The following is a 72,089-nucleotide window of genomic DNA, read 5'->3' as shown; positions in this document are numbered from 1 at the left end:
TATACCGAAAGATCCAAAGAGAATGGATTATTGCAGTCACGAAAGCTTCAAATCAAGATTAAGCACGTACTAAGTTGTGCTAAATCAACAGTGGTTGAATTATGGAGTGACTCGCCCAGCCAAATATAAAATGTGAAATTTCCACCACCAATCTCAGAGCACCGTTAAAGCAAAGAGATTATGACTTTAGTGTGGATAGAGATATTTATTTAGCGCGTGCCTTTTTAGACCGGGATTAGCTTCCCCGGGGGGGGGCAGGCGCAACGTGAACGCTAAATCTATTTCCCCCCACAGTAAAGTCCATGGGCTCGATCGGAAATTGGCACAGTACCATCTGTCACATGGCACCACTAAGTGGCAAGGCAGAACACAATAGAGGGTGGGGTCCACCTGTCATAGGGAAAGCGGGTGGTGAAAATTAGAGACACCTGCAACAAGCAAGGTGTCAATCGCCATTCGTGCGCCCCCCCCCCGCCCCCAATCAGAATATCGTGGAGGGTGAGTGGAGGAAGACCCCAGCTATATCTGCTCTCGAGCTCCAACCGGCAGGGGACAGGAGCGGTCCCCTAAAACAACCACGTGTCCAGCTGTATGTAGCTGCTCCACAGGACTGTGGGGTTAGAATGGGGATATTAAAGAAATATCTGTTTGTAATGCACCAGGGTCTAATTAACAGTTCCCGTGATTTTTTTTTTTCAGTGAACACCCGGTGGGGAGCCAGGGACGGGCAGAGGAGCGCAGGAATGGTGCCTCTGACTCTACGCTGTTGTTGCAAGTCGCCAGCAGGCAAGTTTCAAGTTTAATTTATTAGGAATAGCCCTGTGAGCCATTCGGCTCTTGAATCGGGTGCAACCGCAACAAACAAAAAAACAAAAACATGAACAAAAAACATCTTAAAGTGACTAAGTGCAAACAGAAAATCCAAGAAAAGACAGCAAAATATTGCAGAAAAAGCACCGTACACCAACACTGTGTGCAAAAATCCCAGTGGCATGCAAGTCAAACAACAACAACAACAACCACAAGACAACTTAGATTAAGGCCATCGGTCTAACTCTGTACTACAACAAACAAACATGGCCAAACCGACAAACTTTTCAAAAATCACCAAAACAAAGCCGGCTCTCGTCCTCGGGCGACGGTGGCAGGCCGGCGGTGGCCAACGGCGAACGTCACCTCGAAGTCGGCTTTCTTATGAATGTTGCCCAAAAGTGGCTGGTAAATGGCATCTAAAGCTAAAAGTGCCTTTTTAAGGGTGTGTGTGTGTTGGGGAACGCGTAGCCTCGGGTGTGAGTGTGGGGACAAAGGGGTCGTCCTGTAAGTGCTGCACCGTGTTGTCCAGATGTACGTCACGGTGTGATAACGGGCACGGGGAGCTCGTCTACAAATTAAAGACGAACCAACCCTCTTAAATCGCCTCCGTTTTGGTATCCATGACACTCGCTAGACTCGACCCACACCTATAGGTGCTACCACACCTTTGTTAAAAAATTGTTCGCTAAAATAATAAAACATGTCTTACCTTTGGGAGAACGGCGGTCCCTGAAATGTGTCTGTGGAAGAAGATGGTTGACATGCACGTGGCGCGACAAAATGCCTCGAGTTGGGGCGGAAGTGTAACGTTATTAAATTCAAAAACCTCCCGATTAGTAAAATTAATCAATTTTTTGCATTTTTGACTTTCCTCATAAAATACAATTAAATTCTACTTCGTTATTGATGGCTGATTTTATTCGAACAAAACTGAGTAAAATACAATTAACAACTAATAGAAATGTGTTGAATTCAGCTCAATGTGATTCCAAACTACACATAGTCATTATTTGTATGTATAGGCTACTCTTATATATTTACTAAACATTAATTAACCCCAGTCTCGGTTTTTACAGTGACTTGGCTGACCAAAGATATAATAATGGCGGCAATAAAGGTGAGCCTTGAGAAGTAGGCTGTAACCAAAAGCGCCAAAAGTAGCAACACCTACGGGTGAATTGGAGTTAATTTGATTTATTGCGCAGATTATCCCGTCTTGGCAGTTGCCCGGCTATTTTACACGGGAGATCCGTGGTGCATGCGCAAGCGCAGCAGCAGCAGTAGCAAGAGTATGGGGGCCGTCCATAAATGTCGTCACGCGATTTTGGACGATTATTGACCCCCCCCTCCCTTTCGTCACATGGCGTCACAAAAAGTCAGACCCCCCCCCCCCTCATATATGACGTCACAAAGCTCTGCCCCCCCCCCCCAAAAAAAATAAAGCATACTTCAAATCGCTTTCAACTATTATCATTGTAGTGCGTATTTAATGTGGCGCTGCACTCTGATGTTGTAGGAGAAAACATTTATTAAAAAGTATATTTAATTAAGTAGAACGTGTTGTCTATATTTACTTAAAGTTGCGAATTTTTATGTGACGTAACATTTCTCACCCCCACCCACTCATCACACATCGTCACAAACGTCTGACCCCCCCCCCCAGGTGCGTGACGTCATTTATGGACGGCCCCTAAGTACAATAACATCGACACTGTAGAGAACGAAGACAGCAGGGTCATTTGAAAACCTCACTACTTTACAACTGCATATTGTGTGCACCGTAGTTTGTTGTGACCCCCCGCACCTCCAAATTGGTAAGGTTGGCTACGTACGGTGCGAAAGAAGTTCAACTAACATAAGTACAGTACGATGAATATTGCACAACAAACGAGATGCAGTATTTAACTGTCGTAAACAAAACACACGCGAATCGAAAGATTCCTGCGATTATATTATTTGATAACCCGTGGATTTGAAACGGTTATCGCACAATTAAGTGTTTGCAACAAGTTGAAACCCGTTTAAAGTTATGCCATCTCTCGCAACTGGTACCGACAAAGTTAAATACACGGTATGGGCACCTCCAATTTGCACGGTTGGCTACGTACATAGACACGTGGGGCAATGCCCGCTCCGCGCGCACGTGGATGCTGCTGATTACCGTTTGTTTCCTGCAGGTGGCAGTGTGCACGTGCACGGCCAGGCTCTGCTTGCAAGGCAGAGGTTGCAAACGGGTTTTGATTCCTTACCCGTACCCGGCCGTACCAGGGTCGCAAATGGGTACCTGTACCGGCCGGGTACGGGTACCCGTTCCCTACCCGTACCCTACCCGAAATGAGTGACAAACGGTTACTCACCAGTGACTCACGGCCAACCCGTACCCGGCCGAACCAGGGTCGCAAACGGCTACCCGTACCCGTACCCGACCAGGTACAGGTAGCCGGGTATCGGGTAGGGTATGGGTACCGGGTACCCGGTTGCGACCTCTGCCGCAAGGCAGCTGTCAAATGATTAAACGTTCAAACCAGAACGATCATTAGTCTCCTTGTTTTGTTGTATTCCGTATTTCGCGTTTTGTATTCCATTGTTTTGTCGCGCTAGTGCCCATATCTTAAAAAGAGGTTCCTTGCCTATAAGCTTTTGGTAGTTCACCATTCTGACTCTCCTGATGAGTTTGCTTCTCGTAAATCGAACGCCCTGAAATTCTGCACTCGGAAGGCATCTGGCAGTTCACCAGTTTGCCTACTGATGAGTTGAATTCTATTGAATTAATGATGCTCACATTATACACTCTTAGAAGGCCGTTGGTTTATGTATGATAGACTATTACATCCTGTAAGGCAACGTGAGTTGACTGCTTGGATAATGGTGATTTCGTCGGTAAAAATGCCAATACAATACGAGATGGGTTTAGGGATATGACTCGCACTAGTTGACTGATTACGTTTAAAGAAGTGGCGAGCATTAGTAGCTGGTTGGCTCGGTGATTAGCGTCAGGACTTGCTCATGGCTAGCACGAGTATAGCTGGTTGACAAGTTGGTCAGGGTTAAGGATATAGAGATATTGCTGGTGAGCTAGTGAGTTAGGTTTAGGGATAGCTAGCAATAGTGATTTATATTATTTTATACTCACGTGACTTTACCGAAAGAACCAAAGATTCTGGCAATACAGTAGTAGTTAGCTTAAATTGACGGTGATGGTTAGGACTAGCACTAGCAGCTGGTTAGATGGTGAGGGTTAGGACTTGCACTAGTAGCTGGTTAGATGGTGAGTGTCAGGACTAGCACTAGTAGCTGGTTAGATGGTGAGTGTCAGGACTAGCACTAGTAGCTGGTTAGATGGTGAGGGTTAGGACTTGCACTAGTAGCTGTTTAGATGGTGAGGGTTAGGACTTGCACTAGTAGCTGGTTAGATGGTGAGTGTTAGGACTAGTACTAGTAGCTGGTTAGATGGTAAGTGAGGGTTAGGACTAGCACTAGCAGCTGGTTAGATGGTGAGTGTCAGGACTTGCACTAGTAGCTGGTTAGATGGTGAGTGAGGGTTTGGCTTGTGGCTCGAGTTTGGTTGGCTCGTAAACGTCAGCTGCCCAAAGTGTATACTTGTCGACACTCCCCATTTAGTAACGAATCGCATTCTCGGGCTAGGAGCACGCTTTATTTTCTGGCGTGCATGGCGAACCTTTCCTCTCGGCACGTGCCTCCCGTGACGTTGAACCCAGTACGGGAGATGTGCAAAGTCCAGCGGGGCAGTGCGCGACAATTCTCTGATAGCAATGTGACATTTCTACTCCTGGCGCAGGGGGGGGGGGGGCTGTAATCACAAGTATGACTCTAAATGCACTGCAATCAATTTACTATTTGAGCAAGAGATCGTTTGAACTTTTAAGTTTTATCTTCTTGGTTCTTTCTGTAAAGTCACGTAGAAGGGAAATAATAAAATAATAAAAAATAAAATATAATAAATATGATGTTTTATTTTAAGGGAAATAATCAAATAATAAAAATAAAACATTATATCTATTATGTTTTATTTTATAATAAAATAAAACATAATATTTATTATGTTTTATTTTTATTATTTTATCATTTCCCTTCTACGTGACTTTACCGAGAGAACCAATAAGATGAATCCCTGCAGTCACGAAAGCTTTAAATCGAAATTTAACGTTTTATTTTATAACTTAATTCCCAGCTCGGACGCAATGGTCGTGCACGTGAGTTATGCCTGGAAATCCAAACGAATTTATTTTTTCCATTTGTCGGGGCATTAATCAAACATTTTCACTTAAAGCGAGGAAGTAAAACAAATCACACGCAACCCTTTTGGATTCCGTAAAGCCTTCCAACGCGCTGGTCCTTGTAAGTATTTAATTTGTGATAACAGCAGCAGCGCTGTTGCGCCAAGCGCGCATGAAGCGATGCATCCCGTAGGCTCTGCCTGGGGGGAGAGGGCAGTACAGTACAACATCTTTGTAAGGGTGCTCCTTTTAGCGTTGGATTGTTTGGAGCGTTGGTGCAAGTGGTTAGCACGCTGCAGCGCTCCGAACCCGGCTCATGATCTTGAGTTCGATTTTTGGCCACGGCCAACAACATTTGGCTGGCGAATGATGTCCAAGCCGAGCATGGTCCCCCCCCCCCACCACTCTCAGCTCTTCTCCAACTCGGATTGGCCAGCGTGGTGAAGTATGATCCGCTAATCCCTATGACCTGCACGGCGTGGGGAGCCCCTAGTCTAGCAGTGGATTAACAATGGTTTGTAATAATAATTCCATTTATGTCTCCTTCTAAAAGGTTTCCGTTTGGTGTTTTAACATCTTAAGGCCTGTTTTGTTGCCAGAAAAAAAGGGGAAAACCTATTCTCAATTCCATGTATATAGTGCTCTTCATCAAGGATCTAAAAGTGCTGTACAGGACATAGCAGCAGCAGACACTCAGCATAAACATTATATAAATATATTTTAAAAAAATCAATTTACTAAGTGAACTAAAAGTTAAATAGGTGGAAGCGTATAAATAGGTTAAAGGCATATTTTTTTTTAAATGTCTACAGACTTAGATCCTGATATCTCGTGGTGTGTATATGAATGCGCGTGTGTAGCAATGTGAGGCGTGTTTTCCCTCGAATAAAATCGCAACAACAACAAAACAATCGGGCTATCATCTTGTAGCTACACAACCCCGCAGGCGGCGTGTCCTGGGCTGTATCTGAAAGATAAAGATGTGTTTGTCTTTTAAGTTGCATTTTGCTTAAATGCACTTTCGTGGAGGTCACTGATATAGATATCGGTCAACAGCGACCCCTCGCCAAAAAAACATCCGCGCCACGTGGCATTGGCCCCCAGTGCAGCTGCACCGCCTGCACACTCGAAAGCTGTTTTATCAGTCTACGAGTCAATGTAAATCTGTGGTTCCCTGTGCAAGTCTATGGACCTCCGCGTGAGTCATTCGGGACCAGGATGAGACCATCCACTCACTATACTTGAATACCAGGCTTGTTCGTGTAGGATATACTACTTAAGTTTGTCGATGCGGATCCATTTAAGTGTGTGAGCGTGTGAGTACACACACAATGAAATACACACATACACCAGCGTTTTAGCCTTAACAGACTGCTGTGGTAAGATCTGTTAGCGAGCAGCACCTACGAAGGCCGGCATAGCACACGAGGGGGCGGGAGGTCGGCACCACAACCAACCGGCCACATGTCTCCCGAGATGCGACGTTTAAATACCACACCGTGCACTTATTTGAGGCTGCGACGACATAGGGGAGGCACAGAACTGGTTCAGATATTCGTCACCGGTGTTGGCCGTGAGCGGGAATCGAACTCCAGTCGCCGGGTTCGTACCACTGCGCTATCGATCCCCTACACACAAAGACTAAGATCCCCCCATATAGCTTCAACATACTGTTGGGACAAGTGCTGTTAGCAAACACGGAACACGACGGAGTGAGTACAAATACAAAGATCTCCCGTGTAGCCTTAACTGACTGTAGGAGCAAATGCTGTTAGCGAGCACCTATTAAGGTCGGGACGGCACACGAGGGTGTGGGTGGCCAACACCACGCCTGACCGCCTTTGTCTCCCTAGTAGCGATGTTTACACACCGCACCATAAACTAATTTCAGGCTGAGTTGACCTAGGGAAGGCCCACAACCGGTTCCGATAATCGTCACTGGTGTGTTGTCCGTGAGCAGGGAATCGAATTCGGGCCGCCGGATTCATAGCGCAGTTCGCCAGAATCTTTTGAAAGAAGCATAGCTGCTAATGAGACACTGAATCTTGATTTGAAGCTTTCGTGACTGCAGGAATCCATACTCTTTGATTCTTTCGGTAAAGTCACGTAGGTATAAAATAAAACAAATCCCGACGTTTCGGGCGCAACACAAGCGTCCGTCATCACGACGTTTCGGACGTTTGTGTTGCGCCCGAAACGTCGTGATGTATTATATTTTATACCTACGTGACTTTACCGAAAGAACCAAAGAGTAGAGACACTGACTGTTAAAACCGCTCCAAAGTTTGCTTATAACCAGTCACTGCTGCTTCAGCTTATGTCCTCAGAGGCCCGCTTGGCCCGATAGGTTTGTGTACAAAAAAAATATATGCTCGGTTTTTTTTTTGTACGTGTGGGTAGACAAATGTGTGGAGAAGACGCGTTGTCTGCTCATCGATGTTGTTGCCTTCGAACACATTGCGTTGCACTCTGAAAATGAACACGGCGGTGCGTGGGTCCAGTAACACGTGGCGGGGCTGTGTGCCTTTACAGCTCGCGCCAGTTATCGCCAGTAAGCCAATCAGCTGACCGGACCAGTTCACCCGCTGATCACGAATACGTCGAGCGAAACAAACGATTTCCAAGACCTTCGTGGGGTGTGTTTTCTTGGCGCAGTCATTGTTGACCGGAGTTGAGCAATTAAAACCACCAATACAACACACACACACTCTTTACCAGAGCATTTTTGGACACTTGTTGTAATGTCACCGCGAGAGTTCAACGTGGAAACTCGTATTGTCTCATTATGTGACCAGCAAGCGTGGTGGGTGAGAGGCTGATTGAAGGGACTCCATGCGGTAGTTCCATTACGAGGTCACCTCCTGAAGCCAGTCTGTGTCGCACTGCTGGCTTCGAGGCTTCCAAATGGAAAATATTGATCACGCGACTCACATTACAGCTCAGACCTGAATACATTAGCAGTATATTTAAAACAAACAAACAAAAACCTCTCCCATAGTTTTAGCGCGAGCCCACTGACCAGGAATTGAACCCTGGTTATATCGGGGGGATGCTGGCTCAGGTGCCACGAGTTGAGCAACACGAGCCGCTCGGTCACAGCGGCTTTGAGATGAAGCGATAGCCACAGCACAGGCGCTCGTTCTCACAGGTCAAGGACGGCCGGAGCCATCCGCGTGACCACTAACCGAGTACAATAGCCACCACGCGCGGACCGTTCATCGGGCTCCAAACGTACACCTGGGACTGGTGCCCAATATAGCTCCCGCACTGCTGCGATTGTCTTGATGTGTAATAGCGCATCATCCCAACACATCGATCCCTCGACTTGCAAGCCAACAATCCTGAATCGATTTCACGATCGCACTCACCGTCTTTGAGATCCTTCATGGACTCGCCTTTGCATCTAATTCCACTCTCAGTGCCGGATAAAGCTCGTGCGGGGCCTGTAGCATATGTTATAGAGGGGCCCTAAATAATAAATAGTAAAGTAATTGTATCTTTTTCCTTTGCTATACAGCCCAGATAATACGACAAATCGCTAACCTTAAACACCCAGTCGTTCATAAAAGTTAAAGGCAGTATAGCACTATAGTATTAGAGCAAGTACAGAATCACTGAACCGGAATTGATAGATTGAAAGCATTTAGCACGGGGCCCTTGAAAGTGCGGGGCCCGTAGCTTATGTAACTACTTTTGCTACTAGGATAATTTGGCACTCTGCTTCACTCTACGCACTCTCCTGCCTCTCCCCTCTCATCTCACACAACTTCATGCCACGTGATTTCTACTCCCTATCCTCTCTCATCTCACTCTTCTCCTCTCCACAGTAAACAAAAAAAATCGCTCAGTTCTCCTCTGCTGCATCCAGAGTCTGGAACTCCCTTCACCCAGCCACCCGTGCCGTCGACCCTCTCCGCACCCTGTTGAAGTCCAGGCTCAAGACTTTCTTATATATTGCCTCTGCCTACGACTGACTGTCCTCTTTTTCACGAAAATATTCGCGCGCTGTTTCAGTACGGCGTCTTGAGATGGCGTCGTGCTCACGCGGTCTATATGTGTGTGTGTATATTCACGCTGTGTCGTAGCGCCGAATGTGCTCAAGAGCGCGAGGCGGCGGCCTGTTCGATCAGCGCTGGACAATAAAAAAGAAATACGAGGGGGTGGGGGGGATACAAGGAAAAGGGGAGAAGGAGATTCTTGATTACGAGGTGGGGGAGATTCCTCATCATAAGGAGGAGGTTTGGGAAGGTTCCTGATTATCAGGGGGTTGTGGGGCTGCGGGAGATTCCTGATTATTGGGGGCGGGGGGTCTGGGGAAAGTTCCTGATTATGAGGGGGGGGGACGTGGGGGGGGGGCCGAGATTCCGAGTTTATGAGCCAGTTGCAAGGGTCGGCAACTTTTCAAAGAGAAAGAAGATAGACATTTTTAGTTTTTGTCTTCGACCAAAAGAGTTGAAGAGCCGCATCACACGCAGAGCAACTTGTCCACAAACACAGCAGCGGATACACAGCAGATGACAACACACACATTCTGTCTTCTTGGTTCGTTCGGTAAAGTCACGTAGAAGGGAAATAATAAAATATTAATAAAATAATAAAAATAAAACATAATAAAATACAATTCTCACGACGTTTCGGCCACAACGCAAGCAGCCGTCCTCAGGTGAAGAACAGGTCTGTCGGAAAGACAGCGTCTGAATGAACGCCACCACACACATTCTGACTTAAATAAAATAGGTGATCGAATAAACTGCGTCTATTTAGTTTGTGCCCCCCCCCTCAATTATTCTTTAACAATACAGTTTGACTCTAGGTTTTGTCGTCACCAAGACATTCCATAGTGACCCGTTCCCTGCCATATTAATCGATTATCTCGACGTTAAATTATGTTTAAGATTTGAGTTTTTAAAAAAACGGCTGCTCGCAAGCGGGCAGCCAAAGAGCTGCAGCTTGCCTGACTCCTGAACGAGAGCGTCTCTGCTTAATTATATTATTCGGTGAAGCCGCATTGGCATTGGTGCACGAGCACAATTATAGTCAAAGAAAAACCCAACGCAGTCTGTCAAACACATTCCTGCGGAGGGAGCTGGTAGGAACGTTGGGTTGCTCGGTCAATGGCCAGGGTCAACGGCGGCGTGGTGTATTCCGCAAATATGCTCGACTGTGAGTGCGGGCACAAGCCGGCGTGAGTAGGTTAAACGTTGAGTTTTATAAGGGCACCACGGGGTGACCAGCCCCTCCCCACCCAGCCCCACCCCTCCCACCCCCCACCCAGCCCCTCTCCACCCTCCCCTCCCCACCCAGCCCCTCCCCACCCTCCCCACCCAGCACCTCCAAACCCTCCCTACCCAGCCCCTCCCCACCCTCTCCTCCCCACCCAGCCCCACCCATCCCCTCTCCACCCTCCCCTCCCCACCCAGCCCCTCCCTCCCCACTCAGCCCCTCCCTCCCCACCCAGCCCCTCCCTACACGACGGACGGACGGACACAATAATCCCCTGTGGGCTGGTGTAACCAGAGGTTCCTACCAGTATAAGACTGTGGCTGTAAAAGCAAATGTGTAATATGCGACATGTTGGTCAGTGGGCTTTATATAATCGACGTTTCACAACTCCAGTCGGCCAGACCCGCCACGCTCCGCCTTTCCGCCTTCACCACTTGACTCCTCATTTAAATAACAGTACGTTTTTCCACGCTGCACACGCTCAATGCGTGTTAAACATGTCCCACGTGACGCGCTAAGCAATTAACGCGGTTCACCTTTTAGAGGCGATGCGAATGCAGCTTATTATCTCAGTGCGTGCGTGTGTTAACGTGTTCCACGTGATAGTAGTAATGCCAAAGGACTTGTGTTTCTGTTTTTCCCCCTTATCTGGGGTCGGCGTGAACACACGATCTTATATCACGTCGTGTCGTGTACTCCGGTCATCCTCGCAGCAGCAGAAGCAGCGGCTTTTGTCTAGCCATCGAACAAAGACGGGTCACTACATCGCGCGCTTTCGAATGCGCTTCTGCGGCCGTCTGGAACGCTCTTCCAGTCCGATGTTAGGAAGCCACCGGAGCGATGTACTTTTAAATCTGGATTGACAACTCATTCCTTTAGAACTGCCTTTTGTGTTTAGTTTGTTGTACTTCCCCCACACCTCAGATTCGCACAGTTGGCTGAGTACAGTGCGAAAGAAGTTCAACGTACATACAAATTAATATTGGATGAAAACAAATGTCATATTTCGCTCTCATCGCTTAAAGTTATTTCTTGCGGTTGATGTTTTTCATTGGTTGTTATCTACATTATAGATTTGTTCTCACACATTGGAATTGCTTTATTGTTGTGATGTGCTTATTGATTCCTTTGGAACTGCCTTTTGTGTTGAGTTTGTTGTCATTCCCCCGTAACCTCCGATCAGCACGGTTGGCTACGTACGGTGCGGAGGAAGTTCAACATGCGCACATCATGTTCGCTCACAATTCACGTCGTGAAATTATGGAGGCGAGGCGACGTTCGTCCACTCGGCGACACGCATTGTTCATTCCACACAGACAACAGTGGTTAGGCGTGTTTTGATCTTTTATTTTGTACTGAACACGGAGAACGCGGAGGTTGTGTGAGTCGATCTAGAGAATAACTCCATTGTTGTGATTTGATTGCGACATTATGAGCACGTGGCATTCGTGCGAAATGATTTTTTTGCTTGTCACTTGTAACAACAACAGCAGCAGCAGAAGTTCCGTTGGGGTCGATGGGCTATTGAAAAAAGCATGCTGCACTATTATTGATGTTATGTTGAGAGCCATATGAAGGAGACGCATGTATCTGTTTTGTCTTTCAATTGGAGTACAGGGAACAAAAATATTGGATTATTATACATAAATGGTACTATTTTGTAGCGTTTCGCTGTCAACATTTTCGTTGTTTTTTTTTACTCTTGTAAGTTGGCACAAACACACACACAAAAATGTCTCGTAACTTGGGCTGTGATTGTCCTTGTAAAAGAGCCACTTAGCTCGATGGGGCCTTACCAGCTAAGATAATAAGGTCTGCGTCTCTAAAAGTATGCCTTTGATGAACATCGCATTGCATCAAAACATATAGTGGGATCTCGCAAGCTAAGTATATTTGAGCCTGGTTAGCGCTTCGATGCAGTGCTTGCCAGGTGTTGTAGGCGTGGGGCTTCGTGGTGTGACTACGGTGAATACTTTTACTGTGTCCTGGTTTTTCTCCGGGTTCTCCGCTTTCCGCCCTCACCAATACAAACGCTCATTAATGGAACTGGCCACACATCCCAGGTGCAAGAATACTCTTCTGTAAAATAAATGAATAAACAAACATGTTTTCGTTAATAGCCTCCATGGGTCCGCCTTTGGCTACTCTTGGCATAGACCAGGGCGGTGGGGGGGGTAATCAACATAACAATAAGAGCAATTTATTTCGAATTCGTTACCCCCTCCCCCCATCCCTGTATTTGATGAGCCGCAATGAATGTGATTAAAGTCACAATGCAAATCCTTCAAGAGCCGCAAATTTCCATACCCCAGGCATTGACCCATCTTGGCTCTCTGTACCCCCCCAACCCATCTCCCACAATCCATGCTCACTCCCACGCACGAGGTGGGGTGACCGGGTCCGAGCACCTGAGGGCCTCTGTTTTGTTTAATTGCTTTGTATAAAGTACACGGAGTGAAATAGACGTCGTGAGTTTTTATTTGATTAATTCCAAACTATTTTGGTGATGCTGCTTTTGCCAGGACTGCACAAGCAGTTTACACAAATGCGTGGTGGGTGGGTGCGGGGGCGGTTTGTTGTTTTATTACAATAATGTTTTGGAACGAATGTTTTATTATAAAAAAAATAAGAATAGGGTTTTACCCTTTCTAGAAATAAAACAGCACGTGTTAAGATGTTCCACCACCAAATAGAAACCTTTTGCAATGAATCATGTCTGCATTAATCGTACGTACTTGTGGTGAACATGCAAATAAAAACATGATAATAATGTATAATGCATTACATTGCCTTTGAAACTGCTTGGCCCACACCAGAGACAGCCTCACTACCAGTGTCAGACCAGAGGTCGCCAAAATGCGAACAAGCACAAAGACAATGCACAATCAGGGCATTTCTAGCTCGGGGTTAGCAGCTATACCATGGAAAGGGTACGACCTATTCTTATTGTTTCATAGTTTAATACTGGCAACAACAACAACGTTCCATGTTGAAATTGTTATTATCTCTCACGCCACGCTCCATTGCTGCCAGCCAATCTCCCGCACAACAGATCACAATGTCCGTTCTGTGTACCCGCAGCAATACGACCAACACGATCACGTACAGCCCCGCCGTGATCGTCACGGAGTTTTCTTTGAGACCATACTTCACCAACAGCGTCAGCGTGGGTGGATAAGGTGGGGCGCTCAAAACCGCTTCAGATGTAACTCGCGACTGATTTAAATGTCCCTGGCCTAACATGGAACTCAGATCACCGGTTTTACAACGTAGCGCACTGATCACTGCACGATCGCATCACATACACTCGCTGCGAGATATTTTGCATGCCTGTGTAATCGTCATAGTGTTTACATCATGCACTCTAGGCTCTGAACGAACATCACTCACGGCTCTAGCCCAAACACCTTTCGTGTGTTGCGTCGGCCCTTGATAGGTGCTCGCAAACATAAAGCGCCCCAAGAGTCTGTACCGGAGGATCTTTGGATCTGCACCTGTCGCAAACACACACACGCACGAAACACGAGTCCACGACACCCGACTCCGACCACGCGCCGAGCGAAGTCTGACTTCCATCAGCTGCTTTCGCAGTGGCGAGTGTCTGAGTGACTTTTAGGGGGGGGGGGGGGCGTTTGGATTGGAGATGGTGGGGAGGGAGTTGGGGAGGTCCCCTTTTTTAATCGCAATTGTTCAATTGTTGAACGCAAGCCCAATAGCGGAGCTGCATTGGCTGAACGACTAGATTTTAAGGTTGTGCTAATTACACACAACGTGCTTGCCTAAAAATAAACCAACAATTCCTTGCTGATCTCGTCAAGGATCAAAAATAATCACGCAAACTCCGGTCATCCTCGCAGTGGGCTTTTGGCTAACCATCGAACAAATACGGTCACCGCATCGCGTGCTTTCAGATGCGCTTCGATGGCCGTCTGGAACGCTCTTCCTTCCGATGTTATGAAGCCACTGGAGCTTTGCACTTTGAAATCATCTAGATGGAAAACTCATTTCTTTAGAACTGCTTTTTAGATTTAGTTTGTTGTCCTTCCCTCGCACCTCATATTAGCACGGTTAGGCTACATACGGTGTGAAAGAAGTTCAACAAAGACCCATACAAAAACCTATAACTCAAAGAAGCCAGCAGCGGAAAACATACTCAAGTACTAATGATCGTATAGTCCATGGTATCTTGCTTCTTCAGTCCTCTTCTCCATGGCACGTCTTTGGACGAAGTGATAAGTACTCTACGCAGATTAGAACTGAAATAAGTATTGAATTGAGCCAGATGGCAAGGCTGTGGCAGGCAGTTCCAAAGCCCGGAAAGAGAAGATAAAAGGAGAGTGCCGTACTCATGCGAGCACAACAAACAAGAACTCACACGTTTATTGAATTGAGCACAGTGCCTTGTGATAAGATCGCGTGGCAAGGCTTTACAAATTGTGTTGCAGCATAGCGTTAGTTGCTCACAGATTTGCAAATCATGTGCCAGTGTTTCTTATAAGGCTCACATTAAAATGATCACAAAGACTTCATTTTTCCATCTTCGGAATATCTCCCGTATCCGACCCCGTCTCTCTGCCTCAAATGCAGAAAAGCTGGTCCATGTCTTCATCTAATCTCGCATAGACGATTGTAATGTCTTACCACTCTCTGGCCTGGTTAAGAAGGTGTTTACCAATTTTCAGAATGTTAAAAATGCGGCTGCTAAGGTGTTGACCAGAACACATTCACATACTGCACCCGTGTTGGCCTCACTGCACTGTACTCTTTGGTTCTTTCGGTTTTCAGGTTCTACTGGTTTGCAGTTTCACGTAGAATACAGTTTAATATTATATTGTTAACTTGCAAAGCAGTGAACCGTCTTGCCCCAGCCTACATCTTTGACACGCTGCACCCATATGTCCTCTCAATGTCCCTAAAATCTGCGTGATGCAGATCTTCTCTGCATTTCCAGGTCGAGGTTTCGGTCTATGGGTGACCGAGCGTTTCCCCGTGTAGCTCACAGGCTATGGAACGCTCTTCCACGAGATATCAGCGATTTCCGAGTCTGTAGACATTTTAAAAATGTATATTCTTGGTTCTTTCGGTAAAGTCACGTAGATAGAAAATAAAAATACTATTAAAATGTTTTTATTTTCTATCTACCTGACTTTACCGAAATAACCAAGAATATTAATTCCTGCAGTCACGAAAGTTGTAATTAAAAAAAATGTAAAAATGCGTTTTAAACCCTGTTTATACGCTTTCGCTTATTAAACTTTTAATTCATTTAGTAAATTATGTTTTAAATGTATTAATAATATTATGTTTGTGCTAATTGCATGTTGCTTCTGTGTCCTGTACAGCGCTTTGAAATCCTGTATAAAATTACAATGTCGTTGCGTCTCAAGTCTCTCTTTTTTAATTAGAATTCTACGCTGCTTGTTTTGTTTGGGCAATTGTTCCATGAGCTTTGGCCAGAGCTTGTGACGATGCGTGCACCGACGAGCAAAAGGCTGCCTCCTCCACCTCCATGGGAAAACGACGAGTTCGACACGGGAGCACGGTGCCCCCCAACGATCTCCTCGCTCTGCAGCAGAGGTCGCAACCGGGTACCCGATACCCGTACCCTACCCGATACCCGGCTACCTGTACCCGGCCGGGTACGGGTACGGGTACCCGTTTGCGACCCTGGTGCGGCCAGATACGGGTACGGGTAGACCGTGAGTCACTTGTGAGTAACCGTTTGTCACTCATTTCCCAACGTCTTGTCTCTTCTCACAATTCAAGTTCCTAGAATCAACCCACCCTGCGCCTGCAACATGGCTTCATCCCAGAGGTCGCAATCAGGTACCCAATACCCGTACCCTACCCGTACCCGCCCGGGTACGGGTACGGGTACCCGTTTGCGACCCTGGTGCGGCCGGGTACGGGTACGGGTAAGGAATCAAAACCCGTTTGCGACCTCTGCTCTGCAGGGCGAGATGAAGAGGCGTCACACGGGGGCGCAACGCGAGTCTCGAGGCAGTGGTTCATGACTGCTGCGCATTGTTGTTCCGGGCACAGCGCGAGATAAAACGCACAGGCCAGATCGCTCATCGGTTTTCAAGATGACACCGCTCCTGCATGCTGCCCTCGCTCCTGTTTCCCTTCTTCACCCTCCTCCCCCTTTCATCTGTTCCTTCCCAATCCTCCATGTTTCTTAGCTTTTCTCCATTGTACATTCCCTTCCTATTCCACCCCCTCACCCACTTCGTATTTACGTACGTACGTTGAACTTCTTTCGCACCGTACGTAGCCAACCGCGCTAATCGGAGGTGCGGGTGAAGGACAACAAACGAAACACAAAAAAGCAATTTTAAAGAAATGAGTTTTCAATCTAGATGTAAAGGTGCATAGCTCCGGTGGCTTCCTACTATCGAGTGTCCCATACGGCCGCAGAAACGCATCTGAAATCTGAAAGCGCGCGATGCAGTGACCACTCTCCTCCCCCCTCTTCCCTTTCGCGACTCCCATGTGCCCTCTGCTACGGTGACTCATTCCTCGGCACTTTCACTGCCCTTGCCAGCTAAATCACTCGATCAGTTGAACACGTATAAATCACTCGATGTTTCTTACCGCTTTTCAAACACTCAAAGCGCCTTCTAGATGAGGCGCCCTATGAACATAGAGTAACATCTCCGCAAAAAAATCAATGTGCGCACGTCTCTTCTGAGCTCTGTTGCCTGCGGTCGTTCTGATTATTGACAGTGGCCATTGATGCGCCGGTGACTCTAGCTGGCAGTGCCTATAATGTCGCCTTGTAGCACGTGGCCACCACGTGGTAGTCGCTCTCAGAAGCAGACGAAGAGAGGACGACTCAGAAGCGGGAGGAGGAACCACAGGCGAGCAGGAAGACTGCAGCCAGGAAGTGACCTGGCGCCACCCCCCCCCCGCCCCCCAATCTCCAAGCTCTGCGGTCGTCTGCATATGAAGGTGTTATCGGCCAATTAATGAGGGTCAAAATATGGGAGCGGACACCCGGATAAAACCCCACGGGTGCATGGGAGCCACACTCTATCCCATACAGATGGAACAGGTGGATTCGCCATACGGCTTTCTTATAGCGAGCTTGGTTGAGATGAGTCTCATGGCTTGCACTCTTTAACAACAATAATATCAATGCAAATCATAACGTACACAAGTGAACCGTGACTCTTTTCAGTTTCCATAATAATCAGAACGTGTGCAAAAACACGCACGTCAGAAACGTGGCACTGTGGGTGTTGTCGGTGCCAGGACACCCTCAAAGTGTTTAGGTGTGGTTGATATGAGATAACTACGTATTTGTGGACACAAATCATTGAGCTTTGGAGTCCGCGTTTTCCTCCCTTCAACCAGGATAATTTACAGACGTCATTTACAACTTTCACCGGAGGTCACAACGCGCTGTACAGAGCTAAACACAGAAATAAAATGCATAAAGGAAAAACAAAACCACGGGAAAAAAACACGAATAAAGCCACGCAGGCTAGTGATAAAACCAAATAAAATTGTAAAAACCCCAAGAGTATAAAAATCATATGTAGGAAGTTAACAGGCCTTAAAGAATATTGTGTCTTTTGTGGCGGAATTGTATTAAGCCGGTAGACTCGGCAGACCAAATTCCATCTGGTGGATTTGAATTCAATAGAAATTTCTGAAAAAGGAAAGTTAAATACGCAGCAGGGTACCAACAGTCGGCTCAGTCCATAGTCAGTTGTTGCGTATATTTAATCACCGCTGGATGAGGGCATCTGCACACTGCGCAGTCGCGTGGGTTATGACCATACTTCAGCACATGCTCACTGCGGGCTGGTATAGGGTTCTCACCTGGTTCGAACTAAAACAATCGACTTGAACCTGCGTGTTTGCGGTGCAGATGGTAATCCCGCGGCCAGAATGCAGAACCGCCAATTGGCCGTGTTTGTTTCAGTGTCGGGTGTCGACTTTAATGCCACGTGGCTTTGGCGTCCAGGTATCGCGTATCCAGGAGACACGTGATACGGATACCACTGTCAGTGAGTGGCTTTCATATGCAAATGTTACTCCAAGGATCAGCGCTAGCGCTGATATATAGAGAGTTGTGAGCTACATACAGTATAATATTATATCATGGGTGGGGGTGGGGGGAAGTGAGGGCGCGGCTATGAAACACGCCACCCGCTAAAGTTTGAGTCCCGGCCACGGCTAATTCCATTGGCGAGCGACATCTAACGAGACCGATTCAGTCGACCGCTCGCCCCACCCCTGTAGCAGATCTACACTGGATCAGCGTGGTGAAGTATGGTCAGACAACCCTCGTGACCGAAACGCGGTGGGGAGGCACGTGTCAAGCAGTGGATTGGCAAGCGGCTGCAATTTGTTATTTATAAATGTGAACATTTGGAAATTGCCAGAACGTGCAGGAGTTTGTGATGCAATCGTATTCTAACCGCCTGCGACAAAATTCACGATGAAATACGCCGGACCTCAGAAGCCAAGCAGGGAGAGAACCTGGGCATCACTCGGATGTATGGATGCTCTCCAGGTGTTGGCAGTGCTGAGTGCCACCCCCGCTCGTACACAGCTGTGATGGCGTTTTCTCCGGGCACTCCGGTTTTCTCCCGCATGAAGCCAGACACTAATTAATGGCGTGTGCCGACCATCCGAATGCAGGATCCTCCTGAAAAAATGTTTATGAGTATTAGCTGTATTTTATTAAATTACAGCCCTTTGTCAAGCCACTGCTGGATGAAGGCATTGACCACGAGGGTTGTTTGATCATACTTCAGCGCGCTGGTCACTGCGGGTTAGTGAAGGGCTGGGAGGGCCTCGAACAGTTTGGATATGACTCGCCAGCCACTGTTGTTAGCCGTAGACGGGAATCGAACTCAGGCAAGGCCCACTGAGCATTTAACTTTTTTTCAGAAGCGACCGGCCCCAAATCATAGCCCAATAAAGTGGCTTATCACGTGGAAATTTATAGCAGCCAAATACTTTTATAGCTGTGTTCGTAGCACAGTACACTAGCCACTTTCGCCACCACTCCACCGTTGCCGGATAAATGATATAAATTATTACCAATATTTATAGGCCACCACTACGAGCTGCATAATGCAGAGTGTTTAGAGGCACAGCCCACAGGGAATAATTTCAACCGGCTCTGTCCAGATCGCCAGATCGACGACCCAGAATATGTTTCCAAATCCGGCACACCACACCCAGTATACCGCTCCCCTATGGCCGTGGCGACTAAGTCACGTGGCATCTCCAGTCTACCAGCGATGCGGACAAAGTGCATTGAGGAATCAAGCCCTGGGAGGAGGGAATAGCTGGCTCGAGCTGCTATAGCTGCCTCAGATCCGCACAGGCGTTCAGTGAAGTGTGCATTACACGCATCCAAAGTACACGCAAACTTATTTTCTAAATTTGCGTCGAACTAGGATCCATATCTTAAAGACAGGGGCCTCGCCTGCAACCTATGGCAGCTCGCCAGAATTAATTTAAGCAAGCCTAACTCTGCTGATGATATACTGCATGTCGAAACTTGTCCAGGTTTGCTTGTACTGGATCAATGCTGCTAAAATTATTCACTCCCAGAAGACCGTGCTGACCAATGGGTTATGGTAACAGGTTTTTACCCTTTCAACTGGTACAAAAACTGACACCTTTATACAAGGCATCATGTTTGCAATAACCACAACACAAGCAGTCAAAATGCAAACAAAAATAAACAACTCTGATGATGATAATGATATGCACGGTCCTTGAAGGTGATTGGTCCACACCCGAAACAGCTTTTCTTAGAGCCTAGTCTCCATTGGTGTTTCTTTTTGTTTGCATTTTGACTGCTTGTGTTGAGGTTATTGCAAACATAATGCCTTGTATAAAGGTGTCAGTTTTTGTACCAGTTGAAAGGGTAAAAACCTGTTACTATATTTTGCCACTGGTAAAGGAGGTCTCATAGTGACCAATGGGTTGTATAGGAGATACTCAGATTTTTTGATGTAATGAGATGAATAGATGAACACATAGTCTGCTGTTCGAGAGCACTTAGACGTCTCTCCTGTGTCCGAATAAAGTGTCAAGTTGGTGCATGTGTTAATAAACGTGTGCATAGACTTTTTGTCGATTTAAAGCTTTCGTGACTGCAGGGATTCATATTCTTGGTTCTACTGTTTTGTTTTTCACATACTGCACTAGCTGCAGTTCTTTATTATTAAAATTTCCCTCCCTTTATTACTGCTAATCCTACATAATACACTAGCACACTATGACTTTGAGACCCCCCACCGCCTACACATTCCGCAAGGAGTGACAAACCCCAAATCTGCATTTGTCATTAATATGCTAAATTCCTCTGTTGATATGTAAACTCCTTTGTCAAGGCTCTCTCCTCCTCCCACCTAGCTTAAAACACGCTGCCAAGCTTAGCAGTGTTCAATAGGACGCTGTGTTTCCAACAGCTCTGTTTCTTCACCTTAGGACGGCTGCTTGCGTTGTGGCCGAAACGTCGTGAGAATTTTATTTTATTATGTTTTATTTTTATTATTTTATTATTTCCCTTCTACGTGACTTTACCGAAAGAACCAAGAGTATGCATAGACGTTGTTAATGAAGCATTGTAATAGGGGTTATTTTATTGTAACTGGGAGAAAAGGAAGCTCAAACCTGCTCACAATGTCCAGTACATGAGACGACATTTCTGTACACCTAAATGATGACCTGTGGACGAAATTGTTGACACAATGGTGGCCAAATGAGAGAGCTCACCCTGAGAGGACGACCACTGATGAATTTTGAGCTGAACAACTCTTTCACAAGAATAGATCATGTCTGGTGATGATGATGATGATATTGTGGAGTCATTGTTGAGCGGACTGAGATCAACTCACTACGCTTGAGAACCTGAAGATGATTGTTTGTGTTGCAATCGAAACGTCGTGAAAATTAAATTGTTAAAATTTTACTATTTTATTATTTCCCTTCGACGTGACTTTACCGAAAGAACCAAGAATATGAATCCCTGCTGTTACGAAAGCTTTAAATCGAAACTTGAGAACCTGTTCTTTTTATAAATCCTTTATATTAAGTTATCGTGCTTGCTTGCTTGCTTGCGTGCTTGCTTGCTTGCTTAGGACCGTGCAAATCTTTCGGTCGTTTTTTAACCCACTTCCCGTGATCCAATCGAGCTGACATTTTCCACACAGACTCGTTGTGCCAGACAATTATTGCTCGTGAAAAAAAATTCCCAAAATTTTACACTTTTTAGGCAAAAAAAATGATTTTACATATATTCAAATAGAACGCATTCATGGCTTTGGCTGAACGTCAGAGTGTAAGAGCCCAGAGCGTAACCCCTCCACAGGCCGTGGCGGAGTAGCGCAGTTGGTAGCGCCCTCGCTTCCCATGCCAAAGGTCGCGGGATCGATCCCCGCGTCCTCCACAGGCGAATATATTTTAAATCCTTTATATTAAGTTCGCTTGCTTGCTTAGGACCGTGCAAATATTTCGCTCGTTTTTTAACCCACTTCCCGTGATCCAATCGAGCTGACATTTTCCACACAGACTCGTTGTGTGTGACAATTAATTTTCGTGAAATTTTTTTTCCAAAATTTTACACTGGTTAGGGAAAACAAATTAAATATTTAATTACCAATTGCTTAATACTGGCAGACAATCATCTGACCCATAGATTGCAGCCATCTCAAGCCAGAGGATGAGAGGACTCTAGCCGCCACGCATATAAAGGATTTAGAGTGAAAAACTTTGTTTTTACGGGTTTACTTGTTAATCCTTTATATTAAGTTCACTTGCTTGCTTGCTTGCGCGCTTACGCCCATGCAAATCTTTCGGTCGTTTTTAACCCACTACCCGTGATCCAATCGAGCTGACATTTTGCACACAGACTCGTTGTGCGTGAAAATTTATTTTCGTGAAAAGTTTTTCCAAAATTTTACACTTTTTAGGTAAAATTTTTTTTATATTTAATTACCAATTGCTTAATGGTGGCAGGCAATCATCTGACCCATAGGTGGCAGCCATCTCAAGCCAGAGGACGAGAGGACTCTAGCCGCCCGTTTCAAAGACCAATGTGGGCTGGGTTGTGGCCCATTGAACACGCATATAAAGGATTTATAGTGAAAAACTTTGTTTTTACGGGTTATTTTTTTTACCTGAATTCGCACTCAGGATTTCAGTGATTGTTTCGTGCAATAATGGATATGCCATGACTCATGAGGACGACATAACTTCCATTGTCACAGACCCGAGTCTGCACACAACAATTTCTCTCTCAATGTGTATCGCTGCTTGCTTGAGCGTCGTATTTGTTTTTTTATTGGCGTTGAATAGGCGCCGTTCAATGGACAACTCGGCGTGAGCAAATGCCTGATGAACCCTGACCCCTTAAAACCGTTCCCTTCCCCAACAGCAAACACCCGCACAGCAACGTGCACTGGGTACTGCTGATGCAGAGTTCTGCTGCATCCTGGGGGAAAAACCCTCCAACAGGGACGTTACCGTGCACTAGAGTTTGGACAGATGCGTGGGAGACTCAATACTGCTCCTTGAAAGCTTGAGCTGTGGATAAAAAATAAACCATCTTCGCAGCATCAGCACGGAGACTTCCTCGACAAGACTAATTGAATTGCTCGTGTCAGGTAAAGGTGCAGCCCTGTAATCGATGTACCACTGCTGGCGGAACGGTGCCCGCTGAAGGGAACTCTGGAGAACACCGCTAAAGCGTATTTGGTCTACTTTTCCACTCTGGCTAGAGGTGGAAGTGGTCACACTTGACCCCACCGGCCGATCGACGAACTGTGGTGTGAACATTTATCTTTCTGAGTGGACAGAGGCTGTGGGTGGGGTGAGGGGGGTTCTCGACACTTGCTCCAAAAAAATATGGTTTAGTTTTGGTTTAGATTTTCGGACGCGGAAATCTAAACGAAAACTAAACCATATTTTTTTTTAAATTGTATTTTACCAGGTAAGACCCACTGAGCTATATAGCTCATTTTCATAAGCGTCCTGGCCACAAATGACAGCTCAAAGCAGTGGCTTAACATGCGGAAATTTATAGTAGCCAAATAATCGAAACGCACGTTGATTTTAAATGTGGAGTGAAAAACTGGAGGACGTGGAGAAAAAAATCCAGGCGACCTCGGGGAGAGCATGCAAACTACACATATACAGGAGTCGGGGTGTCGATACAACCCACGACCTCCTGTATACCAGGCGAGGGAGTTAACATCTCGGAGGGCACGTCCACCGGTCGAGAAGGAGAGATGAAATCAGCTGGTGTGTAGGTGCTCGGTGGATTACAGGACCGAGAGAGATAGCGATGGCTTGGCGAGGCCTTCATCCAGCAGCGGATTGACCATGGCTGATGGTGTGGCATAAACCGACATGTTCTACAATTTAGACGTGGCAAACCAGACCCTTTGCCTGTTCACTTGTTATGCAGTGTTAACATTTCATTCCCATCAAATATGTACAACTATGTATTCACTTTGATACCGTTTGAATGCGCAAACATGACTGGCCCCATCTCCCCATTTCCACCTCCACTCTGACCCCTCCCACCACCCTCCCTACCCCTTGCGTGGGTGGGGGGGGGTAGAAGAATCCCAGTGCGACGGAACCCCGTTGGTGGTGCTGGTGGGCTGACGCTGACGTTATATATACACATACCACTCGTCATGTGAGGTCACAGACTCGCACGCCTCCCAAGCAACTTAACGCGCTGCCTTTGCCGAGCAGCACACACGCGCACAGTCTCTCCATCACACGCGCACGCACACACGCGCTCTGTCTCATAGACACACGCACATTATATATCACACACATACTATATCCCATAAACACACTCTGACACACGCACACACAGTCCTATACACACGCACAGATACATACAATTTAGCACACAGCCACACACCGCACGCACGCACGCGCGGACGGACGGACGGACGGACGCACGGACGGACGCACGTGTAAGAGCGCTGAGTCATTCACAATGAGCGGCTACGTGCAAGTGTACGAGAAGAGCGAGACGCTGCGCTTGAGAGAGAAGCACGTCGGGTGAGTCCACGGTGCTGATCGCTGCCGGGGGAACCTCCGGAACGCGCGCACAGGACAGGACAGGATGCTCACTGGCACCTAGACTCTGAGAGAAGACATCGACACGGAGCGCTGTGTGTTCATAGATTCAAAGAATAACGAGAGCAGACTCGTCGTGTCTGAGATCAGCAACCGCTTGTGGGCTGGCAAGCTAACTGTTGTCACCCCTGCAGATACATTCCGAACACATCGTTTGAAGGTACTGCTGCGTTGGCATATGCTGCACAAGCGAAAATAATAATATTAATAATAACTCCGACACATCGGCAATAAAACCGTGGCCTTAAGTGGAAACATATAGGCAACGTTTCGGGCAATAGGCCTTCTTCGAAGCACGTGTGTTATGATAGATGCCAGCAAGATAGATGCCTATAGGTAACAGCTGCGGTGGGTTAGCTGCCACCTATAGCAGCACATGTGCTCTGATGAAGGGCCTTTGCCCGAAACGTCATCTACGATTATTATTATTTCCGGCAAAAGAGCGAGTGCACCTCCGATTAGCACGGTCGGCTACGTACGGTGCGAAAGAATCCGAACATACATAGTGTGGGTTTCCTTTTAAGGCAGTGTTATTGACAAATGTGTTGAGTTTATACACCTTAAATATAACTTTCTATCTGTCATACGAGGCTTATTAATGTGTTTTTATTTTATACCTACGGGACTTTACCGAAAGAACCAAAGAGTATGGATTCCTGCAATCACGAAAGCTTCAAATCAAGATTATTAATATGTGTTTGAATCTGTGTATTGTACCTGGCTAGCTTCTACCTTCTCGAATCGATGGACTCGCTGTGATAGAAATTATGGACTATATCCTATAGCGTATCGTCTGAACGGGCTGGCTGTCAAATATACGGCCTACGGAATAGCCGTCACGGGGTTAGCCGTCCCCCTATAGACGCTATCGTTTAGCGTGTCAGGCGTAGCTCAGCCACACGGAGAGAGGCACTTGGCAATGTGAACGCAGCAATAGACATCAGCAGCCTTGACAAGCCTTGACAATGGCAACACACCGCAACAATGCGATGCGATGAGACTCGGCGGGCCGATGGCACCGGCCCACAGGGACAACGAAGGGCAAGCCTGGCAGAGGAGGCTGTAAATAGTAACGGTGCCATCACGGCGGCTCTCTATTCCGCAGAGGTACACGCAGACGCCTCGGCAGGGGCGGGCGTGCGGGGGGGAGTGGGGGCCGGGGTGTAATAGTCCCCATTCGTGAATCCACTGCTGGATAAAGGCTTCCCCTACGCCTTTACGGTCATGGGAGGGAGGGGGTGGGGTTGACCATACTTCACCAAGTTGGTTTCGTGTGAGTGGGTGAAGATGGAGAGTGACCACCGAAACGGTTCAGTCATTTTTTCACTCGTCACTGATGTTCGCCGTACATTCTCATGTGCCCTAATGCGTCACGAAATCATCCTGTTACGAAGTCACGACTTGTTTTTGTTGTTGAGAGTGTAGCTCTAGACACGCCAACCTCAGCACATTTAGCCCCTCTTAGCATCGGGTTAACGCACACACATACACACAGCACGCGCACGCGTACACACAGCACGTACACACATACACACAGCACGTACACACATACACACAGCACACATCCACACACAGCACGCACGCTCACAAACGCACAGCACACACACGCGCTCACAAACACACGAGTCACAAACACATTACACACAGACAAAGATCCTCCGTATAGCCTTAACATGCTGTTGGGGCAAGTGCTGTTAGCGAGCACCTATGAAGCCCGACACGGTACACGAAGGGGTGGGTGGCCAGAACTACGCCTTTGCCTCCCCAGTGGCGATGTTTACACACCGCACCAAGTACTCATTTGCGGCTGCGTCGACCTAGGGGAGACCCAGGACCGGTTTAGATAGTCGTCACTGGTGTTGGCCGCGATTGGCAATCGAACTCGGGCCACCGAATTCGTAGCGCAGCGTAGCGCTAACCGCCACTCTACCGCTCCCCCACAACACAGCACACACACAGACACACACACAGACACACACACACTTACACACACACGGTCAAAACACTCACGTGTAGCACACGCACTCGAGTATCATAGCGGCCCGACCCCCCCCCCCCCAACTCGTCTAAGCGTGGATGCGAGGATGCCTCCAGTCACCGCAGCGTTCCTCGCCGTTATCTCGATCCGCTCAGCGACCGCTTTGAAGGCAACCCACGTCGTCCGGACTGAACACGATTGAGTTCAGGGTCGCACGATTGATCTAAAGCAAGCAGCACTTGGAGGGAAGAGGGGTAGGGGACACATAGCCTCTACAACGATCCTTTGCTCCGCATCGCGACCTCAAAAGTGTTCTAATTGGGTTCCCTTTCCTCGGACGTCGATCGCTCATCTCGCACCTTAATTTGTGACAGATCCTCAAACGTGCGGGATCCTTGATTCAAGGCGAAGGTGAATGATACCCGGGGTGGGGTGGGGTGGGGTGGTGGCGCAGTGGTAAACACACTGCACTCAGCGCCCATCGATCCGAATGAGTTTCGATTTTCCCCCTGCAATGTTAACGTTCGTGCGGAGTGACATTTGAACCGGTCCTGAAATATTCATCTCTTCACCAACCCACACTGGCCAGCGTGGCCGAACGATCTTGGGGGAGGCCTTCCTCCAGTGATGAATACATGAAGGGCGAACTGATCGATACATTTTCTCTGATTACCCTACCCGCTGGGCTGTGGTTTAGTGGGTAGGATGTGCATTGTGTGTTAACCAATTAAGGACTCTGGCAATGACGTGCAGAACTTTGTTGATAAGATAAAAATGCTCAAAACCAAACTGAATATTGCACACTGGGAGGGTGATTGTGAACTCACTTTCATGTACGTATGAGGTCATTGATTGATTCCATTAATTTGTACTTTTAAAACTACTGTGTAGACAATTAACTTCAAAATTACACATACATCGGTATCATATGATGGGGGAGCGGCACGGTGGTTAGCACATTGCACTATGAACAAAGCAACCCGAGTTAGATTCCTGGCCATGGCTAACATCAACGTCGGAGTGATATATTAAAGGCGGTGAAACAGAACCGGACGCGGAATGGGGAATCCCGTCATTATGCATTGTTCGGATCATTTAGACATTTTGCCCGTGTGTTAAAACTGTGGCAGGTTCAGTAGAGTCGTTGTGGACCTGTCACTCTCTAAAGAGCACTCGGTGCCTCTCGAAGCCGTTGTCCATGCAGAGCCAGTGCTGACAATTCAACACGATGGGAATCAAATAATAACAAAAAACATCTACATTGCGTCAAAAAACAAGAATCCTATATGGAAAAAAATATACAAGAGGAGATGTGCCGGTCATCGGTCCTTGGCGAATGCATGTGCGCTTGTGCACCACAGCCAACGACGGTTCACGATTGTTTTGTGCGGCAGAGATCAGTTGCTTCAGAGCAAACCAACTGTTTATTCCCGCCAAGGGCTGCTTTTGCCACAGAAATGTAGAATTTTCCACCACTGGCTCTCACTGGGCAGTACAAACTTTACTGACCCTGTGTGGATGATGAGGCTGAGTTGACCATGGTTGACATTTGGATGATTGGGAGCCCTACTGTTCCACCAGTTGACAGAGTAAATAAAAAAACAACCCCATCTATTTTCCGTTCTGTTGATCCAGCTCATAGGAGAGATCAGATGACCTTTATGACCAGGTGAGAGTCCATTGAGATCGGACATCAATAAGCGCATCACAACAAGAAAGACATTCCAGCGTGTGAGCACAAATATATAATGACGATAACAACCAAATGAAAAACATCAACCACAAGAAGTTATGTAAGCGACGAGAGTGAAATATGACATTTGTTTTCATACAATATTAATTTATGTACGTTCAACTTCTTTCGCACCGTACGTAGCCAACTGTGCGAATCTTGAGGTGTGGGGGAAGCATGACAAACTAAAACCCAAAAGCAGTTCTAAAGAAATGAGTTGTCAATCTAGATTTAAAAGTGTAGAGCTCCGTGGCTTCCTAATATGGGAAGGAAGAGCGTTCCAGACGGCTGCAGAAGCGCATCTGAAAGCGCGCGATGCAGTGACCACCTTTGTTCGATGGTTAGCCAAAAGCCGCTACGAGGATGACCGGAGTTTGCGTGATGGTTTCAGCTTCATGACGAGATCAGCAAGGTATTGTGGTTCATTTGTGGCAAGTACGTTGTGTGTAACGAGTACGACCTTATAATGTATTCGTTCAGAAACTGGAAGCCAATGCAGCTCAGCGAGAACTGGACGGACACAATTATTGTGGGATGGAGCGGTGGTGGCGCAGAGGTTAGCGCACTGTGTTCCAAACCCAGCGACATCGTTTAATCTGCGTCCCCAGCCACGGACAGCCTCAATTAGCGAGTGATATCTGAACGGGTCATTGTCATTCCCCCCCGACCACCATCAACTCGCTCTCACAGGCGCGGTGAAGAATGGTCAAACAACCACCGTGACCGTCCGACAAGGAGTGAAGAAGCCTTCATCCAGCAGTGGATTGACTAAGGGGCACACCTCAATTGTGCCGATTGGTCTAGGCGTGGACCATTATTTACCTGCACGGCATGAGCCGAAACAGTTTTGGCACGGACCTTGCAACATCCATAAACCGGGTCGTGACGATAAACAGGATAGCGAGCATGAATGTCTCACAACCTTTGGTGCGCTTCGCTTCTCTTCTCTCAATGCGTCACCGAAAGGACAACACCGGCCGTCTTCTGATGATGAATGTGTCATGAAGTATTTCCCCCAGGCCTCAAACCACCCAACCACCTGGACTCTGTCCCCCCCCCACCTACCCTCCCCCCACCACCTTTCCCGCACGTCCACCAGGTTGTTTGTTGGGGTCTAGAAGACATGTTTTCTCGCGCTCAGCCCCGCTCAGCTTTGGGTGAAAGAAAATAACATAACCAAGCCCTGCTGTCATCGATTTTAAGTAATTTATAAAGCTACAGTGTACACTTTATCCAACGGATAATATTAGTTAAAAGTTAGGTTGCTTTCGTATTGGTTCGTGAGTTTGTGGCCATTTTCCTTTCTACAAATTATAATGTAGAAGTGGTCAATAGGTGGGGCATGTTGAAGTTAAATAGGAAAGCAATTATCTGGTTAAAACCGGTTTCCCTCGCTTTGTGCAGGAGATGTGTTCCAAAAAAAAGTGCACAAAACAAACCCACGCTTAAGAGGACACAAACACAATGTTGTCCCACATCCGCATATGAGTGAATTCAAATCGCATGGAGTGAATTTTGGGAGGAAATAGGTTAACCGCACACATTATACACGAAACCCCCCAAACCAAACCTGCATCGAGCGTGGAAAACTTTAAGTTAAATACATCTATAAAAAAAAATCACTATCATTCCCTTCCAACAACTTACATGCTTTTACACATTCTTGTAGTCACTGGGCATGGAGTGTTTTTTTTATTTTCATGCATACATTTTTTAAAACCAAACTGCACATTTGTGACAATCTGATGGAACGCAATAAGTAACATCCTTTAAACGTCAACAAGAACAGCTCAATGTAGCTACAAATAAGGAGACGCAGCGTGTTGTGCACAGTGGTTGATGGGTTTGATTGGCTGCCTCCCAACAAATGCAAAGTCCACATTATTTAATTAGCCCGTTAATGTCCACCCCTGATTCCGAGAACGTATTTGTTCATTTACCAGAGAGTTTTGGTTTATCACTAATTATTCCATCTACTCAAACCCTTAATGTTTAGCATAAGAGCCCGAGGTATAAAGGGCGAATCTAAGACACGTTAATTGGATAGGGAATTCAAGGACAAAGTGGCACAATTTGTTCCACAGAGACAATCAACGGTAGCCTGCTGAGTGCAGAACAGGTGCTCTGTATCTGTGGTCACTGTCTGGTGATGCCACACTATCCAAGGCTGTGCTTTATCATGCATTTAAAGAGTTATCAGTGAGTACTGCACGTTATCAGATCAATCACCACCTGCCGAGAAACCACTCTTGAGTGGTTTGTTCAGAGCTTCAACAAAAATGATTTCTAATCTTTACAATTTTGTTTTATGTTTGTCAGTACACGTCATAATTTGACGTCAAATTTTACACAACTCATCGGCCGCATCAGAATCCATCCTATCAGCAGCATTGATTCAATCAAAGGCAAACTCTGGAACGGTTTCGACACGTGGCGTCTCATCGGCAGAGTCAGTCTGGCTTAAACCACTGATAGGGAACTTTCCGATGTTTGCAGGCAAGGGCCCTCTCTGTCAGAGGTGGTTCTAGTTCGACATGTTGGAATGCCCCATTCACTTATTGCTCTGTATCGGTCGCGGTCCAGTGATGCCAACGTTTTCGTGGCTGTGCTTAAATTCAAACGAGCCGCTGTTATGCGTTGACATTGTGCTGAGCTAGCACTGCGCACTATCAAGCCAAGCACCACATACCATAGGTGGGGAACCACTCTCGAGTTAAATGGGCGGCACAATTAGGGGAGGGGGCGGAGGGGGGCTGACTCCTGCCCGTTGCTTTTCTGCTGTTGATAAGAGGCACAAACACCAAGTCACGATGCCCTCGTAGTATCCTGGCAGCGCTGTTATGTCACAGCGAAGGAGAGGTTAACGCTGAACAAACAATTCACCTGGAGCTCTTAACCCAGCTGGGGGGTGGGGGGGGGCTAATGACCCTGCACTCCAAGCTATTAACTGAGTCCAGCACGCAAGTGCAGGAGGGTGGGGGGGTTGGGCCCAGCTGGCTCGAGTTTCAAGCCTCATCTCTGCCGGCAGATACATTTCCTGCCACGGCCCCAAATTTCAACATGTAAAAATTTTCCAGCTATTTTTTTCTTCGACGAAAAAAAGATGTCGATGATGATGACGACACCTTTCGCGAAAAAAATCGTGCAGACCACTTTGGCCCATGAAATATTATATCAATGAGAGATGACACCATAGCATTATTCTCCTGTGCTATACTTTGAGATCCATGCTCTCCGCCTTCATCAACCTATACTGACCCACGTGGATAAAATATGATTTAAAAAAAAACACACACAGCATAGAGAGGTCCCTCACCCAGCAGTAGAGTTGCAAAATAACTATCAACGTGTGTGTATTCTATTCGAATAGAAAACCGGTTGTCTTAATTATTGCTTCCCAGAATGATTACTTCCCAGTCTTTTGATTGCGCGCATCATATCATACCAACGTGGTATTGTTTGGCTGAGAGAAGTGTGGCTGATCTCACGGGATCATCATGTGACACACGCACAGAACACCGGTGAACGTGCGTACACTTGCCCAATGTACAAGAACCAAGCCCACTCAACACTCGACGCTCGCAAATCACACTTTGATAACCGAACATTCCGCCTACACCCCAGGGCCGGGACGAGTGGGGTGCGGGGGTGGGCCCTGGATCACCAAATGTCCAAATGTTCCTTTGGCGCAACCCAAGTTCACACTCCTTGGCATGGTAACCACTGTTATGATGGCCCCCCACACCGCAGATAAATCCCCTACACCTCCGATTAGCACGGATGGCTACGTACGGTGCGAAAAAAGTTCAACGTACATAGCACTCCTCCCCCCCGATATTCGAGAAGGGCTTGATGCCGGCATGGTACATGCCAATATATGATTATATTACTTGATTTCTTTCTCTCGTATGGCCATGAACCTTTTATATCAGTTAACATGCAATACAAATTTGGATTTATAGGGCGTATAAATACGATTGCATATCAGGACAATGTATGTACAACTGGGCTTACTTAATTTATGGAGTAAAAGAGGCAGTCAGATAGAGGGACATGGGAATGTCCTGAGCCTGGACTTGAAATGAGACAGGGAGTCAACAGTACAGGTGCCTGGGGGAAGGTCGTTTCAGAATATTGTGACAGCAGATGTTTTAATCGAAGACATACAGATATTTTAACTTACCAGAGGGACAACGTTTTTTTGGAATGTTCACAGCAATAATATCCATCGTCTAGCTCTCCAATGTGTTAGGGTTTACCACGTGTTGTACGGCATGATGTTCGACGTTTTGTTCCACGTGCTAGGAGCTTCTTCAGGAACTGATTCAAGTTCCAATGCAGCATCCGGAGCGGAACGTCAGTCATAATTTTGAAGAATTTGCAGCACAACTCGATAACACATCAGAGAGCTGTACAGTACAACCGTAAAAATCTATGCAGTCATATGATGCCGATGTTTATTTCTCATCCTGATAAAAATGAGGAGTAATTCTACTTGTGTCTGCTGTTACGAATAAAGCACTCTCGTGGAATTGCCTGTTTATGTTGTGCCGGACAAGTTATGAATCTGTGTGCTTTGGACTTCAGTTCTGTCTGCTGCTCATAGACGCATTCTCCGCGTCGGCGTCGCTGCGTCGAGTACCACGTCCAAGCCCTCGTGCAACCACCTGAGTGTTGGACTCAAACAAAAAATCGCAGCGCTAAGCTATTTCAGTAGCAGAGTTGGTCTTGGGGGTCTCAAACTATGTTCCTTTCCAGATTATGGAGCCACAATCACTCTGAGATAGTGAGTTCAAAATCCATTCTCTGGTAACTGCTAACAAATACTTTCGACTCGTTTGGCAAAGCCTAGGTCAGATGGGCTTATTTGGCAACCAGGCAGAGAATTGTCCACTGACCGTGCAGGTTTTTCACAGTTGTGCTGCATATGTGTGAATTACATTTTAAACTCAGCTCCTCAAGAATCTCCCAGCATGCAGAGCAAAATGTCAAACATTGGTGCAACCCAATTAAACACATTCCTGCGGAGGGAGCTGGTAGGAACGTTGGGTTGCTCGGTCAATGGCCAGGGTCAACGGCGGCGTGGTGTATTCCGCAAATATAGCCGACTGTGAGGGCGGGCACAAGCCGGCGTGAGTAAGTTAAACGTTGAGTTTTATAAGGGCACCACGGGGTGACCAGCCCCTCCCCACCCAGCTCCACCCCTCTCACCCCCCACCCAGCCCCACCCTCCCCACCCAGCCCCTCCCCCCTCCCTTCTCCACCCAGCCACACCCCTCCCATTCTTGGATGCACGACGGATGGACGGACACAATAATCCCCTGTGGGCTGGTGGAACCAGGTGGTTCCTTCCAGTAACATTTGGACAACTAACTTAAGCTTATTGGCACAGCTGAAAGAGAGGTCAGTCGGTCATGCAATATAGGCCCCCATCTGTGAATCCCATCTGTGAAGGATGTGATCCCTGACATGCAATACCCCAGCGTCTACAAACTAAGCTGTGCCTGCCGCGGTAGTTACATTGGGGAAACTAAGCGGCATGTCTCAGACCGTGTTCGTGAACATAAGGCAGATCTAAAACACGGTAGGACCAATACCTCAGCCGTTGCTGATAATTATTTTAATGCGGTGGGCTCACACGAAATTGATTTCTCCAAGACGAAGGTACTCTGCAAACCCACTGGTTATCAACAAAGATTCGTTCATGAAGCCATCCAGATATATAGACACAGACACACTTTCAACCAAGAAGATGGGTACAAACTGAGCAATCATTGGTAGGACGTTATTAACCAGTTTAAGTCATAACTGGCTGTGATATTTCCATCCTACCTTCCGATGTTAGCAGTTATTTTCGACTCTTTTACATTAACAGGTTCACACTAACAAAGCTGCTGTTTACATTGACATGCTAATCTCTCTCACTTTAACATCACTTGCCCCGCCCACTTCGTTTATGACCCTTCGGCTACACCGATTTCAAACCTTTATAACAGCCTGCCTCAGCAGCTTTCCCCCTTCTTTTTAAATCTTTTATATTAAGTTCGCTTGCTTGCGTGCTTGCGTGCTTGCTTGCTTACGACCGTTAAAATCTTTCGGTCGTTTTTTAACCCACTTCCCGTGATCCAATCGAGCTGACATTTTCCACACAGACTCGTTGTGCGTGACAATTAATTTTCGTAAAAAAAATTTACCCAAAATTTTACACTGTTTAGGAAAAATAAAATAAATATTTAATTATCAATTGCTTAATGCTGGCAGACAATCATCTGACCCATAGGTGGCAGCCATCTCAAGCCAGAGGACCAGAGGACTCTAGCCGCCACGCATATAAAGGATTTAGAGTGAAAAACGTTGTTTTTACGGGTTAGTTTTTTCACCTGATGACGATTGCTTGTGTTGCGATCGAAACGTCGTGATATTTTTATTATTTTTTATTCACTTTATTTTCATTTTTATTTTGTATTATTGTATTTTTCTATCTACGTGACTTTACCGAAAGACCTAAAGAATATGAATTCCTGCAGCCACGAAAGCTTTATGTCAAGATTTCTACACTATACTTTCAAGGATGGTACCAGGCAGATTAATTTAGAACTGCCCTTGTGGCTTTAGCTTGAATGACACGCAGAGTCACTTCCCCTTTCTTTGGAGCAGCTTGCTGAGAAGGTGGCCCAAGCAATGTATGTTTAGAATTCTCCACTCTCACGTGAAATGGCAATGTTGTTTAGCCGCAGAATAAAACATTCATGTCAAACTTAATGGCCCGTTTTGGCATTCGCTTAGAAGGACCGACCAAGAATAACTCACTCCACTCATCACAGTGGCGTGGCTCTCAATTGCGCAGGCAATGCAGCTGCACCGAGGCCCATGGGACGGAGGGGCTCACGCCCGAAGCTACGAAGAGAAAGTGATCTCATTTAATTAATTGCACCAGAGCCCATGCCAATGCCACTGCACTACTACCGCATCATCACTACGTGAAGTCGTGGAGGAGGTACGCTACCCAAAAGTTTTTTCGAATTGCGTGCAGATTTTTTTTTCTTATACCGCAGCGAGACAGAAATAATAATACATGGATGTGAGAGCATACGCATGTTAAAGTGAAATTCTCGACCGTTAAGAACACGTGGGCTTGAAAGGATGATGGCGGGTAGGCAAGACGAACGATGGAGTGGTCCTCTTCATATGCACATTCTTTTTGTTAAGGCGCTCTTCCACCTCCAACCCAGTTTATATATAAGCTCCTAGCTTGGTAGTGTCTCATTCTTCACCTGAAGACGGCTGCTTGCGTTGTAGCCGAAACGTCGTGAGAATTATTTCATTTTATTATGTTTTATTTTTATTATTTTATTACTTCCCTTCTACGTGACTTTACCGAAAGAACCAAGAAGATGGAGTGGTTGCCAATAGAGGCAATGCACCCAAGAGGACGTCCACTGTGGAGATGGATCAGCTCGTGTGGAGGTGCTGGGCAATTTGTTGCCTATCGCTGGGCCGTGAGAGATGGTGAGACTTTGTGGGGAGATCTTCATCTTGATAGTGGATAGACCTTGGCTAATGATAATTGCGTGACGAGGTCTTCATCCAGCAGTCGATAGACAATGGCCAATGATGATGAAGTGTAGAGACTTTCATACAGCAGTGGAAAGAGTTCACAATGATCATCATTATCATCATCATGAATGCAATGCTGATGATCGTGGCCGGCAGTATATTTGGCAGTCTTTGTCACAGACGTTCTGACATGATAATGCTGGCCTGGCTCTAGAGGTCTCCATCCAGCAGTGCATCGTTCATGGCTGATGACGACTTAGATAGGCCTTCATCAAGCAGCGGATGAGAGCATAGCTGCGGATGACGATGATGAATGCGGTGTTAATGAACGTGGTGGAGAGGGTACATGTATACATACCAAGGCCGTAGCCATGGGGTCAACATTGGGGGAGACCAAATATTCCAGGGGGTCTAGAGGCCCCCCCCAGAAAACCATCTAAATCTAAACTAATTTCCTGCCTAAAATATAAAATAATGCACTAACACAAGGGATGGACTTTTTATTTATTTTTTACAATAATGTCTAATAGTGTATTGTATTACATTGCTCTGTTTTTTTTACATTTCTTGTTTCATTGTATGTAATGGAAGAGATTAGGGATAAATAAAGTACAACCACAATCATATAAACAGAAATGTATGCATTGTTATATGAAGACAAGTCCAGATATTGTGGCCAAGGTTTAGCAAATTGTTGTTTTTATTTACGTAGCATAGCAATTTTTGTTTTAACATTGTTTATAGCAATATATGGGGGGGGGCATTTTAAACATATTTGAATATTGTGGGAAGATGTGTCCCCCCCAATATATATTATAATTACGGCCTTGATACATACATATTTTTGGGGGTAAATCCTGACCAAATCAAACTGGTGCTGAGAGCATCAATGTAAAAATGAACCGAACAAACAAAAACGCGCGGCGGCGTATCTATCGTTCACGTGGCGGCGGGGAGGGGGAGGAGGAGGAGGAGGATGCGGCGGGGGGCGGAGAGGAGGCGGCGCTGGCTCGGATTGCGCGTGGCGCGCGCTCTCGCTCAGCCATGCACACGTTTGGCCGGGTCACGTTCGCTCTGCCAAGTGCGAGAGGCCGTTGCCTCTGCCGGTTTTGCCCACGCTTGCCGATTGGCTCCGACCGTGGGCGTGACGCCGAGGTCGCACTCACTCTGTTTAAACTGTGATAGGTGGCTTGAAGTTCACGATTGTGGGGATCCTTATCCTGCACGTTAATGACTTGCGGGGTAACCGTGTCACGAGCACCCCCAGCTTTCGTAAAATGACTTGACCGTTATTTTAAACGAGCAACACACGAGCCGGCCCACAGCCGGTGTCAATTTCGTGAACTGAATTCAAGTGACAGCAGTATTTGTCAACAATGTGGGTTTTTTTTTCACGTTCGGAAACGATGACGGCTAGTGGACAGAATTATATCGGCGTGATTACGATCACGACTACTGCCCAACAACAGACCACAGTGTGGACTGACTAAGAGAAGGCAACATTAACTAAGTCTGAATGAAGACGCAGACCAAGATAATTGCGTAACATTATTAGACACTGCTAATGCGGTGAGAGAGAATAAACATGGTCATTGAATATATTTATTTATGTTGGCTGACTGAATGTTAACGCGGAGATAGAAAATGTGTGTGCTCCTCACGAATATAATAACTCGGAGAGTTTGACTAAACATTTTACAGCTTTAGTTGACTAAACTGAGAAAATGACTCCTTGAATTCACCGGCCTAAGACTTGACTCAAATTCCACAGATTGTCGTCCACCTGATTTAGGACTCTTTAAAAACATGTCCAAAAAAATGTGACCAAGTTAACGCTGCTCACGGCTAATTCGAGATGTAGTACACAGGACGTAATTTCTCAATAATTGCCTCGGTGGCTTGGTAGACTGGAGTAGCCGTGGTCATTGCGAGAAGGATTCTGGATGTTGCGTGGCCGGTTGTGGAAATATTTTCTCACAGTCGCCGACCCGAACAGACCCGTCTGAATTTAAACGTCTCTCGTACGTCATTCCACCATGCCATCACATCCACGATTTGAAGTCCCATTGTCATTTTGCTAGTACTGCAGATTTTAGTTTTTTTTATATATATATAAAATACAAATATTTCGATTTATTTTTGTTCTGTAAGCGTTGTTTTCAGGGTCCTGAATTATACTAATCGACACAATATCCCAACAAGCTGGCAAGCACAACAGCGGTAACCACCGTTAAACACAACACTCCGATCAACCGAGAAGCAGCTCGCTAACCCTAACTAAATCTATCAACATGTTCAACATTTTCTGCGTTCATCATCACCTTCGTCATCAGCCGGGATTAATCCGCTGATGAGTCTGCACTTGACATTTAATTACATTTTAACAGCACCAAATCCCACACCGCAGCAACTCATTTGCAAAAGTATAATCATTGCATGACATATTAACTTTACGTGTGTCTGTGTGACTTTGGAAATTGAACTCCAGAGCCTGGAGCTGCAAATGTTGGGGCACCGATTGTCATTGTTTATTTTGAATCGATTACAGTATTTCCATGAAAGATAGTGATCAAAATATAGCCTCTGTTGATTCGTGAGATGTGTAACCCGTGCGTGTGCGCGCGCGTGCGTGTCAAACGTCGAGAGAGGTGTGGGTGGTGTGGAGCAGTGGGGGACTGTGGGTGGTGGTGGGGGGTGGTGAGGGGCTGTGGGTGGTAGTGGGGGGGGTGGTGGTGGGGGGCTGTGGGTGGTCGTGGGAGCCTTTGAGCTGTGTGGAGCAGTGGGGGACTGTGGGTGGTGGTGGGGGGGACTGCGTGGTGACGGGGGTGGGGGCTGTGGGTAGCAGTCGTGGTTGTGGAGGGGAGGGGTGGTTTGGAGCTGTGATGAGTGTTGGGTGCTCTGGATAGCCACAGGGGTTGTAGGTAGCAATCGGTTCTGCGAGGTATGTCAACAGGAGCCTCAGGGTCTTAAGTTGACCTTTTGGCAATGCAGGGCGTGCGTGCGTGAGTGCGGTTGAACGTAGTAGCTTCAGGCTCGCGGCGCATTCTTTTCGCTAACCGCTGGACTTTCGCCGCGCCCGCTCTCTGCGTGTCGAGCAGGCCGTCGTGCACGCTGTTCTTCTCGTCGGACCCCCTTAAGATGGTGCGGGCTCAGGGCCAGTACATGTACAATGAGAAGGACGAGCGCTACCTCGACTGCATCAACAACGTGGCGCACGGTGAGGCTGCCACCGCCGCTCGCTCTGCCACCTGCACCGGGGGCCTGAGTGCAGAACGAGCGACGGATTTCTAGACATGGCGTGTGATCGGACCTGTCGTAACTCCAACATCGGAGGGAAATTAAAAGAATAAAAGCATCCGAGAGTTAGGTGAGAACTTAGTCCTGGGGACCTCCCTTCACCAACCCGCAGTGAGGAGCATGGATAAGTATGGTGGGGACAAAAAACCCCGATGACTGAGAGGCACGAGGAAGTGGATTGACAGAGGCCTTTATGTTGCTATTCAGCAGAATTTTTCAGACAAGGCCCCCTGTCTCACAGCACGGTACTGAAATCGGTTTAAATCACTGACATTACAAGACTTGATGATGGCATCCACGATTGTAAAGAACATGTCGAGGCAGGAATTGAAGTCGGGCGTGAGAGTTTCGCTCACTGCAGCATTGGAAAGCCTGCAGCAGTCACACTTTCCCATCATCTGCAGCGGAGTTTCATAAAATGTTTGATAGCCATCATGCCGAGCCTCCCCCATTGCTCACACAGCCTCTGGTAGTGTTCCTCCTTCCCTAAAACACCACCGTAAACAACCGCCCTCCCCGTCTTTCATTTTGCCTTTTAAGCACACGTCTGCGCGCTCGTGAGAAGTGCTGTCGCTAATCCTGCGAATACAACGCGAGTTTAGAGCTCACCATGTTCAGCGTAAACTCAAGCAAAACAAGTTGTCCCGTGACCGAACGCTGTTGTAAATTCGTCCCTTCAAAGTTTTCGAAGTGCCCGTGCCCTGGCACACTTCAAGAAGTGACGCATCGCATCGCGTTGTGCATCCGGCTGGCTGGAGTCAGTGGCAAGAGTTCTTGACTCACAAGAGGACAGCGTGCGAGTGCGAGTGCCGGTCAAGAGCCGATTCGGTTACAATCTGTACCCGCATTGTGAGAAGTCAACAGGGTTGTTTTTGTTTTAAATCCTTTCTATGGATAGACTCACCCCCTGCCCCCCCCCCCCCCCCCAACGTCGACATGCAGAATCCCCATCACAGGCCCAGGGACGGCAAGGGGCAGATTTACGCCGCGAGTGGCACTGACGTTGACTTTTTTGTTTGTTTGAAGACGCCGACTCTTTGTTTTGCCGTTGACTTTGTGCGTTTTTTTAACAGTCGGCCACTGCCACCCAGACGTGGTCCAGGCTGCCCACAAGCAAATGCTGCTCCTCAACACCAACTCACGGTTTCTGCACGACCACATGGTCTGCTACGCCAAGCGGCTGACGGACACCCTGCCCGAGAAGCTCTCCGTCTGCTACTTCGTGAACTCGGGGTAAAAGGGAATTGCAAATCGCCGACGAAGCAGGACGGGACACAAACACGCTTGGTTAGTGGTGTCAGGTGTTGTTAGTTTTTTTGTCCTTTTCCTGGCGAGGCGTCGCAGAGACGCCTGCTGCAGGGGGTTGTATGGACGAGACCCGAGTTATTCTCGCCGCTCAGCAGCTGCTGCTGCCCATCACCCCGGGGAGCGAGGGGTTAAAGGGCATGGCTAAGATGAGGGACCACACGCCCGCGCTAAAGGGTTGGCGTCTTGCACCGACTGAGGAGTTCGGTTTGCCCCCAGAAAATGTTGTGTTCTCTGCAGCACACTCTTGAGAATGTTCGATTCGCTGTAGATGGTGTTTGCCTCTCTACTCTGTGCTCTACTCCAACAGCAAGACGTTCACGATTACCATACGATATTTGTGCCATTAGACCCTTATCATTGTCTTTAGTTGCAGTCCTGAAATATTTCATACTTAAGATTCTAATAGATTATGCTAACAATACTGCTACAATACATGGTAATGCTATTGAGTGTATTAATAGGATACAATTTAAATATATGGGCATTTCTAAACAAGCAACACCATGAGGTACATAAGACTGCAAAGAATATTAAGTGCCATTATAGTCTACAATTGCATGCAGCATAATCCCTGGGCGTGTGTGTGTGTAACACGCAAGCATGGAACCCCGTGAAAAGTTGTGACAGCCGTACCCCAACCTAAGCGTTTGCATTCTCAACCAGCCTCATTATCCTCTTGGCAAGGAGGTATCGTTATCTACGTCTCCATTCAAGATACCTTTAGCTGGGCGGAGCATTTCAGAGCGCTTCAGAGCGCCTTTGTATTGCACGACCTGTTCGCCCAGAGCGCATCGTAACAGGAGCTCACAGTCTGCGGAGCTGCTGCCTCGCCGAGCGTTAGGTGGACGTCAGATTGCGTCAAAGATCCGATTGATCGAATGTGTCACACGCCCGCCTAATGCACAGCGAGCTATATGCAATTGTCTCCGCCTTTTAAAAAACAACAAGCACTCTCCGATCACACCGTTCAATAACAGCTAAGTTCCGCATTGTAGCGCCATGGTGGAATGCTCTCTACCCACTGAATACATGGACAGATTGTGTCGGGGTTGCAAATACACCGTGCTTGCGTACTGGTTTCATTATCAGCTGCTCCTTACTCGTTGCGGGTCAGTGACTCTGCGCCCATGTGGCCACAAACACGGCAGAAAATGAAGCAATCACTTTACAAGACGGCGCGCTTCCTACGTCTTCGCTCCCGTTTCTACGTAGATAAACACAACATATGCGTTTTGTATAGCCCACTTTACACATGTATTGCATTATCCGTGGTTTTTGTTGTTGGTGTTGTTGTTTATCCGGGCCACCCCATTCATTACCTGTGGTTCCACAGAAGGTGTGGTCAGGCGGGGAGAAAACCCACGTTTTGTATAGCCCGATTTACACATGTATTGCATTATCCTGTTGTTGTTTATCCGGGCCACCCCATTCATTACCTGTGGTTCCACAGAAGGTGTGGTCAGGCGGGGAGAAAACCCACGCTGGCACATTCCTCCTGACGCGCGGCTGTGAAATGACTTTCAGGTCAGAGGCGAATGACCTCGCGCTACGCCTGGCCAGGCAGCACACAGGCCACGAGGACGTGATCACCCTCGATCAGTAAGAGATAGTACTGCCGGTCATGCACACACACACACTCCACGAGCACGTGATCACCCTCGATCAGTAAGAGATAGTACTGCCGGTCATGCACACACACACACTCCACGAGCACGTGATCACCCTTAATCAGTAAGAGATAGTACTGCCGGTCACGCACACACACACACTCCACGAGCACGTGATCACCCTTGATCAGTAAGAGATAGTACTGCCGGTCACGCACACACACACACTCCACGAGGACGTGATCACCCTCGATCAGTAAGAGATAGTACTGCCGGTCACGCACACACACACACTCCACGAGCACGTGATCACCCTCGATCAGTAAGAGATAGTACTGCCGGTCATGCACACACACACACTCCACGAGCACGTGATCACCCTCGATCAGTAAGAGATAGTACTGCCGGTCACGCACACACACACACTCCACGAGCACGTGATCACCCTTGATCAGTAAGAGATAGTACTGCCGGTCATGCACACACACACACTCCACGAGGACGTGATCACCCTCGATCAGTAAGAGATAGTACTGCCGGTCATGCACACACACACACTCCACGAGCACGTGATCACCCTCGATCAGTAAGAGATAGTACTGCCGGTCATGCACACACACACACTCCACGAGCACGTGATCACCCTCGATCAGTAAGAGATAGTACTGCCGGTCACGCACACACACACACTCCACGAGCACGTGATCACCCTTGATCAGTAAGAGATAGTACTGCCGGTCATGCACACACACACACTCCACGAGGACGTGATCACCCTCGATCAGTAAGAGATAGTACTGCCGGTCATGCACACACACACACTCCACGAGCACGTGATCACCCTCGATCAGTAAGAGATAGTACTGCCGGTCACGCACACACACACACTCCACGAGGACGTGATCACCCTTGATCAGTAAGAGATAGTGCTGCCGGTCACACACACACACTCCACGGACGGGATTCAATAATCATGGAGGAGCGAACATTATTACCCTTAGGGCTGAACAGAACCTTCAAATATTTTCGTGGCCAACCACGCGTCAACACAAAGATCCCCCATATAGCCTTAACATACTCTTGGGGCAAATACTGTTGGCGAGCACCTATGAAGAACGGAACACGAGAGGGTGGGTGGCCAGCACTACGCCTTGCCGCCTTTGTCTCCCGAGTGGCAATGTTTACACACTCACCAGGCAATCATTCGAGTACTCATTCGAGTAACTGGTGAGTACTGCCCTCATCAAACCGGAAACCTCTAGTGCTCAAAGGCCGCCAGCTGTTTGTTGTACAATTAACTAAAGTCACATCTAAACTCCAGATCGACAGGGACTAACCGTGCATATTCTCTCTTTTGGTTTCTATTCGTGGGAACTTTTCATCGGCTGTTTAATGTCATCACGGCAAAACAATTTGAGTGTTCCGAAGACTGTATAATATTATCATTGCCGTGTTGCCAGCAAGCCCCTCTCCCAGCGAAACATTCCCTTGTATCCATTCAAATTGGTACCCTTGTCAAAAAAATACAATCTCCAAATAATGATTTTAAGTCCCAAAATAAAATTATCCAACAAAAAACTCACTATTCGCAAGAAATAATTGTGTTTACTTTTCCATGACAAATGCTTATAACTCAAAACGTTAGTGAACGTGACCTATGGCAGAATCATCACAGCTGTAACAACACCTGCAAGGATTACACAAGACTGTTTTGGTCACCTGTGCAATAGCACACCTGGAATCCTGAGCTCGGTCTAAACAGAAATCGAATCTGCAGTCCCCTTTCAATCCGCTGTTGGTAGAAGACTTCCGCACGCCATGTCGATCCATGGGGGTTGTTTCCCCATACTTCACCACGCTGACCAATCAATGTAGGTTGGTTGGATTTAGGGGCCCAGTCCTGTCGTACGCGTTTCTGCGTGGGCTTTCCATTGGTTTCCTTCGGGCCTTCGGACTCATTGTGGCTTTCCTATGTAAATGAGAATGTTTTCTTTTTTGTGACCATAATGGCTATAATTTTCAAATAATATTACAGTAGGTTCTTGCGGTTGAGCTGCATAAAACTCTCCAACGTGTTTCCATGTTATACCGCAAGTTGCTTGGCACAATACTCTTCGGTTCTTTCGGTTTGCTTGGCACAATGTCTGACGTATACCTTTACATGCTGGAAGATCGAGCTCCTTAAGAAGCTCCCAGGACGTGGAGTGAAACGTCGATCATCGTGTCGAGCAACACCGAGTGCAACCTTCAGTGCCACAAAAGTGCAGATAATTATCACCGTGCTCTGTGTTGTCATTGCCTCGGAAATGTGTGTGTCTCATGCCCCTGGGTCATGGAGACGAAAGTTATTCAGTATGGACAACTAAAAATTACACTGTGTTCATTTTGTTCTTTCACAAGAACCATTGTTGGTGGTTACACCTGAACAATAATGGTGCTTATATTAAAAATAGATTCATGCATACGATTTCAGTATCCTAACAATCCTGTCCATTAAGATAACTCACATTTTAATTAAGCCCGGCCATGACTGAGTCATTCTGTCACCGAGAGTTTGCGCGGCTTCTGAGAAACAAGCGGAAAAAAAATGTGATTTTAAATGTACTCGTACGCGTCTCTCCTCAGTGCCTACCATGGCCACGTGACATCGCTCATCGACATCAGCCCGTACAAGTTTAACCACATGGGCCCCGACGCCAAGAAGGAGTGGGTGCACGTGGTGAGTCATGGTCTCAAGCGTAGGGACCCACTCCAAGTGGCCGAGGGCTACTCCACGCAGAAGGCTCTTTTCTTTGGCTGCATCCTTATTCAATACGGCCAGCAGCTGTTGAGACATCTCACAAAAGCACGTGATGAGAGAAATGCCGAGGCACACGGATAGATATGATCGTCGTAGAAACAAAATAATGTTTCCCTATTTATAGAAATGAGCTCACGTGCAAGTGCTAAGTAGATTGTTAATTCGATGCAAAGGATTTCGTGACGCATTTTTTTTTTATTCATAATTAGTTTGTAATGGGTTGGAGATTGTGTCGGTATAATGTCAATAAAAACATTTTTTACCGTAGTAAATATCGTTTAGCTACTGTAACAAAAAGTGACATTACACGTACACGATCTTTCGGTAAAGTCACGTAGGTAAAAAATGAAATTAAAATTAATAAAAATAAAATAATAAAAATCACAACGTTTCGAAGGCAACACAAGTCTCCGTCATCAGGTGGGACCGTCACAGCCAGATTTGCTGCTAAGAGTATGAATCCTTGCAGTCACGAAAGCTTCAAACGTACACGATCGCCAATCCGAAACAAAGTATTTATGAATCACGGGTGAATTGTTTACATTACGGGATTGTTAGGGATGATGACGACCTTCGGGAAGCTTCCACGTCGCAGTCGAATGGCAACGGTCAATTATGAAGATATTTAAGATAGTGCCCATCTGTATTATACAAATGTGATACAAGCTGACCGTATATTTGCTATCACGATTAAATGTGGCTGCATCTCAATGAGTTGTAACAGTGGACGTGTTTATACTGTATACGTCCATCCAAAGCAGGAACACCGGCTCCTATTAAGTATTGAATCAAGTGTGTGAATGCCACTTCATCTCGAGGCGTTGTAACAAAGTTGGGGAGGGGACTGGGCGGGATTAAAACCTGGGGTTACAAAACAACAACGAAACTGGGGAGGGTGGTGGGCGAACAAGTGAGCCGAGGGGATCGTTGACAAAGGGGTTAGGGTGAGGATGAGAGCACGACACGTGGGAGAGAGAAAGGGCAACACGTGCGGGACCAGGGGGCAACAGCACACTAAAATGAGTCCTGGAGGAGGGCAAAGATGAAACTGGTGTTGCCGCGGTCCAGAAATCGAAGAGTGCACGCAGAATGAGGGTGTCGTGGGGGTGGGATTTCCAACAGCAGCGCCAGTCCAGTGATGTCAGGTAGCTCCAGATGAAGTTCAGGGCACTGGGCCTCAGACAAACAATTGCGAAGAGAGCCATGTGGACACGAGAGGTCTCTGAAGTCCATTACACTGGTCAACAACAACAAAAAAACATATTTTTCTGGCCTGGACTTTTGCAGCTGTTTTTTTTACTAATTTCAGGGTGCTGATTCCAAATCTGATCTCAGATTTGCTCTATCACATCTAATTTTTATGCTATCGGCATACCCCATTTTCATTGATTTTACCCGAAATTAACTCTGTCACTTATGATTGCAAGTTGTTGCGAGTCAGTGACTGCTTTAGTGTTAAAATATGGTGCTGTATGTTTAGGATGGTGTGTTTATAATATCATTTTATGTAGATATCCACATTTATTTAATATTTTTCTTCTGCAGTTTTTATTGAAAATGCAATATTTTATATCTTAAAAACCTGATGTGATAGACAAAAACTGATGCCAGATTTGGAATCAGCACTCCAAAATTACCTTAAAACCGATAATTGGTTCTTTACCCTTCTATCTGGCAACAAAACTGACACCTTTTTACAAGGAGTCATATTTGCATAGACCGCAATACCTGCAGTCATAATACAAACAAAAGAACATAACTCTGATAATGTGCACTATCAGAGTTATGTTCTTTTGTTTGTATTATGACTGCAGGTATTGCGGTCTATGCAAATATGACTCCTTGTAAAAAGGTGTCAGTTTTGTTGCCAGATAGAAGGGTAAAGAACCAATTATCATATTTTTACTGGCAAATGAGGTTCCCATAGTGTAGATACCTTAAAACCGTTGGCATACCTTATGCCAGAAAAAGTGTGTTGACCAGTGTTATGAATGAGTCCCAGGTACTTGGTTATAGGGGAGGTGGGGCAAGGATCAGAATTCAGCCTGCTGCCTTCTGGTCACTTAGACAGGCGACTGGGAAAATTTGTATCGTTAATGAAATTGGGATTAGACTATATACATCATAAAACATGTGATTGGTAAATAGCACTGTCGCGGTCCCACTCATGCCCCTCGATGTAGCTGTGAAGAAGAGCCATTACTCGGAATGTCACATTATATATGTGTACACATATGTTTCCTTATTAAGGTGGTGTTATTGTGTGCAGTTTATTGCTATTTGCAAAATAAAGTGCCAGCCAGACAGACGGGAGGATCTGGGAACGTTTGGCTCAGGCAAGAGGCAGGCAGCTGTGTGTTGAGCTCACAGCGACCTGAACCCACCATGGAGTTGGAAGCAGCAAACAAACACGACCAAAAGGCCCAAACCACCTTCGCATCTCTTCAGGAAAATGTGTAACTTTTTGTTACTGAACCTTATGTGCCAGAGGTACGTTCAGCACTTTCAAGATCCCGCTTCACGGTTGGGATCACGAGGACATTGACCCCGGGTCCAGTGTGGCGCTATGAATAGACTCCAGCCATGAGCAAGTGTTGCCCGCAGCCGCACCTCCGATTAGCACGGTTGGCTATGTACGGTGCGAACGAAGTTCAACATGCATACACGTTTTAAAGCTTTCGTGACTGCAGGGATTCATCTTCTTGGTTCTTTCGGTAAAGTCACGTAGAAGGGAAGTAATAAAATAATAAAAATAAAACATAATAAAATAAAATAATTTTCATTTTATTATTTTATTTTTTCATTTTATTTTATTATGTTTTATTTTTATTATTTTATTACTTCCCTTCTACGTGACTTTACCGAAAGAACCAAGAAGATACATACACGTGTCCATCACTTAGGCACAAGCGCACGAGTGCCCGTTGCTGTACCCATGCCTTGAGATGCGGTCGCATATCATCATCGGCAGTCCTGACCAAACCACTGCTGGATAAAGGCCTTTCAAAGCCATCGCCATTCCAGTGAGATGTCCTGTCCAAGCCTACTTAGCTTTCTTAGCGCGGTTACATTTAGACGCTATACAAATCTGACAATGAATCGCAAATTGTCTTGTATTGTATACGCATCTTCTAGCAGGAACGCACTCACAGGTGTTATGCTGTCTACTTTACGTGATGATGGCTGTTCCCGCTCCCTGTTTGAAGCCGGAGGCGAGAGTCAAACAGAATGCTCTCAATTCACACGCGGCGCGCCAAATGTTGTTGCAGGCATCCAGCCCGGACACGTACCGGGGCAAATACCGCGAGGATACCGCGGACCCTGGCACGGCTTATGCCAACGACGTCAAAGAGTTATTGGAACAGGCTCACAAGAAGGGACGCAAGGTATGGGGGGCGTCGTGCTCTGTTGCAAAACTTCGCCATGTCGGTGGTGTTCAAAACCGTCGAGGGGCACCACCTCCTATCCGCGTGTTCGCTGATTGTGCTGTATGGCTCTGCAATCGTTTTTTTTCGGCTTGTACCGCATTTCTTTTCGGCGAGATGTCCCGACGTTCCTGAAGAGACTCCCAGCACGTTGAGCGAAACGTCAGACGTCATGCCGGACAGCACACGGTGCGACCCGAACGCACAGGTTAGAATCGGAATTTAAATTTAGACTTGCGGGAATCTGATGAGCTACGAAGCTCTATTTCACCAATGTCCAGTTTCAACAATGCGCAGATTAATTTTGTACGTATATAAATCAAATTTTGATACCGCTACCCCCCAAGTAATGGGTAATTTTGAATGAAAACAAACTTGTAAGTACGACGCGCTACACAGCGCCGGCGCTGCGTTTGCGCTTACGAAGGGTGCGCAACACAAGTCGCTGGTCTCCACTCGGGAGTACGGATGAATGAATGTACTCATGGAGTGTTCAAGGAGGGTCGTCGGAGACGTGCTGCGGATAGAATGCGTCATCACTGTGTCGCCAAGATTTCAGAGCTGACAATCGGCAGCCTCCTTCCTTATCCGCAACCCTAAGGGGTCGACGAGTTGTACACACCACCCCTGCCCTGTGATATTTTCACAACCTTTCACGTACGACGGGGAGCGACTTATTCATACAACAGCACCCCAATTAAGTTACAGTAAAAGGTCACGCTGCGGGAAAGGTCGCGGTATTCGCGCTCCAGAGAAGAAAAGCAACACGCACGCGCACACCCAGAGGCGTGGTTCAAACAAATGGGAAACAGCCAGAAGACTTACTGTGGAAGCATTACGGTGGATTATTCAGACATCGATGTAGTAATTTATTTTCAGTGAATTCCCACCTGGTGACATTCTTGGCAGCGTTGTGATGAGTCGATGCACACTCTAACAAACAGAGTGGAAAACAAATGTTTCTAAATATTGAAACAATTTGGTTGTCAGTCCATGCGTGTAATATTTCACTCGTTGACTGACTCGACTCTTTACAGCTCAAATGGTTGGCTACGTACGATGTGAAATAAGTTCGACATACATACCAATGTGATAATCGGACAAGAGATCCTTTGTGAAAAAAATACAAACAGTAGAAGCTGGAAGGAAGGCCAGGTGTGGTTATATCTGCAGAAGATGAGCTTCACCTCCCCCCCCATCGGTGCAACATCAGCACGCATTGCTTAAATAATAGCTGTATATATGCATGACGTGTTCTGCAGTATAAGATCAACGTGAATGCTGTTTTCCGTTTCGCACGTGAACAATGCGGTGTACAAGAATGTTTCTTGCTGTGTTTGTAGCAGTTGGGCAGTGCAGCAGAATCCAGTGTTGTACTCTATTACGCTGCCACATATACGATACCCACCTTCGCTAACCCGCACTGAACGGAGTGGTCTAGATATGGTCGAATAAACGTACCCCCACCCCCCGCCGCCACCGTGAGCTGAACACCATGGGAAGGCCCTCATCCAGCATTGGACTGACACAAGCGCTGGGAATGTACATTTTCGGAAAAATCGAACAGGGTGTGTGATGCTATTGTTAGAAGCACTTGGCTCACAATTCGAAAGATTACAAAGTCAAACCCCCCCCATCGGGGGGTTAATTCAGCCCATCACCACTCCGGCGCCGATAAAAGGAGTACCACTTTGTGGGAAGTTAACAGCGGTTGTCCTATGGATAAACTGGTCCTTGCCATGGGAACGTGGATTTTCCACGACTGGCTCAGGGCCGCCAATGTTAGTGAGAGCGCCGCGCCAGTTGCTCGTCGGAGCGGGGAGACGCTTTTAACTTTGTGATTTGTGTGGAGAAAAACGAAAGGATGTCGCGTTTTCGGTGTTTAAGAGAGGACAGTGCACGGTGTGGCATTGCCTCGCGTGTCGCCAAGCGCGATATTGTCTCTCCACCATAGATCGCCGCGTTTGTGGCCGAGTCCATGCAGAGTTGTGGGGGACAAATTATCCCCCCGCCCGGATATTTCAAGCAGGTCGCCGAGTATGTTGCATGCCGACTCATGACCTCACCATGACTCGCAACCAGCAAACCTACTTCTCAAACAAATACACGTTTTCACCACGTCAAACTTTTACATTTTATTCTCTGTCGTTCCCTATGATCTCTGCCTTGCTCACACTGATTTTGACATGCGAGCTCATGTTTCTTATCTAATTTTTGAAATGTTAATAAGGTTTCTCTCGTTTGCGTTTGGCTTATTTTAATTGCTTGAGCCTTATATATATATGTGTGTGAATATATATATATTGGCAGAAGTGCTGAGATAATTTTGACGTGCAGCAACGACTATGTTTTAACTGCAGATGCCTTGTGGAAATACAATGGCGCAACGGTAATGACTTTGGAAAAATTTTGCTTGAATTAATTGTCACATCCGGATTAGAATTTTTTTTTGTACGTTGACACTTCTAAAACTACCCACGATATACGACGATTGCACAGTTGGGCTTTTTTCAAAATGTATTGTTCCAACAACAACAACACACTTTAGATTTATTTTCATATAGGAAGCATTAATGAAAAGAAAGTAACTGACGTAGTAACATTAATTAGCTCCCTGGAAGACAAATATACATTTCGCATTTCAATTAAATAATCAAATGGTGGCACAGTGGTTAGCACACTGAACCATAAATGCGGTGATTTGAATTTAATAATATTTGAACTGGTTCTGGCTGTCTCTCTTGATCAATCTGCACTAACCAGCATGGTGAAGTATGGTCAAACTACCCCTATTCTCAACTCAGCATGTGGAGGCCTTCCTCCAACATTGGATTGACAATGAAATGTAATTTTATACGATAATTAAACTATTCAGACTCGAATCGTGTTATGCAAAGCATGGGATTAATGACAGTCAACAGAGTCCTTTTGTTGACGATTCTGTGATTATCAGCAACAACAGTAGCAGCCGTAGGCATGCTCAGTCCTGACAATTGTCAGTTTCGTGTACTCGACAATGACCGTGACCAAACCGCCATTCTGCCTTTTCTACCCTGGAGCTAATATTCGCGTTTTTCCGCTGCTTTTCTCTGCCTTTTCTTTTTGGGCTGCTGTCAGCTTTTTTACACCTGGCGTGGTTCAGCATGTAAAAACACTGATGCATTTTGCTTGAATTATTTCGAGAAAGTGACAATGTTTTTTTTTTGCTCTTAAATTACCAATAATTGCCAACGTATAACATAAAAGTTAAACGCTCTGCAAATATGCCCAATCACTTTTCGTTCATTATTTACCGTAACACTACGGCCATCGCATTTGGCCCACCGATTGCCGCAGCCCAGCGACTCACGCGTGGATTTTTTTCCCCCGTTGCCTGTCATCGTCACCCGCACCCACCTCCCCACACTGCCCGTCTATCCGCCACGCAGCCACGTTCGCAGAGCTGGAGGCATCTTCATCGCCGACGAGGTGCAGGTCGGCTTTGGCAGGGTCGGCAGCCACTTCTGGGCCTTCCAGCTCCAAGGGGAGGACTTTGTGCCCGACATCGTGACCATGGGCAAGCCCATCGGCAATGGCCACCCCATATCGTGCGTCGTGACCACCCGCGAGGTGGCAGACAGCTTCAGGGCCAGCGGCGTGGAGTACTTCAACACCGTGAGTAACGCGCACGCTCACCAGCACTGCCGAGCTGTTCTAAAAATATACTTTTTATTTTATTTTACCCGGTAAGGCCCACTGAGCTATATAGCTCTTTTTCGAGAAGCAACCTGGCCACAAATGATAGCTCAACGAAGTGGAAATTTGGCTGAACGAGCATTTCATGGGCGCACGGAATATGGGGCGGTGGTGACACGGCCCAGCGCGAGCACGTTTTTTGCTTGTTGCAAAGGTTTGTGGTTCTGACCCAGCGGCTGCCCTAGTTATTACTGCGTGGTATTAACCACGATCATAGCACGCGACGTCTGCTTAACAGTGGACATTAAAGATCCCATGACATTATTTGATATGGGTAGGCCATCAAGTGCTGGGATGACGGTGCGAATATGCCATATTTGCCAAAATGACTCGCAAATTGCTCAATTGGGTTAACACACGACACAATCATTGCCCCATACTGGCAGACTAATGCCCGTATGTTGACAAGGTGCTGAGTCACCTTGTGGAGTTGTGCCCACTGGGACAGCTGTTGCTGGCAGTGCCTATTCAAACGTGTTGATGAGATGCCATCAGACGCTCCAGGCGTATCAAAACTTGTACGGTGGGTTTTTTTACGACGCCATTGATGAACGATATTTCGATTAACGATGCGCCTCCCATAGGGTCCCATTGTTTCTATTAACGATACATTTTCAACAAACGATGCGTTTAACGATACCACGCGGCCGGCAATTTCGGCCAATCATAGCGCTCCTAATTGGACTCATGCAGACCTCAGCCAATCAGCGACGCCCTTTTATGAGCGTTTTGAGAGCAACTGGCTGCTTGCTTTTAAATGTTTGATGTGGGTTTAATACTTATGGAAACAGCTCTCTTGAATATTTCATGTTGTTTTATTTGAATGTTAAATAACATCAATAACAATGACCCCTAAAATTAATGTTAAGAAAGTGAGGAAAACTGTTTTCTGCCACCCCAACGTCTCCATCAACTCCTTAAGCCATCCACCTTCTTAGCCTAAGGTAAGCATTTACATTTTATGTTAAATGTATGCAAAATTTTATGCTCTATGTATTAATTATTTATCCATGTTTCTATTAACATTAATGTTTTAATTTGTCCTTATACGTTTTTTTTATTGCGTGTTTAAATATTATAAATTCTATTTTTAGGGTGAAAAATGTGAACTTCCAATCGTCTTCGAACAAATTAAGCCTTTAATATGTATTGCCTACATTCGATTAACGATCATTTCAATTAACGATGGCTTTCGTGAAACCAGTTTGTATCGTTCACCGAGGGACCACGGCATATAATTATTATACCACTGAGTCCAGTGCGCTGCCGCTGGCAAAACCGGTGAGGCCAGTTTCGTCCAACAGTTGGAACAAGACGTTATGACCCAGCTGATGTCATTGCCAGCGGCTGAGAAATGTTTTTTTAGCACCTTCTTCAGGGGCGGTTTCTTCATTAGGGCGATTGGGCGACGCACCACCAATGTCATTCAACCACAGAGTCACGCTAGCCGTCACTGTCAGCCTCTGGATATAGTCCAATCAGCGTCATGTCACGTTCTGTGGAGTACCGCCTCTTTTGGGCGATTTCACTACGGCTGAGAATCGCCCCGAGGGGCCCCATAGACTTACATTCAAAGATGTTTTTTTTCGAACGGGGGGCGCTGCAATGCATTCTCTATGGCTTCCGGGAGGGCTCGCCCTAACGTGCTTACGTCATCATACGTAAGCACGTTTCATCCAACAATATAATTTGTCGCCACCTAGTGGAATCTTTAATAAAATAAACTTGAGTGGTTTGTTTTAATAGTGAGTATAGAAACAAACAAGATGTATTGTAAGAGTCACTTTATTTTTCATTAATATTAAAGAAGTGAAGTTGCCTTTACATGCTTAAGCTGTTAATTTATTCATTGCATGGGTGGACCTTGTCAATCATCCAGACATTTGCCCCCCCTGAGAGATTTTGCAGGAGCCGCCACTGACCTTCTTGTCACATTTATTGGCAGTTTGGCGGCAATCCGGTGTCGTGCGCCATCGCCCTGTCGGTGCTGGACATCATAGAGAAGGAAAATTTGCGGGAAAATGCCGTGTCCACCGGGCGCTACCTCGTGGAGCTGCTCAATGAGCTGAAGACGAGGCACGAGATCATCGGCGACATCAGGTGACCAACGAATGTCAGAGCGGCGAGATGCCTCGTGCGGAGCGCGCCTGCAGCTCCAGTTTAGCGAGAATACTGGCCTCCCCTGTGCCTGTCACGCGCAGGTGGATTCACTAATGATTGCAACACGAAGGCAGCGGTGTGGCCACAGTGCACCAGCGCTGGGCTCCCACCAGAGGAGTTTATCACGGCACGCTGCATGGCCTGGACACCACTGGCGATGTAGCCACTGCTGCCAGAACATACCAGTTACTCGCTCAATCCACCTGCACACATTCGCTGGCACTGCAACACCTGGATTGGAGATTGTATAGCCTCCTCAATCTGGAGCCACAGGTTGCCACGAGCCACTATCTGTTACAGCTTCTTCTCTGTGTATCTCATTGTGATTTGTCAAACTTTAATTGCTGTACACCGCGCGATAGCTAATTCGCACGAGAGGGTGGGAATTTTGTGGAAATTCAAGCCTCGTGATAACTTTCGATTTAAAGCTTTCGTGACTGCAGGGATTCATCTCCTTAGTTCTTTCGGTAAAGTCACGTAGAATGGAAATAATAAAATAATAAAAATAAAACATAATAAAATAATTCTCACGACGTGAGGACAGCTGCTTGCGTTGTGGCCGAAACGTCGTGAGAATTATTTTATTATGTTTTATTTTTATTATTTCCATTCTACGTGACGTTACCGAAAAAACCAAGAAGATCGTGATAACTTGTTAATTTTGAGTCGAGAAAACGAATGTCCTCTTGTTTATAACAACCTGCTTGTCAAGTTTGGGTTTCCATCACATGCGCTCTCGGGTTTAAGTAGCTCGGTGCACGTGTGAGATTGCATGTTGTTTATCACTGCAGCTGAGTCAAACAAGGAGGAACGGGTTCGCATAACGATGACAACACCGTGGGCTGTGTTGTGTCTCTTCCTATCGTAGCTAACAGCATTGAACCCAATTATTAATCCAGAAAAGCCCCAGAGTCTCAAGACTCTGCTTTAGAAAGGCCCTGCTGCATTTGGATATTTGGACACTACCATTTATTGAACGATTGGCATACGTGGGAGGAAACCAGAGGATACGGAGAAAATCCTCGAACACGAGGGGGGTGGCACTCGACTCTACCACCTCCTGGCCTCATCCCGCAGCCCCACGCCTGCAACACCTCTTGAATTCGCTGGCGTGGTCACGCAACCAAGGATTCGTCTTTGGATGCGAGACCATTCACCTTGGACCCAGTTATCCAGACTCAATGATCGACTGAGCTGGGGGCATATTTAGCGAGTTGATTACCTGGTTGTGGTTGGTAAGACTCGGAGCTTCACCGTGATAATACAACTGTTAGAATAATGACAATTGTGAGTATTTTTTATTTACCCAGGAGAGCCACACTGATTTTGAAGACTCTTTTTCAGGTGGTTCCTCAGTTAGGATGTTTGACCATCACAAATTACAATGCGTACATTTAGCTATGGGAGAAACCCAGAGAACCCTCGTGCAGAATAAGGGGGAAAACATAACAAAGTCCACAGAGAAAGGCACCCGAGGCAAGACTCGAACGCAGGTATTTCTTGCTGTGAGGAGCCACAGTGAACAACGCTCTCTCCATGCCGTTCCCCGCGAATCTCCGCAGGGGGCAGGGACTGTTTGTCGGCGTGGATCTGGTGAAGGACAGGAAGTCAAGGGCAGCAGCAACTGCAGAGGCCGAGCACATCATCTACAGGCAAGTGGACGACCCTCGCTTTAATATTCATTGTTTGGAATGTTTGGGCTCGTGGTTACACATTAACACATACCTCGTATGTCCACTCGATTACCACTCAGTAAAAGCCACACATTTAGATGGTCGTACTGTTTATGCTTTACTTGCTTTGTTCTTCACGTCTTCAAATAATGGTAGGTGCTGTTGCCTGGTTCCGTTCGGCTAGCGAATGGTTTACCCCTTCCTCTCGTTGCCGTTGTTGTGAGTAGCGCCCAGCCGAATCGTGCTGTATAGCCCTCTGGTGTGTTCTCGGGTTTGTGCCGCGTATTCTGCAACCGAATATGGAGGCCCTAAGAGAAGCTGCCAGCACGTAGAGTGATACGTCATGGCGCACAACACGTGGTAACGCCCAAAAATCACATCGGAGGGCTACGGTCTGTGACGGGACTGACAGGGAATTCACACCCGTTGTTCCTTAAGTTCATGGGAAACGGTCCGCGCATGCTACGATTAGGAGCAGTTTTAATATTGACAAATATGTTATTGGTGCTTGGTGGTTCGTGAAACATTTTTTTAGGGTTGACAGTGGTATGCAGATCCAGACAGGCTGGGAATCAATGCTCTCTGACATATAACGGCAATCTAAAAATATCATTGGGGGGAACAACTGCCCCTTTTGTCCCACCCCCTTACCCCTGGGTGAACCTATGTTTTGTGTTGCAGCCTCTGTTTTTGGCCATCGTGGTCGCAGCACAGTGGTTAGCACGCTGCCCTACGAACTCGGCGACCAGAGTTGCATTCCCGCTCACGGCCAACAACAGTGACGATTATCTGAAACGGTCCTGGGCATCCCCTAGGTCAAATGAGTACTTGGTGCGGTGTGTAAACATCGCGACTGGGGAGTCAAAGGCGGTGGGCGTTGTGCTGGTCACCTACTCCCTCGTGTGCCATGCTGGCCTGCATAGGTACTTGCTAACAACATTTGCCCCAACAGTTTGTTTAGGCTGTGGGGGGGTGGCAATCTTTGTTTTTGGTGGTGATAGTAACAGCTACGTTTTGTCGGTCAGGTTGAAAGAGGAGCACGTGCTGCTGAGTGCAGACGGGCCCTACAGCAACGTGCTCAAGTTCAAGCCGCCCATGTGCTTCAACAGGGACGACGCCAAGTTTGCTGTGAACAAGATCGACCAGATCCTCATGGGTAATCCAGCTCGACCGGCGCCCACCCATTACATGTGTCGTGTTCTTCATGGAGGCACACACTTGAACTTGGAGGCAACACGTTTATTATAACACCCCAACATGGTTATCACTCAACGTTACAACGGTTAACTAGATCCCAACAGGGCAACGACCGTAGGACGTGCCGACCTCCCCCAGAGAGCCTCGATCGCTCTCAGGACCCCGGCTTTATGCCGCTGAGCGTGGCCTTGCCCCGCCCTTGGCCACGCCCCCTTTTGGATCTCTCCAGAAGCTTCTCGGCCCTCATCACGTGTCCCCCAAGCTCCCTTTCGGGGCCCCGAACTACCCTGTCCCGGTCACGTGCCCTCTCGGGTTCACACAGAGTATCACGTCCTCACTTGCTCTTTGTCCGACCCTCACCAGAACGATGCCCCCGATGGCCCGCTTCCATGTCAACCCTATTCTGGTGGCAGAGAGAGAGACTCCCGACGTGCATTTCGTGACAGTAGTTGGCACTAACGCCATTGTGACCCCTTTTATGCCACTACACATGTTGTCAGAGTGTTTCCCCACTAAAACATCACCAACAGTGTAGTGAGTTGATGATGGTCTCATCCCAGTCATCAATGACTGCACAAAAACAAATTTTTAAAAAACCCATAACTGTTCAATTCGGCTTTGCACTTGAATTGGCTAAATTCTATATCTGAGAAAAAAAATCGGTTTGTCGTGTGACGAACATTACTCTCATATGCAGAGCGGGTGGGAGAGTGCTGCCTGCCGGCTGCCGTGTGTGGACCAGAGGTCATTTTCAGGGATCTCCACTATCATGGGCCGTTCTCCGACACGAAGGGCTGCACTGTTCTGCATGAAATTCGAAAGGAGACTGTGTCCATGACATGAAGCCGATGGCACGATCGGGAACATTTTTTGGAAAATAGCAAAAATAAAAAAAAATTCTAACACCATCATCATAATCATCCCTTAATGTTAAAATAGCACCTCCCATGGAGTACATCCCCAGGCGCCCTGTGGCAGCTATACCCGTGAGGCACAAGGTGAACACAGCAACGGCCAGCAAGTCTGCCAGTTGGGGGCGATTTTGCAATGTACTGAGAAAAGTCGTAGTTGGGGGGGAGTATATTTTTTATTTGGGCCATGACGTCGCCACACATGGTCTACTCTTTTTCAAATTACATCGTGAGATCTTTAACTTCCACTGGGAAGCACACGGCGCACATTTTTACAGTTAATAAACCTGCAGTATTAACCAGGGAGGCCATTGGGTTTGAACCGTAAACCTCTGCAACAAGCGGCAAATTGCACTACCACTGGGCCAATTGCGAGATATCACCTATCTCTGTTGTGATCATTTCTACATTCCTACAATGAGAGACAGTTTTCCTTCCACTGGACAGCCACTGCCTTCTTAATAGTAAAGTAGCATCCTTCATGCAAACTGCACCTCGTAACACTGCACAATCTGTGCAAAGGTGCATGTATTCACATTATTTACGGCCAATAAATGTGTATTATACATGTGCGACGAGTGGTTAAATTCGTCACGGTATAAAAATAATAATAATTATTATTATTTGCACCTATTAGGCGCTTTTCCCAATGACTCAAGGTGGCGTTCATGGAAAGAACAAAGATAATTGAACAAGTAACAGTGGAACAAAGGCAATTAGAAGAAAGTTGTTTTTAATTAAATGTATTTTCACTTGGGAATTTAAATATATCAAGACCGTCCGGCAGCCTCATCTTCAAATGTAACGGGAGGGGGGCACCAGTAGGGAGTTCTACAGCCAGGGGAGGGGGGCACCAGTAGGGAGTTCTACAGCCAGGGGAGGGGGGCACCAGTAGGGAGTTCTACCGCCAGGGGAGGGGGGCACCAGTAGGGAGTTCTACCGCCAGGGGAGGGGGGCACCAGTAGGGAGTTCTACAGCCAGGGGAGGGGGGCACCAGTAGAGAGTTCTACAGCCAGGGGAGGGGGGCACCAGTAGGGAGTTCTACAGCCAGGGGAGGGGGGCACCAGTAGGGAGTTCTACAGCCAGGGGAGGGGGGCACCAGTAGGGAGTTCTACCGCCAGGGGAGGGGGGCACCAGTAGGGAGTTCTACAGCCAGGGGAGGGGGGCACCAGTAGGGAGTTCTACAGCCAGGGGAGGGGGGCACCAGTAGGGAGTTCTACCGCCAGGGGAGGGGGGCACCAGTAGGGAGTTCTACAGCCAGGGAAGATTGGGGGAGCAGCTACCAGTGGGGAGTTCCCAACATGATCCTAATTTCCACTTCTGAACATCTGTAAAGAAGAGCTTGATAGCTCATCGGATTCCTCCAGTATAAAATAAATATTGTCATTTTGATTCTGACTTGTCTGGAAACAGAGAGCGAACACAACAATGTAAGGACTTGTATTTACATTAGTTATTTGTCATCTGACATATCCTTTCCCCCCTACCCACATTTAAAATCGCCTCGGCTGTCTTTGTAACGAAACAGATTTTGGATGGGCCTCTGAAGAAGCGCCGTCGTCGTGCCACTAGAGGGCCTTTGAACCACGAATTTGTCAATCTGACAGCTCTGTAGCCCCCACCATCTCACAACGTCCACCACAGTCGAGTTTGTCTCATGCCCTTACTCAAGCCAATGATTAACAATGGCAATTAATTATCGAGAAAAGCCTTCACGAATTCCGATACTTTACTTTTTCAAGAGGGTCCTGGTTATTGTATGTATGTATGTTGAACTTATTTCTCACCGGATGTAGCCAACCGTGCTAATAGGAGGAGCGGGGCAGGACGACAAACTAGACACAAAAAGCATTTCTCAAGAAATTTGTTTTAAATATAGATGTAAAACTGCATAGCTCCAGTGGCTTCCTAATATCAGAAGGAAAAGCGTTCCATTATTCTTCTTGGTTCTTTCGGTAAAGTCACGTAGAATGGAAATAATAAAATAATAAAAATAAAACATAATAAAATAAAGTAATGAAATAAAATATAAAATATATCATTTTATTTTTATTATTTTATTATTTCCATTCTACGTGACTTTACCGAAAGAATCAAGAAGATAAATCCCTGCAGTCACGAAAGCTTTAAATCGAAACGTTCCATTATTGGTAATGACCAACAATGAGTGTTGGATTTAAGCAAAATGCAGAACCTGGAGAAAACCCTCCACACACTGTCATCTCCTGGCCAAACCTAGAAACCCCACACAACATCCTACAAGCCTCGAGGTCACCTACGTTACGAACCAGGCTCGAGCCGTGGTAGTACACACCTATAAACCAAAACACTTTGAAGGCAGTGAGGAATGGTGGATCGCACAAAAGTTGCAAAACGCCCTTCCTGTGGATGTTGAGGAGGTGCCACAGCGTACTAATATCATCTGTCCCGTATGGGATAGTGCTGCGCCCTCGCAAGTGTGTGTTTCTTCGGGGCACTCTCATTTCCTCCAAAATTGATAAACACTCATTCATTGACGGAAAACATAAATATACAGGGGACTGCAGAGCTTAGGCAATTGTTACCGCCTCACTGCCTTCCAGCTTCCCTGTGGTCCCCCAGCGATTGTGAGATGCAATTTGCATGAATGACAATGTTTTCAAAAAGTAAACATTAGTATTATTATAACCCTGCTTAGCTTCCAAGCTACGTTGAGATTAGGCACATTCAAGGTGCTTTGGTAGTTGGCCAAATTTGCTGCTGCAATTTTGTTTGGGTATTTTCTACTACTCGCATTTTTTATTGACCAAGTTAGTATCATATTTGTAGAGTTATTCAAGAGTTATTCAAATTTGCAATCCAGTGTACCTGCCGTGCGTTGTTCAGCGTGATGTCTGACGTTTCACCCCTCGTGCTGGGAGCTTCTTCAGGTAGTGAAGAAGCTGAAAAACGGAATATTTTATCTTTGTCAGAATCTTTATTTAGACTGGAGGAATCCAATGAGCTCTGAAGTTCTTGTTCACATGTGTCCAGTAGGGGATCTACAAGCGGTACAACCCCAACACACACAGAGGAGAGCTAATCTGGAAGTACATTTTCAAAGGGTGGCAGCTCTGTAAGCAAACAAGTGTTTGCCGTGCTTATTTTAGCTCCCAGCCTTGATTGGATGATGCTTTAAAGCATTCAGACCCACAAATCAGGCTCCTTGTTTTGCTGCCTGCTGCTGATAAGCCGTGCCCCATGGGTAGGTGTTCTTCTGCAAGAGAAGGACAAGAGAGGGACAAGTGGAGACGCGTGTGCTTGGTACTGAGAATTCAATTTTTTTTTTTAGAATTTAATTTTGTTTTTAAAGACGGTCACTGCATCACGTGCTTTCACATGCGCTTCTGCGGCCACCTGGAACGCTCTTCCATTCGATATTAGGAAGCCACTGGAGCTATGCTCTTTTAAATCATCATCTAGATTGACAAACTCATTTCTTTAGAACTGCTCTTTGTGTTTAGTTTGTTGTCCTTCCCCGACACCTCTGATTAGCAAGGTTGGCTACGTACGTGTGAAAGAAGTTCAACATACATACATGCATACATAAAAATGTACGTCATAGCAATTATAATGCGGAACTATAATAATAGAGCACTGCCTACCCTTGAATATTTTTGCGTAGCATTGACTTCATTGTCAACAAAGACACGTCGCTGCTGATGTTTTTCATTATCAGCAGCGGCAGCAGCATCCACACCAGTGACGTTTCACACCACTCGATGTTAATATAAACACATTGAACTGAACTGCTGCACTATTTTCCGATTTAAAGCTTTTGTGACTGCAGGTATTCATCTTCTTGGTTCTTTCGGTAAAATCATGTAGAAGGGAAATAATAAAATAAATAAAATAAAACAATACAATTCTCACGACGTCTCGGCCACAACGCAAGCAGCCGTCCTCAGGTGAAGAACAGGGCTGTTGGAAAATTAGTAGGACAGCCCTGTTCTTCACCTGAGGACGGCTGCTTGCGTTGTGGCCGAAACTTCGTGAGAATTGTATTGTTTTGTTTAATTTTAATTATTTTATTATTTCCCTTCTACGTGACTTTACCGAAAGAACCAAGAAGATGCTGCACTATTGTGAACCACTGGACCATTCAAGTCAAAGTGTCCCCACTTTCCGCTTTTTATGGCCACTGGTGAATGTATCGGCCAAAGATGTACGATAGACTGAGTTAACAATCCTGGTCAGGATTTGAATACACTGTGCTATTATTTGCGCATGGCCAAATCAACCGGAATGTGCCAGATGTTTCGTCACTTCTCGGAATCCAACTACGGTTAAAGGCTGAATAGAGCTTGGATAGGCAACCGCCATGCATAAAACATGTGTGTCTGCTGCGGGGCTATGTCATTAGAGTGCAGTGCAGCAAAAGGCATTGTTTTAATGCACCCTCCTCTGTCTTCTATGCACCAACACTGACTACCATGGCAAAGTATGGTCAAATAGCCCTCGGGACGTGGGGTGGTACTTACCCAGCCGTGAATGAACCAGAAGGGCTTTGTGTGTGCTCTTATTCCAGCACCACAAGTGAAAAGCGGGAGCGATGAAGACAATTTACTTTTCAATGTTTGTTGATTTCCACAGAGATTACTCAAGGAGAGAAGGTGGCAACTCTCAAGGCACTTAAAAACCTGACGATGGATTCTCATCAGGCTCAGGTATCTCTTTGTTAAAATTGTGCAAGCTAACGGCACTCCACAGTCCATATATAGCAGCTCGACGAGGTAAAAGAAGAAAGGAAAAGCATGCTTATGCGTGGATCTTGTAACGCTTACAAAATTTGGGTAAGCGTTTGGGAGAGTTTGTATATTTTAAAATAGCCCCTTTTTTCGATGTAAAGCTTTCGTGACTGCAGGGATTCATATTCTTGGTTCTTTCGGAAAAGTCACGTAGAAGGCAAATAATAGTATAATAAAAATAAAACAATAAAATTCTCACGACGTTTCGATTGCAACACAAGCAATCATCATCAAATTTTCTTGCTGTGGTTTTCACACCTGCTGATGATTGCTTGTGTTGCAATCGAAACGTCGTGAGAATTTTATTGTTTTATTTTATTATTTCCCTTCTACGTGACTTTACCGAAAGAACCAAGAATATGAGCCCCTTTTTTGCTGCAGATTGGGTCTCCACGTTTTGGACAATGCTTTTGTAAATTTGGCCGGTTTTCTCAAGGGTAAATCGTGAATAGCAACACATTGTATTATGTTTACAAAGCTCCTTTCCCGCCCTCGGAGCACTCGTTTAATATGCCCTAAAAATATGGCTTGCCACAGGTTAATACAAATGAATATATATTAAAAGCTATATATATTTTACAATATATGAAAAAATGTCGCGTGACTTTTTTTCCCCCCGCACCTCCGATTAGCACGTTTTGCTATGTTCAATGTGAAAGAAGTTCAACATACACAAATATATTGTGAACCCCTCCCTTTAAGTATAGACAGAGCTGATGCAAAAATACTTTCAACATTGTTAAAAATCTATTAATTCTTTCGGTAAAGTCACATAGGTATAAAATAAAATAAATCACGACGTTTCAGGCGCAACACAAGCGCCCATCATCAGGTGGGAAAGCATGGTCTGATGCTGAGGCAGACTGTTTTAAAAGGTTTGAAAAGACATTGTCTCTTCTCTAAGAGGGACCATTTTCTGCATCGGTCATCATGACCATTGCATCCTCAGGGCATTCATGTTGTTTATTTGAACTGCTCCTTATATGCTCTCAACTCACAGGAGGTAGTACATTCGGATTTAATGGTGTACTTTGCGAGTTGTGCACACTTGCCTCCCGCAGGGAGTATTGTGTGTCTTCTGTTTATGATGAACAAATAGATCCTAGAGAAGGATAAACTTCTAAAAACCACCAGAATCCTCCCACTATTACTGTGCCCGAGTGCTGCTGCGATAGAGTTTGTCACGATACGTTATTACATTTCACTACTCAATAATTTTCCCAACATCGATTTCCCAGAACTTGGTCCTTGTATTTTTTTTTGACGCTATGACGTACCTCAAATGTGTAAATGATGAGGAAGCCGATCACGGCATAATTTTTGCACATGCAATGCACATTGTGTGTAGTCAAATCTATTTGCTGTACTTCAACTGCAATTCACTTAAATTAAGCTTGCCATAAGTATTCCTAATCATTGCAAGTTTGCAAATGTATAATGCTAATAATGCACACATTGAAAGTGACGTCAAAAACAGTTAACAAATTAAATAAATTATGAAAACAGCGGCATGTGATTACCATGCCATCAATTATTGCAAAATAATATATTGCAAAGCATTGACTTAATGAATAACAGCAAATCAATTTAGAACTTTAAATATTTAATCTGTTATTTCACGGGTTTTTTTTATTCCAGGAAATAACAATTAACTGCACAACAGGACTCGTGATTATGATGATAGTTTGAAAATCGGACAATATAATTATCATGGCTGTCAAGACTTGCCCACGTGTTTAATTTTTTTTTATTATAGACAATGCAATTATTATTATTAACCTCTTGCCACTTGATTTAAATTATAAATGCGGCCAAAATCACTCCCGTTTAAAGGCGAGTCTCCCTGTTATTTGTGACTGTCGTAATTTTCTTTTCATTAAGAATAACCGTTGAAATATTTCACCTGATGGTTACAATCATGTGAGATGACCGCACTATTGTGTTTGTGTTTTGCTTCGTAACTTCCGAATTCCTTGTTTTCATGTGTCCCAGGAATCAAAGCTCATCCATGAAAATGGATCGCACTGAGACCACATCTCGGTACGTATAAAAGCTTTGTACCCAAATACATATGATGCTACCACTTGACATGTTTTAGAGTACCAACATCTTTCTCCAAAAATTCAAATTTTAACTCGGCTGACTGGTCCACTCACATGCTATTTTTGCACGATACCAGTGCAAGGGACATTTTGTTCGTATTCTCTCATATGCACTCCTGCTATTGGCACGAATATATACGAGCACTATGCCAGTCAAATGCTTATCATGTGGCATTAAAGCTTTCATATGGTTGTAATCGTTAAGCCTTCATTTTCAACCATGATGCCAGCATGACCCTGGCTTTGGAAAGAGCACATGTGTCTTTAGGAACATGACATCTCACAATGGCCACGAATGTTCATTCGTCCTTCGTTCGTTCGTTCATTCGTTTCTCAATCCGCTTGCCTTGGTGAGGGTCGCGGTATGTTGAGTAGGGCACTCCAGACCTCCCTTTCCCTGGTGACAGACTCTAGCTCTTCCTGGGGAATTCCCAGGTGTTCCCAGGCCAGCCAAGCAACACAGTACCACTAGTGTGTCCTGGGCTGGCCTCAGGGTCTTTGCCCAGTGGGACATGCCCGGTAGAGTTCCAGGGGGAGTCTACGGGGGGCATCCTGACCAGGTGCCTGAACCACCTCAACTGGCTCCTCGTGATCCGGAGGAGCAGCGGCTCGACTCTGAGGCTCTCTCGGATTACCGAGCTCCTCACCCGATCACAGAGAGTGAGCCCGGCAATCCTGCGGAGAAACTTAATTTTTGCCCCTTGTACCCGCGATCTCATCGTTTCAGTCATTACCCAAACTCATGGCCATAGGTGAGGGTGGGACTGTAGATCGACAGGTAAACCAAGAGCTTTGTTCGAGAACTCAGCTCCTGCTTCACTACCACGGAACGATACAGCGCCCACAACACCGCGGATGCCGCACCAATCCGCCGGCGGATCTCCCGCTCCCAATTACCATCACTCGCGAAAGAGACCCCGAGGTACTTCAACTCCTCCACTAGGGGCAGCTGTTCCCTCCTCACCTGGAGAGCACAATCCATCATCTCCCGAGAGTGAACCATGACCTCAGATTTGGAGGTGCTGATCCCAGCCACTTCACACTCGGCATCAAACCGTTCAAGTGCACGCTGGAGATCACAGACTGACGAGGCAAAGAGGGCAATGACATCTGCAAAAAGTAGCGACGCTACCTCTATGCCCCCGTACTGGATTATCTCCATACCTCAGCTGCTTCTTGATATTCTGTCCAAGAACATCACAAAGATGAGTGGAGTCCAACACCCATAGTGAACGACTTTGATTTAACACCAAGAATACGGACACAGCTCTCGCTTCGGGAATAGCAGGACCGGGTAGCACACAAGTGGCATTGGTACATCTTACTCCCGCAGCACTTCCCACAAAACATTGCGGGGAACACAGTAATATGCTTTCTCCAAGTTTACAAAGCAAAGGTAGACTGGATAAGCATACTCCCACGACCCCTAAAATATCTGTGAGAGGCAAAAGAGCTGGTCCATTGTTCCACGACCATGACGGAATCCATCATTATACCTCCTTTGCCAGTACCAAAATATAATAATATGGTTTTTCCCCTTTTTTCACATGAATTCTTATAAAAAGGTTTCAGTTTTGTTGCCAAAAAGGGGGGAAACCCTATTATTATATTTTGGTACTGGTAAAGGAGGTCTAATGATGTAGATGCTCACCCCGAGCCCTTATTACTTTGATGTTGCATTGTTTTTGAGCTGTACGCCTTTTGGCGTCCTCTGGTCGAGCACCAATTAGGTCGAGGCTCAAAAGAAAGCCGTCCCTTGGTGTGGACCAATCAGTTTCAAGGACAAGGCATATATTATCAGAGTGTGTTTTTTGTTTGCATTTTTACTGCAAGTATTGTGGTTAATGCAGACATGAATCCTTGTAAAAAGGTCTCAGTTTTGTTGCCAGAAAAAAGGGGAAAACCCCCTATTATTATGACGGAATCCACATTGTTCCTCCTGAATCTGAGCCTCCTCCAGCACTCTGGCATCCGCTTTGCCTGGGACGCTGAGAAGTGTGATCCCTCTGTAGTTGGAGCACACCCTCTGGTTCCCTTTTTTTTATGGGAACCACGACCCCAGTTTGCCAATCTTGAGGTCCTGTACCCACCTTCCATGAAACACTGAAGAGGCGTGTTAATTTGGCAATTTCATTTAAACGTGTTCATAAAAAACCTTATATACACATACTAGCTTTGCTCCCCGGCTTCGCCTGAGACTTGGATTCTTGTCTTGGATTAATACACGGCCTACACGGAGGGTGACGTCAGCAGGCACACTGCGTAACGCGGGTGACATCACAGATGTGACGTCACCGCTCACTTGCCGTGCAAAATATATCCATTATTGCGCCCCTCCCCCCCCAAATACAAAAGTCTATTTTTATATTTTTTGCAATGCCCACATGCCAAATTTCAAGTTTATTGCATGTTGGGAAGTATGCTAAACATTTGAACAGACACACATATTCACAAATTTCCCTTTTATATATTTGTATAGTTAGGTCAAGGTAATGGTGCAGCCATGACAAGTCTTGCTCACATCACTGCTGGCAGAACGGTCTCCACTAGAGGGAGCTCTACAGAGCTCTAGAGAGCTCCCTCGAGAAGAGGCCCCTCATACAGTGCTGTAGCTCGAGTCGACAGTCCCTTATGGCTCTAATAGAGGGCTCCTATAGCACTAGTAGAGTGCGCCTATGGGTCGAGTAGAGGGCTCCTATAGCACTAGTAGAGGGCGCCTATGGGTCGAGTAGAGGGCTCCTATAGCACTAGTAGAGGGCGCCTATGGGTCGAGTAGAGGGCTCCTGAAGCTCTCAAGAGCCATATGGGCCCTCTGCTATATTCCATAACACGTTCCTTCGGAGTGGGCAGGTAGGAACTTGGTTGGACAGCGCATTCGTGCACGACAGACACATATGCACGACAGACAAATAATCCCTGGTGGGCAGTGTGGAACCTGTTGTTCCTACCTGTATAAAGATAACTTGACTTGAGGTAGCCAGGCAGCCAGCCAGGTAGCCAGCGCCCTCCACTATCGGCCCCTCCCCCTTGCTTAGGCCCCTCCCCTTACCCCCCCCTCCCTTAGGCCCCTCCCCTTACCCCCCCCCCCCCTCCCTTAGGCCCCTCCCCTGACCCTCCTCCCTTAGGCACCTCCCCTCTCCGTACCCGGCAGTAGGTCTCCACCAATCAAAGAGCTGTTTATATTATATATATATTTATGCACGACAGACAAATAATCCCTGGTGGGCAGTGTGGAACATATTGTTCCTACCTGTATAATCATGCATGTGTCCCACTTTTCACATCTGGAATTACCAGCGAACACGTACGCAATTTAACTGTGATTGAGCGTGTGCACCCAAACAAGAGCATGCTTTTCTGAGAGATGTGCGTGTTTGATCAGAGATGCTCTTATTAATGTCCCCACAACCCCCATGGCACAAGGGCAGGACTTGACTGGAGGCAGCTCGCCGTACGGACGAAAGGCGGACGACGCAAGGCTCCCTCATGACGAAGACAACGATCCATACGGGGAGCCTTACACAGACTGTTCGGGCAAGTGCTGTTAGCGAGCACTTATTATGGCATCGCACACATGAACCTCAACAGCACACATGCCCGGCGTGTTAAACTACGATGTCAACACAGAAAATAGGAGTAGGGTCTTGAAAATTGCATTGTTTAGTAGAAACAAAGATTTCAGTTGGTTTGAAAAGGGTATAATGTGTATTAAATGTTTGATTGTGTAGCTACTAACCACGTCATTGTGGTGTTTCCTGGCTACAAATAACACATGAATGTATTATTCAGGTATGACACTAAGTCTGTAAATCATGTTTCTCACGCTCTGCTTTTTATGCTCAGAATATACATTTGCAATTATTTTTCTCTTGGGCATTCAAATGCAAAATGTTGGTGCATGCCGGGGAAATGTGTTGGTGAATATATCTTCATTCAGAAATAGAACATTAAACTCTTGAGAACTTCGAATTAATCTTCGCCCAGCGGTGGCATATGTGTTACAAATGGCTAAGCTGTATACCTATCTCAAAACACTGTATTTTAACTGCTGCTTATGGATCATTCAACATTATCAACGTCATATGGTATTTGTCAAACATCCCAATGCAGTACCCTCCGATAATAGATTATTAAGGCTCAGTAGTGGTTTCCCAGGTATTTTATGGGAAATTGTATTACTATACCTTAGGCTTCTTAGGTGGGGGAGGTAAAGCCTAATCCATCATCGTCAGCTATGATGATTCCACTGCAGAATGAATGTCTCCTTCAGCCATCGCCATCCCTCATGGCCCGACGTTGCAACAATCCATCTAAGCTGATTTCATCGCTACATCACATCGTGGATGGTTTCTTGTGCGTGTTGGGTACCATATGGTACGTGATAACGTTTGAATTAGTCTTAAATGGTACATTACAGACTCCACAAATGCAACCACTGAACCCAAAGCCGACTATTTTGGGAATGTAAATTATTTTGCATGTAACAAAAATGTACTGCTATCATGATTGTTGACCATTTACCTCAAGAAAACCTTTATATAAGCTAAAAGGTAATTTTAAAATGTGTCCCCCCCCCCCCCCATAGTTTTAACAATTTACTTAGAATATTATATTATATGCCCAACTAACTGAACGTCGGGGGTTAATATGCTCAGCTGCTTTTTAAAAGAGCATTAATGCAATAAGGGAATGTGTAATGCTTTACTTACTTTAATTATGTTTAAAATAAAACGTTTTAAAGGTTAATTGTGAGCCGGCACGACTACTGATATACTCATATCAATAATTGTTGAATACATTTTTTTTGTTAATTTTTACGTTTTATATAATAACTGATTCATGCAATATATGGAGTGTTTAAAGGTGCATGCCACACCTTACCGCTCACACCAAACAAAGATCAGGATCGATTTTTGCAATAAGTGCAATGCATGGATTAGCGAATGCCACATTAAGCTTCGTTTCGGAAATAAAAACATTAAATTTCTCTACGCGTGGCAGATGTTGGAAGTCTTTTTGTCGCTCACCTTTTATGTAGCACCACACACGAGGAAGGTGTTTTTGTGGCACTGTTGTTGTCAATTAAAAAAGCTATCTAATTAATTTAATAAGTAGGGCTTTCACGACAAATGGGATTCATCATTGGACTCTTTGGGTTAGGTCATCGTGTAAATAATGTGTGTCGTCAACCCTCCGCCACCCGACACAGCCAAAGAATACAAGTGTCGGTGAATCGAACGTGCCAAATGTATTACTCTCCAACACAACAACGCACTGGCGTGCTGATGCAGGAATATATATTTTGCACGTGTCATTTACGTGACACTTTTATTACTTGGCTCTTTCGGGTCGGAGGAGAGTCGATGACACCTTTTTACATGACCTAACTCAAACGAAACCAATGATGCATCTAATTAGGTTTTCCCAAGATTGAAAATGCTTCTCCCCCGCCATCCTTGTGGAATGTACGTATGCTGAACCTCTTTCGCATCGTACGTAGCCAACCGTGCTAATCAGAGGTGCGGGGAAGGACAGCAAGAAATACGTTTATAATCTAGGTTTAAAAGTGCGTAAGCTCCAGTGGCTTCCTAATATCGGAAGGAAGAGCGTTCCAGGTGGCCACAGAAGCGCATGTGAAAGCCTGCGATGATGCGACCGACTTTGTTCGATGTCCATCCAAAAGCCGCGGCGAGGAATAACCGGAGTTTCGCGTGATGGTTTATGCTCCTTGATGAGATCAGCAAGGATTTGTGGTTCATCTGCGGCAAGCACTTTGTGTGTAAGGGGCCGTCCATAAATGACGTCACGCACCTAGGGGGGGGGGGGGGTCAGACATTTGTGACGATGTGTGACAAGGGGAGGGGGGGTTTGAGAAATGTGACGTCACATCAAAATGCGCAAACTTTCAATAAATATAGACAACACTTTCTACTTAATTAAATAGACTTTTTAATAAATGTTTTCTCCTACAACATCAGAGTGCAGCAGCATATTAAATACGCACTACAATGACAATAGTTTAAAGCGATTTGAAGCATGTTTTATTATTTAGGGGGGGGGGCAGAGCTTTGTGACGTCATATTTGAGGGGGGGGTCTGACTTTTTGTGACGCCGTGTGACGAAGGGGGGGGGGGGGTCAAAAATCGTCCAAAATCGCGTGACGTCATTTATGGACGGTCCCTTTAACCTAAACAGAGTGTAGGTATGGTGACTGATACAGACAATGTGTTATTTAAATGAGTTGATCACTATTATTTGGCTGGCACGGGTGGCTGATTGGGAAAGCGTGTGTATCTGTGTGTGGGGGTGATTGGCTAATTAGATTGATTGGCTAATATACAAGGGTGTCATGGGTTTATAATAAAGGAGTGAGTGTAAGATAATTGGAGGGGTTATTAATAGGGAGGAGTGTAGATCAGAGGGGGGCGCTCTATCAGGATGTGAAGGGGGCGGGGGAGTTGGAGTTTAGAGGGTGAGCAGCGTGTTTAAGTAGTACTGAGTTAAATTGAAGATTAAACAAATAGAGCTTCCTTGATGAATCTTTGTTTTCAAAGGATATCTGGTCCAGGGTTCACACATACACTCTCGCTTCGGCAGTCGTCGGCCGGTTGTCTTTTATTGATTCGTGAGTGGTGGGTAACATTAATAAAGAATTATCACGAGGTGGGGAAGTTGTATTTCTGTGGTTATTACATAGCCATGAAAGTAAAGGTGCGGCCCTGCAATTTCTTTCGCACGCCACTTGCCGATGAAAAACCTCCAAGTCCTAGAGCTATCGAAAGTTTTGCGCTCTGGCGGATTTGATCGACTTATCCACCACGCTCGCCAGACGCATCGAAAGAGCTGGTTGTGCCCACACGTTTTAGCTCCCCCACACACGACCTGTCGATGGACTAACTGGCGTGGCCACATATCCTGCCTGGTGGAAAGAGGCGATGAGATTCGTGAGACTGCGTCATTGTTTAAAAAGCCGTACATAATCGAATTTCACGCTGACGGTTCAGTGACCGCCAGTATTTTAATCTGGATTAAGGAATCGCTCCAAGCTTCGACTGCTTTATAGAAAGAAGGGAAAAAAACATGTTTTTGTTATGTAATTTGCGAGAGTCTGTGATTCGGGAATAATGGATTCCGACCTCGGTACACCACACCCAGTACGCCTCGCTCTGGGCTGTCACGTGTCACCTACTGCAGTCCACGCGCGAACGAGAAAATATTCGGTGAGTGTTGGCGCAGCGGTAAGTACACTGCAATATGAACCTGGTGACCAGAGTTCGAATCGTGCTCGCGGATAACATCAGTGGGATGTGATGAGCAGAGGTGGGACAAAGTCATTGTTATGCAAGTCCAAGTCGAGTCGCAAGTCATCAAATTCATGACTCGAGTCTGACTCGAGTCCAAGTCACATGACTCGAGTCCACACCTCTGGTGATG

At 46.3% G+C, this 72,089-nt stretch overlaps 1 protein-coding gene across 2 annotated transcripts; it reads left to right on the top strand.

The window, feature by feature from the left end:
- Window positions 1-23,937: 23,937 nt before the first annotated feature.
- Window positions 23,938-69,642, top strand: LOC144934221 (ethanolamine-phosphate phospho-lyase-like). 2 transcript variants are annotated; one of them, XM_078859827.1, is made up of 14 exons: window positions 23,938-24,329; window positions 38,773-38,891; window positions 40,045-40,204; window positions 41,804-41,878; window positions 44,512-44,605; window positions 47,956-48,072; window positions 50,066-50,148; window positions 51,540-51,765; window positions 53,792-53,946; window positions 55,569-55,658; window positions 56,705-56,835; window positions 62,399-62,472; window positions 64,546-64,593; window positions 68,084-69,642. In XM_078859827.1, exons 1-13 carry the CDS (start codon window positions 24,265-24,267, stop codon window positions 64,579-64,581), a joined length of 1,425 nt encoding a protein of 474 aa, XP_078715953.1. In that variant the 5' UTR covers window positions 23,938-24,264; the 3' UTR covers window positions 64,582-64,593; window positions 68,084-69,642. The 2 variants fall into 2 exon arrangements, with proteins under 2 accessions (XP_078715953.1, XP_078715954.1); XM_078859828.1 differs by having other exon boundaries at window positions 68,079-69,642.
- Window positions 69,643-72,089: the final 2,447 nt, after the last annotated feature.

The sequence above is a fragment of the Lampetra fluviatilis genome, chromosome 9 (genome assembly GCF_964198595.1).
Source record: "Lampetra fluviatilis chromosome 9, kcLamFluv1.1, whole genome shotgun sequence".
In the NCBI taxonomy this organism is placed as follows: domain Eukaryota; kingdom Metazoa; phylum Chordata; class Hyperoartia; order Petromyzontiformes; family Petromyzontidae; genus Lampetra; species Lampetra fluviatilis.
The sequence above is the reverse complement of the archived record's forward strand: the minus strand, read 5'-3'. Positions and strand labels throughout refer to the sequence as shown.

Coding starts and splice junctions, on each gene's coding strand:
- LOC144934221 (XM_078859827.1), top strand. CDS start 24,265: ATGAGCGGCTACGTGCAAGTGTACGAGAAGAGCGAGACGCTGCGCTTG. Junction 53,947..55,568: donor GAGATCATCGGCGACATCAG/GTGACCAACGAA, acceptor GAATCTCCGCAG/GGGGCAGGGACTGTTTGTCG. Junction 56,836..62,398: donor GATCGACCAGATCCTCATGG/GTAATCCAGCTC, acceptor TGATTTCCACAG/AGATTACTCAAGGAGAGAAG.